The 72089-nt window shown below is 46.7% G+C and overlaps 1 protein-coding gene across 1 annotated transcript; it reads left to right on the top strand.

Annotated features, from left to right (window-relative positions):
- The first annotated feature begins 18920 nt into the window (after positions 1-18920).
- On the top strand, positions 18921-52468 carry LOC119187549 (uncharacterized). The gene is made up of 13 exons (XM_075876529.1): positions 18921-19177; positions 19844-20060; positions 21106-21255; positions 21794-21996; positions 22691-22769; positions 23140-23339; positions 24262-24430; positions 24948-25102; positions 25775-25953; positions 26851-26970; positions 27550-27675; positions 50147-50347; positions 52350-52468. The coding sequence occupies exons 1-13, from the start codon at positions 18921-18923 to the stop codon at positions 52466-52468; spliced, it is 2175 nt and encodes a 724-aa protein (XP_075732644.1).
- Positions 52469-72089: the final 19621 nt, after the last annotated feature.

The raw sequence follows: 72089 nt of genomic DNA, 5'->3' as shown, positions 1-72089 counted from the left end.
CTGTTTTGAATAAACAAACCGAGAGTGCTGCAACTCGCATTAGGATTGCCACTCTCCGTTGTACATTCTTGCGTGCTCGTATATTTCAGAGCATATTTCTCTCTGTGGCTCTTTCAAGGTGGCCGATCAGCCGGCGGACTCCCGATAAAAGAGCAGCTATGCTAAGCGTGCATGCCTTTGAATCATTGTGTGCGTGTACATCGTTTATAAACATCACACATACGTGTCATTCCGCGTGATAGTTTGCTATTTCGTGTGAAAGTTTATCTTCGCGAGTGGAGCTCTCGATGAGTAATCGTGTATGGTGGCACGCTAGTTCATTCATAGGCTAGCTCATTCTTTCAGTGATATAGGTCGTATGTGAGATACGTCCTCACATCACGCTTCTGAATTATGATTACTGCGTCTAACCCCACTTCACGAAAAAATCACATCTGTTTGAGCTTATCCACTGTGCGTCTTCTGACACATTAAGGCTTTAGATGCCTCACCAAACGCTAAAATTGGCCGTCGGCGACATCGCCGTCCCGCTTCGACAACGTCCACGCGTGTTGTTTCTTTCACTGAAAGGGGAGTCACTGTTAATACTCTAATACCCAGCGTCGAGTAAGGAATGATAGTCGTACGGTTCCATAGGGTGCTATTGCGCCAGCTAGCAGAAAGTTAAGCTATAGCAGCAGCACATGAACGTTTGAGCAACGTTATTTTAAGCGTAAAATTTATTCGGACACGCCCAAAACGATGGGCCAAGAAAAAAACGGGGTTTCTCCCAAACTATCAAGTGTTTACGTTTAAAAACATACATGTTAAGGGGTGCTGCTCACAAAGCTAACATCTGGTCACTGAGACACCGAATGACTCGATCAAGGTGTCGTCCAACGTATACGCGTTTCGCGTGTGTGTGATTTGTCATGGGCCAACGTTACACTCGTTAGGATAATTTGAAGGCGAGTTAGACGGCTCGCGCGAACGCTCTCAGTGCACTGTCTGCCGAAGAACCGATCTGGTCGTCAAAGGGCATTTGCTACGCAACAGCAAAGCAGGTGGCGCCACGTTCAAAAAGAGAGTGTGAAGGAGAGGAGACAGAGGAGAAACGAGAGCGCAGGGGGAGAGTGTCGCTACTTTACGAAGTTGTAAGGGCTTTACCGGAAGATGTCCACGAGGGCTGCTTTTAAGCAGTCCCATTTCCCAAGGTCTCTGGAGAAGGGAAAAGGCACCAATAAACACTGTCCAATCCCAAGACATGGTTGCTTTTGACAGGGCCACGCGCACTCGCACACATCAGCGTCCTTGACTTGGCACAAGGTTGTTTGTGGCTGGCCGTGGCAAGGAAGCTGGGGTAATCGGTCCAACGCTCACGACATCATAAATCAAAAGGGCTTACGCAAACAAGCTTGAAAGGGTCCGAACTGCTCGCTCAATTAGCGGAGCGATTTGCGGACGCCACCACTGTCTCTTCAGAGAAAGCTGCTGCAATTGTTGTTGTCTCCCGATGGCACGGTGCCTCGCTTGGACAATACATGGAGGACATAGTCGACCAGCCGTGCGGCGACTGGTTTGGGCATCAAAAAAAAGTAACTCCGCTCCTCCGTAGGCTCAGGCACCGTACCTAACAGCTTCTCCACCTAAAAAGAAGATCCCTAGGTACAGTGTCCAGCAGGTACTCTGTAGAATAATCTGTATCACAGCCTGTCTGCCCGTTTTCACTACTCTTGGTCTGAACACTGGATTCGATGAACACATCCCTGCAGGACCTTAAAGAGCTTTGCACGCAGAGATGAGGTGACTTCTTTCGTCATCTTTCCCACAAAAGGTAACATGAAGAACTGTGAAAACTGCGACGAAAACACAACCACAACCAGCAAGAGCACGGTAATTCTCTATTAAGAACCACCAGGCTTACCTCCACTCGTGATAGCCTTTTCCCATATCTTAGTGTTAATTCTGAGGCCTTCCCATCGCAACACTAAAAGCAGACACTTTTGAAAGGACATAATAGACTGTAAGAGAGAGACACGCAATGGTCCTTCCAAAAAACTCTTAACAAGATCCTACGCACCAGCCGGCCGATGAAAGCAAGAATTGCCTTGAGGCTCTCGGTGCATCACGGCAACGACTCGGTCATTGCTATTAAGGCTAACCTTGCGCCTGACCCTGTTGTACCCAAATATTGCGCTGCCAAAACTAAAACTGTTCCTTTGGGCAGAAAATATCAAACTGGCATGCTGCCCAAACAGGAACGCTGTTCACTACCGACATACATAACGACACGCACTATTGTCACGTGCATCCACTTAACGGATGTGTGAATAACTAGCTGTACGATTTTTGGTCTGAATTCATATTGTTACGGGGAGAAGGCGTCTGAAAAATGTCTTTACTTTTGGTAAACAGGCAGGCATACAATATGGAGCCCGGTCTGCACGAGCTCGCGCTAAACATCGTCCTCTTTTCTAGAATGTTCATTTGTGGCACCCCGTAGCATCACCCCCGGCGGCGAAGGCACCGGCTCGGTGCTTGGCTGGTCTGGGTAAAATCGTTTCAGCCGAGTCACGTGAACAACGTCAGAACACGATCGCGCGCTGGTGGCGTTAAGAGGTTCAATTTCATATGTCACGTCGGTGACTTGGCGCGCAACACGGTACGGACCTGAGTACGGTGAAGTCAGCTTTTCGCACAGGCCAACTCGCCGCGACGGCGTCCAGAGAAGGACTGTGTCACCTTGACTGAAGTAGACATCACGATGGCACGCGTTGTAGACCTGTCGTTGTCGTTCCTGCGAATCGCTCAGACGCCGGCGAGCAATCTCACGTGCCTCTAGAGCTCTAGAAATCACATCGCGGGCATATTCTGACGTGTGGCCAACGGCAGGAAGGAGCGTGTCGAAAGGCAACGTAGGTTCTCGTCCATACAGGAGGATAAATGGCGAGAAACCTGCAGTGTCATGCCGAGACGTATTATAGGCAAATGTTACAAATGGAAGGGCGAAGTCCCAGTGACGATGGTCGGAAGAAACGTACATGGCGAGCATGTCCGTGATTGTTCTATTTAGCCGCTCCGTGAGCCCGTTGGTTTGAGGATGATACGCCGTTGTGAATTTGTGCTTTGTAGCGCAAGAGTGCAATATGTCTTGGATAACTTGTGATAAAAAGTAGCGACCCCGATCGGTAAGCAGTTGCCGAGGAGCGCCGTGGTGTAATATGACGTCTTCTAGAAGAAAGTCAGCGACGTCGGTCGCACAACTGGTAGGAAGGGCCCGTGTGATGGCATACCGAGTGGTGTAATCCGTGGCGACTGCTATCCACTTGTTTCCGCTCGCCGATAAAAGAAACGGTCCTAGTAAGTCAACACCTACCCTATAAAATGGTTCGGATGGGATCTGAATGGGTTGAAGGCGTCCCGCTTTAAGGGTTGCTGGTTTTTTGCGGTGTTGACAGGATTTGCATGAGGCGACGTAACGGCAGACGGATCGGTAAATACCGGGCCAAAAGAAGCGACGTCGAACGCGGTCATAAGTTCTTGAAACTCCCAGGTGACCAGCTGTCGAAATATTATGCAACTGTGCAAGGACAGTCTGACGCATATGTTGTGGTATGACCAACAGCAGCTCAGGTCCGTAAGGATGCATGGTGTAGCGATATAAGACGCCATCTTGGAGCAGGAACATACGGAGAGACGGAGGAGTTGTGGGACCACTAAGCCGAAGGATTATATCTCTGAGGTGAGGATCACGGCGTTGCTGATCTCCGATGTTGCTAAACGCGGAAAGTGCCAAAACGCAAGTAGACTCATCGCTCTCAGAAAGGTCTGCTGGGTCTACTGGATGACGCGACAAGCAATCAGCATCGTCATGGTGGCGACCTGATTTGTAGACAACCGTGTAGGAATATTCCTGTAGCCGTAGAGCCCACCGGCCGAGACGTCCACTAGGATCTTTTAAGGACGACAACCAGCATAAGGCGTGGTGATCAGTGACAACCGTGAACGGGCGTCCATACAAATACGGCCGAAATTTAGCCACTGCCCAGACGAGTGCGAGGCATTCGCGTTCTTTGATGGAGTAATTTCGCTCTGCTGGCGATAAAAGACGGCTAGCGTATGCAATAACGCGCTCGCAGCCATGCTGTCGTTGTGCCAAAATGGCTCCGATGCCGTGGCCGCTGGCGTCGGTACGCACTTCCGTTGGAGCACATATATCAAAGTGGCCGAGAATCGGTGGCGTCGTAAGTCTACTCGTCAGTTCAACGAATGCTCTGGTTTGTTCAGGTCCCCACACAAAAGTCACATTTTTTTCATTAGTTCCGTGAGCGGTCGTGCGACGTCAGCGAAATTCCGCACAAATCTACGAAAGTAAGAACAAAGGCCCACAAAGCTTCGAACATCGTTCGCAGAGGTCGGCACAGGGAAATCTTTGACGGCACGGATTTTCTCAGGATCGGGACGAACACCAGAAGAATCGATAAGGTGTCCAAGGACAGTGAGCTGCCGGCGGCCGAAGTGACATTTCGACGAGTTTAGTTGTAGCCCTGCTTTGCGGAAAACCGAAAGAATTGTTGAGAGACGCTCGAGGTGAGTTTCGAAAGTTGGCGAAAAAACAATGACGTCATCAAGGTAGCATAAGCAGATTGACCACTTGAAACCGTGAAGAAGAGCGTCCATCATTCGTTCGAATGTAGCCGGGGCATTGCATAAACCGAACGGCATTACTTTGAACTGATAGAGCCCGTCGGGAGTTATAAATGCCGTTTTTTCACGGTCCAGATCATCAACTGATATCTGCCAGTACCCGGAACGAAGGTCGATGGAAGATAAATAATTTGCGCCACTAAGGCGGTCAAGAGCGTCGTCTATCCGCGGCAGAGGATACACGTCTTTTTTTGTAACCTTGTTAAGATTTCTGTAGTCGACACAGAAGCGCCAGCTGTTATCCTTCTTTCTCACAAGCACAACGGGTGAAGCCCAAGGACTTGAAGAAGGTTCAATGATGTCTCGGGCAAGCATCTCGTCGACTTCTTGCGGGATCACGTGGCGCTCGGTGGAGGAAACTCGATAGGGTCGCCGGTGTACTGGATTTGCATCACCGGTGTCGATCCGATGTTTTACGACGGTCGTTTGACCTAGGGGTCGGTCGCAGAGATAAAAGACGTCTTGATACGACGCAAGAAGGCCACGAAGCGCCGACACATGCTCGGCCGGGAGATCAGAGGCAATCATTCCAGTTATGCAGTCTAGTGTACTGCGCGACTGAATACTTGCAGATGACGGTGTATCCTCTGTTAAGGCCGATATGTCGTAGTCGCCGGCCGGGGCAAGGGTTGCAAGGGATATTCCTCGTGGCAGCACTTCAGAGCAAAGTCCAAAATTCACAATAGGGAGACATGCCACGTTGTTCTTCATTGTGATGATGGTGTGGGGGAACGCAACATTGAGCGAACAGAGTACTGTAGGATTAGGTGAAATGACATAATCGCCGTCAGCCACAGGTGGATCAGAAGAGACGTCCATATAGGTCACAGCTCGACAAGATAGGCGGACAAAGTCGGCGGAGCATAGCTTTGGCGGCGCAAGATCATGAGGGTCAACGGCGTGTGGTAGGACGAGCTGAACAACACCAGCAGAACAGTCAATTAGGGCGGAATGCTCTGACAGAAAATCGAGTCCCAATATGATGTCATGTGGGCAGTGGTCCAGTACGTAAAACAGAACAGTGGTATGACGTCCAGCAACAGTGACACGGGCGGCACACATCCCGGTTACTGCTGGTGTTGCACCATCAGCTACTCGGACAAGAGTGATCGGAGCAGGAGTGAGCACTTTCTTGAGTCGAGCACAAAGGCTGGAGTTCATGACTGATATGTGAGCGCCGGTGTCAATGAGTGCTGCCACAGAAGTACCGTCAACATTTACTTTAATCAAGTTGTGTCCGGGTATAGTGTGTAGAGGAATTTTGGGTCGGGTCGTCGAAGCAGGCTCACCTCTAGGAGCTGCGCCCGTCAGTTTTCCGAGGACTGGTGGTAGGAGGGCGAGGGGGAGCGACGTCGGTTAGTTGAGCGGGACATGCGTCCAGAGGGCGACGGAAAGCGGCTTGGTTGGGCGGGCCTGGATGGCGAAGCATCATCTTGTGCCGTGTAGATCGGCAACCGAGAGCCAGCAGGTGGGCGTCGGGTGTTGGCATAATGCGACCATGGCTGCCAACCCCAGGAAGTCCGGCAATGACATGAAATATGACCCACTCGTCCACAGTTGAAGCAGATCGGCCTGTCATCGGAAGTTCGCCATTCTGCCAGGTTCCGGTAACGTGGGCGGTTGTTCGGTCCACGGGACATATTAGGTGTACTGGGCAGTCGGTAGTCAGGTCGGTTAACGGGGCATAGCGTCTGGAGTCCGGCGTTGGCCAGTTCCTGGCGTACGACGCTCTTGATTAAAGAAATCGTGGCGCGAGAGTCGTCAGGGGCCTGGACTTGGTCAGACAGAGGAGATGCTGCCTCGATTTCGTGGTGCACGATGCGCACGATATTGTCGGAAGCAGCAGGGGCTGGTGCCAAACGGGCGTCCTCGCAGGTTGATGTTGCAGCCGTGTTGGGAAGACGCGAAAAGTGTGGAGTGATACGGCGACTTTTCGCGTCTTCTAAGCGTCGGCATTCATTAATAACGTCGTCTATGGTCGATGAGTTTCGATATACGAGGAGATTGAAAGCGTCATCGGTGATCCCTTTGAGGATGTGCGCGACCTTTTCAGATTCCAGCATCTTGTCATCAACCTTCCGGCAGAGGGCGAGCACATGCTGTATGTATGTGACGTACGACTCGGTGCCGGACTGGAGTCGGGACGCTAGTTCTTTCTGCGCAGCACGACGACGCCCGATGGGCTTGCCAAAGAGATCGATGAGTTTCTGCTTACAGATGTGTAACTCGTAATATCTTCCTCGTGGTTGGAAAACCAAACTTTAGCTGTACCGTCAAGGTAGAAAATAATATTGGCCAACATGAGCGTCGGATCCCAGTTGTAAAGAGCGCTCACCCTTTCGTACAGCTGGAGCCATTCCTCCACGTCAGTACTGTCACTGCCCGAAAATGTGCCTGGGTCACGCGGTTGAGTCAGGACGACGGTGCGGTTAGTAGCAGCTGGATGCGGTGCTGTTGGTTGCTTCGTAGTTGGATGAAGCACGGTTGGGGTAGTCTCCGAGGAATCCTTGTGTTCGTCTTGATCAGGCATGGCACAGGCAGCCAAGGAACGTCCGCTGCGTAGAATCGTCGTGGTGTTGACTGTGGGAAGACCCGCACTCTCCACCAAAATGTTACGGGGAGAAGGCGTCTGAAAAATGCCTTTACTTTTGGTAAACAGGCAGGCATACAATATGGAGCCCGGTCTGCACGAGCTCGCGCTAAACATCGTCCTCTTTTCTAGAATGTTCATTTGTGGCGCCCGTAGCAATATCAAACAAGTCAGCGACTCCCGCGATAATCTTGCTTAAATCGCTTCCCTACAGAACACATGCGAACAAAACAGTAAACAAAAAAAACAACTTTCGCGTGGCTCTTACAAAAAACTTTCACAAAGCAAAGCTTCGCGCATTCTTTTTCACCCAGGCTCCTGACTTCTACTCTAACGTTAATTATCACTAATCAAGTAGTGGTACACTGGCCTGATACTTTCATGCGCCTACGCATGACACCCAGTGGAAATGTCATAAAGCTTTTCAAAGTCAGATATCTTCACCATTTTTCGGGGAACTCATCTTCCTTAGCCTCGGAAGTCACTCTAATCCGCGTCACTATTTTTCCGATAGATACCTATATTATCCATATGGACTACCTAAACATAAAGCGCTAACGAAAATAAAATAGAAACTATCTATTTAAACATCAAGAAGCATATCGCAAAAGAGAACAACGTAAGACAACAAACAAAATTTATTTCAACAATACCAACTGGACGTTTTTTGAGAGGCTAACAGCTGTTCTCAAAAACATTCAGTCAAACTCGCCGTGATCGTGCCCGGAAGGCTTTTTTCGTCAAGCGAGGTCTGCAACACGCATAAAGGTTAAGCCTTTTGTTACCGAACCCCGCGACATTTTCGAAACAGACTTGTTTTCATCCCTTCATGTCAGTTCGCGAAAACCACGAACTTGTTGTGTTCCGCACCCCGTCCAATGCAACGCGAGAACTGCAGAAGCGTCCCTTGCCGTCTGACCGCATACGAGCACAATGCGCTTCTTTGTTCTTTGCCTCCCAACCACTCGGAGCATACGATAAGACACTTTTCTCGAAATTTTGCTTCGCCCTATGACCACAGTACTCAAACACGTTGTGATTTTCGCCTCGTCTTTAAGACGCTTTCTCCGTTTGGCACGCTTCTTGGCGCCGTCTACGGAGCCTTTCCCCCACATTTCATGCTCATCAGCACACACATTCTCGTTAGCTTTTTCGCGGGCACCTTGATGATTGCCTAAAAATTCATCATTTGAACACTGCGGTGTACGATGCGCCTTTCTTTTCCGGCGGTTCGGACGCATACGATACAGACCCGTCAGTGAAGACAACGGCACTTTTCTCGCGATTTCACTCCGCCGTTTGAAGCCCTTACTCAAACGCGTGGTCCTCATCGCTAGCTTTGCCTCACTGCTGCCCGTCGGACACTTTCTCCTTTGTGCACGCTTCTTTGTGCGGACTTTGGAGCCTCTCTTCGTACTCTGACGTTCATCATCATCAATGTGCTGCTCCGCTGCCTCACGCGCACACTCCTGATGATTGCCTATCAGTTCATCATTAGACGTGGCCACGTAGATTGCGCTTTTCTTTTCCGAACTCTCTGGCATTTCAGACGCATGTGATTCAAAGCAGTCAAAGAAGACAACGGCCCTTTTCTCGCGAATTTGCCACGCCGTTTGAACTCATTTGTTAGATGCGCCGCGCTGATCGCGATATTTGCCGCGCTTTGATTTTTCGGACGTTTTCTCCGTTCGGCACGCTGCTTGGTGTCAACTTTGGAACCTTTCATCCGCCTCTCACGCTCACCAACATGGCTCCACCACTACAGCGCACAGTATGTGCGCTACATTTACAGATGTCTGACCTGTAGCCTTCACTTCGGTCTTAAACGGCATCGCCGCTAGATCGCACCATTCGTGCGCTGCATCAACAGATGTGTGGCCTGTTTACTGCAATGCCAACACTTTACGATGCCCCAGTTCTATCTCTTCATTTATTGCCTGCATCTTCTTCCTGTGTTCTTCATGTCCGCGCTAAGCTTACAATTTCTCCCTGCGCAATCTTTACTCTCTTTCCTGCTTGCGCTTATCTTCCTTTTTTTAAGCTTTGTATGCTCTAAACATTCCTCGAGTTCATTCGTCTGCCCCAATTGCCTCGATCGCCAAAATCAACTCTCGCTTTCCTTTCGAGTCGGCAACTTTCGGGCCAACTGTAACAGTTCCAGCTTCTCCAGTGCCTACAAATTCATGGCTGCCCCCAGTGCTGCTAACTCTTCTCTATTTCAACAGCTCTGACGTACTTTTATTTACTTCCGTACGGCATCAAAATCACTGCTTCACAAAGCCTGGTGATATCCTAGTAAGAGAAGCCATGCACTCACCATATGTAGTCATGAATTCAGGCATGTTCCTTCCGGAGCTGTCAGCAGTGCCAGGAGGAACCATCCTTTGTTGGAAATGAAATCCGACAGCATACCACCTCTGCTGCCGGTCATTGCGGCTTGCGTCTGGCGGGTCTCGTGGTTTACGTAGCTGGATGCCACCACCGGACCAGTTCTGCCCATGTTGAGAATCAGAGTCAGAATCATTTTATTTTTCACGTCAAACAAAGGGGAGATTACATGATTAGTATATAAAGAAGAAGGTTTCATACTTAAGGACTGAATTAGGACTTGCTGTACATGACAACAAATTCAAAAAACAAGTGTAGTGGAAATTTATTAACTTCATAACAAGAATAATGATAATAATGACTTATTCGAATCAAGTAGGCGAATAACCTATAAACAGCGTTAACAAAAGCATCGAACAAGTAAAGCGCCATAGTGGATGAGAGTAATGACAGAGCGGGAGATATTTCAAAAGGAACCAGCAGTAACGCAAAATAGTAAAGCTCAAAGCAATAAACAAAACATGAAGACAAATGAAGGAAATCACAAAAAAGGCATACAAGAACAGGGATAGATGAGAAGATAGACAAAAACTACCGAATGAGAACACCTATAGCACTGGGGAACCGGAATCAGACAAATGAAGCAGAAAATGTTCAACTTAAGATCGGAACCTATGTCAATTTAGTAATGTTAGAGTAGGCGGTACTGAATTCCACAAAGCAAGTGCTGAGAAACGTAGCGGCTGCTTGCCGAAATTCGTGCGAACGATGAGTAAAATAAATTATTGTTTCCAGCGAGTTTATTATTGTTAGCGTTAATGATAGACGCGCTTGGTAATATGGACACCAGAATATCGTTCTGTATTGCCGTAAAAACAAAAATGGCGAGATTACATTTATTTCAATCCGACACACTCAGAATAATGTAGGAGTGCAATAACTGATTCGTGTTCACTGAACTTGATGAAAACGATAATATACGAATGGCCTGGTTCTGAATAAGCTGCAATGATGTCAGGTGACTGCTGTATGGGTTAATCCATGATTTATTGTTGTAGCTGAGGATATAATGCATACTGTGAGGAAGGCACATTCTTCGGGCGATAGTTACAGAGGTTTATTTTACATTATTATCAAGCGAGCGCTTGTCGCCACAAGACGAACATCTAGGCGAAAATGTCGTCCTACCTCGTGACGCTCTCGTCGAGGTTCTATATCGCAAAGCACCAGCATGAAAAGCACTCCATCAAAAAAGCACCTGAAGTGGCCGCGAGGGCTGATTTTAAAAAGTCCTATTTCCCAAGATCCCTGGAGAAGGGAAAGAGCACCAAATAACACTGTCCAATCCCAAGACATATAACACCTTTTGACGAGGCCACCTGCGCTCGCCCACTTTAGTGTCTTTAACTGGGTGGGCAGTCAGCACTCTTCTACTGTCGCACAAGACTGTCCCCTGGATGGCCGTAACAAGGAAGCTGGGGTGATCGGTCAACGCTCATGATAATGTACATCAAAAGCACCACTGCAAACAAGCTCAAAAGGGTCCGAACTGCTCGCTCAATTAGCGGGGCGATTTTGGCCGCCACCGCTGTCTCTTCCAAGGAAGCTGCTGCACTTGTTGTCGTCTCCCGACACCACAGTGCCTCACTTGGAGAATGCATGGCGGACATAGGACGCCAGCCGTTCGACGAATGATTTGGGGATTAAAAAAAACTCCGCCCCTCCGTAAGCTCAGGTGCCGTACCTATCAGCTTCTCAGCCGGGGAAGGAAGATCCAGAGGCCCTGTGACCAGCAGGTACTGTGTAGAGGGACCTGTATCGCAGCCTCTCGGCTCGTGTTCTACTAATCTTGGCCTGAACACTGGATTTTATGAGCACATCACTACAGGGCTTGAAAGAGCGTTGCACGCAGGGATGAGGTGACCTCCTCCCTCATCCTTTTCACACAAGGCAACATGAAGAACTGCGTATACTGCGCCAAAAACACAACCACAACCAGCAAGCACACGGTAATCTTCTACTAAGAACTACCAGGCTTAGCTCAACTCGTGATAGCCTTTTCCCATATCTTAGTGTTAATTCTGCGGTATTTCTATCGCAACACTAAAAGTAGACACTTTTGAAAGTACATAATAGACTGTAAAACAGACACACTCAATGGTCCTTCCAAAAACCTCTAAACAAGAATCCAATGCACCAGCCGGCCGTTGAAAGCAAGAATTGACTTGAGGCTCTCGGTACATCAGAGAGACGACTCAGGCATTGATAATAAGGCTTATTTTGCGTCCGACCCTATTGTTCTAAAACATTGAGCTGCCAAAATCTATACTGTTCTTGTGGACAGAAATTATCGAACTGCCATGCTGTCCTAATGGGAACGTGATCACTACCGACATCCATAACGACCGCACTAGTACCACGAGCATCACCTCAGCGGATTTGTAATTAACTAGCTGTACACTTTTCAGTCTGAATTCTTACCAAACAAGTCAGCTACTCTCGCGATAACCTTGCTTTAGTCGCTTCCATACAGAACACATACGAACAAAACAGTAAACAAAAAAAACTTTAGCGTGGCACTTACAAAAAAACTCGCACATAGCATAGCTTCGCGCATTTTCTCAACCAGGCTCCTGACTTCCACTGTAACGTTGTCACTAATCTACTAGTGGTATACTGGCCTCATACTTTCATGCCTCCACGCATGACACCCAGCGGAAATGCCATAAACATCTTCAAAGTCAGATGTCGTCACCATTTTTCGGGGAACTCATGTTCCTTAGCCTCGGAAGTCACTCTAATCCAAGTCACTATTTTTCCGATAGATACCTATATTATCCATATGAACTTCCAAAACATAGAGCGCTAACGAAAACAAAATAGAAACTATCTATTTACACATAAAGAAGCATACCGCAAAAGAGAACAACGTAAGACAACAAACAAGATTCCTTTCAACAGTACCAAGTTGACGTTTTTTGAGAGGCTAACAGCTGTTCTCAAGAACTTTCAGTCAAACTCGCCATGGTCGTGCCCGGAAGGCTTTTCTCGTCAACCGGGGTGTACAACACGCGTAAAGGTAAACTCTTTGTTACCGAACCCCGCGACGCCCCAAGAAACAGACTTCCTGTCATTACTTTGGGTCAGTTCGTGAAAACCACAGACCTTTGTGTTTCGCACCCCGTCCAATGCGCCGCAATAACTACCGAAGAGTCCCTTGCCCTCTAACCGCCTACAAGCATAATGCGCTTCTCTTTTCTTTGCTCTCCGGCCACTGGGACGCATACAATATGACACCATTCTCACTATTTTCCTCCGCCATTTGAACAAATTACTCAAAACCGTTGCGATTTTTACCTGGTTGTTAGGACGCTTTCTCCGTTGGGCACGTTTCTTGGCGTCGTCTACAGAGCCTTTTGCCCACTTTTCATGCTCATCAGCACACACATGCCCGTTAGTCCTTTCAAGCGCACTGTCTTGATGATTGCCTAGCAAATCATCGTTTGAACACTACCGAGTACGAGGCGCTTTTCTTTTGTGGCTGTTCGGACGACTACGATACAGACCCATAGGAGATGACAACGGCACTTTTCTCGCGATTTCATTCCGCCGTTTGAAGCCCTTACTCTAACGCGTTCTGCTTATTGCGAGCTTTGCCTCACTGTCGCCCTTCGGATGCTTTCTCCTTTGCGCACGCTTCTCTGTGCGGACTTGGAAGCTTTTCATCCTACTCTGACGTTCATCATCATCGATGTGCTCCTCCGCTGCCTCACGAGCCCAGTCCTGATGTTTTCCTATCAGTTCATCATTAAACCACAGCCGCATAGATTGCGCTTTTCATTTCTCTAGCAGCTCAGTCGCATGATATTCAACCCAGTCAGATAAGACAACGGCTCTTTTCTCGCGAATTTGAAACGCCATTGAAAGCCTTCGTCAAAAGCGCCGCGCTGATCGTGAGCTTTGCGTGCTTCGGTTTTTCGGACGCTTTTTCCGTTTGGCATGTTCCTTGGTGCCAACTTTGGAGCCTTTCGTCCGCCTCTGATGCTCATCAATATCGTCTATATAGGGCTGCAAGGTTCAATTCTCGTGGAACACTCTGTTATCTTAACTCTGTTTCCACCACCACGGAACCTTCACAACTTGATTCGACTGCGAGATCTTTTCCTCGGACCTGGTTGTAGTGTCTACTTTTCCCTCCCTAGTACTAGCCTTCGCTTCGGTCTTAAACGGCACCGGCACCGCCGCTCTATCGCACCGCTCGTGCGCGACATCTACAGATGTCTGACCTGTAGTTTACACTTCAGTCTTAAACGGCGCCGCCGCTACATTGCACCGTTCGTGCGCTACATCTACAGATGTATACCTGTTTACACTTTACGATGCCCCTATTTTATCTCTTCATCTAATGCCTACATCTTCTTTCTATGTTCTTCATGTCTACACTAAGCTTCCAATTCCTCCCTGAGCAATCTTTCCTCTCTTTCCTGCTTGCGTTTCTCTTCCTCTTTTTTACGCTCATTGTACCCTAAAATTTCTTCGATTTCATCATCGTCTGCCCCAGTTGCCTTGTCGCCTCAATCACGTCTCGCTTTCCTTCGAGTCGGCAATTTGGAGACCCAACTCTTGGGCCAACTCTAACAGTTCCGGCTTCTTTAGTGCCTACAAAATCATGGCTGCCCCAGTGCTGCTAACTCTTCTCTATTTCAACTACTTTGACGTTATGTTATTTACTTCTGTCAACGGTACCAAAATGACTGCTTCACAAAGCCTGATGATATTCTAGTGAAGAAAAGCCGTGCACTCACCATGCGTAGTCATGGATTCAGGCGTGTTCCTTCCGGAGCTGTCAGCAGTGCCACGAGGAACTATGTTACGGCTTTAGGTCATCAGGGTAGTTAGCTTCAGCGATGCCTTCCACTCTGACGAACTGAATCCCACCATGTGTAGGAAGTTCCATATCGGTTGGCTCCCATCCGCTTTCAGAGGATCCGTCTTATCCCACCGCTGCGGACCAGTTGTTAGGACTCGGGTCTGACAGCATACCACATCTGCTTCCAGTCGTTGCAGCTTGGGTCCGGCGGGTCTCGTGGTAGTAGCTGGTTGCAGCCACCGGACCAGTTCTGCCCATCTTCAGAATCAGAGTCAGAATCACTTTATTTTTCACGTCAAACAAAGGGGAGATTACATGGTTAGTATATACAGAAGAAGGTCCTATAGATAAGAACTGAATCGGGACCTCTTGTGCATGCAAAATAATTCAAAACACAAGTAAACTGGCGGTTCATGAACTTAATAACAAGAATATTATTATTATAGACTAATTCGAATGGAGTAGGCGAGTAACTCAAATACAGCGTTAACAAAAAGCATCGAACAAGTTATGTGCCATAGTCGATGAGAGTAAGGGCAGAGTGCGAGACATTTGAAAAAGAACAAACGGTAATGCAAAATCGTAAAGCTCGAACAAATAAACAAAATATAAAGACAAATAAGGCAAATCACAGAAAGGGGATACAAGAATTGGAAAGATGAGAAGATAGACAAAAACTACCGAATGAGAACACCTAAAACAGTGAAGAACCGGGATCAGACAAATCAAGCAGAAAATGTTTAAGTTCCGATCGGGACCTGTGAGTATTTAGTGATTTTAGAGTAGATGGTAGCGAATTCCACAAAGCAAGTGCTGAGAAATTTACCGACTGCTTGCCGTATTTCGCGCGAACGATGCGTAAAACTAAATTATTGATTCCAGCGAATATAGTATTGTTAAGAGTAATGAGAGATGTCCTTGGTATTATGTACACCGGAATATCGTTCTGTAGTGCCCTAAAAACAAAATGGCAAGATTATATTTATTACAATCGGACACACTTGGAATAAATGTTATAGTTAAGGTATGAATTCATGCAGCGAGGAAGCCACATTCATCGGGAGATATTTACAGAGGTTTATTTTACATTATTTACAAGCGAGCGTTTGTCGCCACATGACGAACATCCAGTCAAAGATGTCGTCTTACTTCGTGACGATCACGTCGGAAGTTCTACATCGTAAAGAACCAGCAGGAGAAGCACTGCATCGAAAATCCCCCGAAGGAAGCCGCGAATACTGATTTTAAAAAGTCCTGTTTCCAAAATTCCTGGAAAAAGAAAGGGCTCCAAATTACACTGTTCAATCCAAAGACATATAACACTGTTTGATGGGGCCACCCACCATCGCCCACGTCAGCGTCCTTGACTGGGGGAGGAATCACTACACTTATGGATGGATGGATGGATGGATGGATGGATGGATGGATGGATGGATGGATGGATGAATGAATGAATGAATGAATGAATGAATGAATGAATGAATGGATGGATGGATGGATGGATGGATGGATGGATGGATGGATGGATGGATGGATGGATGGATGGATGGATGGATGGATGGATGGATGGATGGATGGATGTGGCTGTACCTTTTATATCAGGCGGTGTCTAGCGCCACCAAGCCGTAAAACTTAATGAACCGAAAGCTAGATTTATTTTTTCCTTGAATAGTGAGGCTGAGGATTCGTACTTTGCAGTGAAGGGTTTAATTTTCACTCTTGCCTTGACTTTAGCCACCAATAAGATAACCTCCGTCTAGTTATTTCTACCCGCTCACAGTCTATTTTGCCCTCACTGTCCCTAAACCCCAGTGCTTTGAAAAACTCGCGCCATCATCCTGAACTATAGGGTGAAGCCCTTTACAGAACATTATTAAGTGTTCCGCAGTTTCTTCTTTCTCTCCACACGCACTGCATACCGTGTATACCCCTTCGTATTTGGCCCGATATGTCTTGTTCGCAATACTCCAGTCCTGGCCTCAAACAGTAGAGAACTACCTCGAGTATTGTCATAGATCCTTTCCTTGGCAATTTTCTGCTTAAAAGTTTTGATAGATCTCCAGTGTGGTCTTCTTATTCATGCCAATTCTCCACATATCGGTCTCAGCTTCCTTCACTTTCTTCTTAACCGATAATTCTCTTTGGTTTGGCCCCCTGCTGTTTTCCAAGTATTTACCAGTCAATTTTCTGGTTTGCTTCCGCCATTTTGTATCGACATTCTTCATGTACAAGTAGCTGAATACCTTCGTAGCCCAACGCTCCTCCCTCATTTCTCTCAATCACTTCTCAAATTTTTATCTTGCTGCTAGCTTCCCTGCCCTCAAATGATGTCCATCCTATATCACCTTGTACTCCCTGATTAGGTGTATTCCTGTGAGCTCCAAAGGCAAGTCTACCTATTCCACGTTGCTTAATTTCTTATCTTGCTTGAACTTCTGATCTCATGCACAAGACCGCATTGCCGAACGTCAGACCAGGAACCACGACCCCTTTCCATATTCCTCTCACAACATCATACCTATTGTATTTCCACAGTGCCCTGTTTTTCATTACCGCTCAATTCCTGTTACCTTTAGTCGACACGTATATTTCGTGTTGCCTTACGTACTCGGCCCCATTGCTTATCCATACGCCCAGATATTTGTATTTATCTGTTATCTCTAGCGTGACCTCCTGTATTCTAAGCTTACTACCTTCTTTGTCATTAAAAATCATGACGGCTGAATTTTCCTTACTGAATCTGAAATCTAACCTATCTCCCTCATTACCGCAGATGTACACCAATCTCAGCAAATCTTTCTTGTTGTCGGCCATTAGCACTATATCATCTGCGTACATCAATGCTGGTAGTACCTGTTCTACTGTGGCTCCAGGGTGTCCCCTGGCGGGCGTCCAAGGTCGCTGGGGTGATTGGTCTAACGCTTACATCATACATCAAAAGGGCTGCCGCAAACAAGCTTAAATGGACTGAACTGCTCGCTCAATTAGCGGGGTGATTTGCGGCTGCCGCCGCTGTCTCTTCCTTGGAAGCTGCTACACTTGTCGTTGTCTACCGACGGCACGGTGCCTAACGTGCACAGTACATGGAGGACATACCGCCATTCGTTCAGCGACTTGTTTGGAGATCACAGAACAAAACGAAACGCCCCTCCTCTGTAACCTCAGGCACCTTACCTAACACCAACTAGGTAATAAATTATAAGGAGCTTCGCCCCTGATTGATTGATTGATTTATTGATTGATATATGGCGTTTAACGTGTCAAAACCACCATATGATTATGAGAGACGCCGTAGTGGAGGGCTCCGGAAATTTTCACCACCTGGGGTTGTTTAACCTGCACCCAAATCTGAGCACACGGGCCTACAACATTTCCGCCTCCATCGGAAATACAGCTGCCACAGCCGGGATTTGATCCCGCGACCTGTGGGTCAGCAGCCGAGTACCTTAGCCACTAGACCACCGCGGCGGGGCTACATCAAACAATCTAAAACTTATTGAAAACGTACGCGTGGTAGCAGTGCCAAGCCTACTACAGGAAATAAGGAAGACTCTGAGAACCTCTCACCGTGGTGGGCCGCCGTACTGCGCCGCACAGACCTCAGCGTCCAACTCTGGGCCACCCAGCGGCCCCGCGATGTGGCGTGCAGAAGTCGGAATTCTCAGCTCGGGCATCTTTAAGAGCTAGTATCTTTAAAAAGAATTACAGACATCCATCATTAAAGATACATGCCATAGTCATGTGATGATAGTGAATATGCATGGTGATATTGATAAGGACGAAATATCTAGCGTGGCTCATACCCACTGATGGGGATGGTAAGGAACTTCAAACTGTTCTTTTGAAACTTTAAACAACCAAGCATTGCTTCCTTAGTTGTAGTCCACTACGAGACTTATTCCGCCGTTCTGGATAGGACGACGCGAGCCTTATTAGGAACAACTGGAACTCTTTTCGCAAAACCGGACCTAATTCAGAGAAACCTGGCAATCAGATCATAGGCCTGACTTGATAATCGGGCTTTATGGCATTTAAGTTTCGGCATCAACAACAAAAAAAAACGACGGTAAACGCAGAAACCCTCCAAACTAATTTTTCAGATTGGCTTTATTTCATTTTAGTTTCATTTAAGTATTCTGCCGCCTGGTTCTTGGCCCATCCCCCTCTGTGGGTGAACGCCATTCATCTTAGGTCATCAGCATCAGCATCAACTGTCAAAGCATACGTGCCACGCAGCACGCGCAAAAATACGGTAAACCGACTCCTCGGGCTATATAAACACGCCAAGCCCAGGCTGCTGCTCAGTCGGCTTTCGGTCACCCCATCGGTAGGCTCTTTCAGGCTCCTCCGGTCCCAGTACTCGAAGGGCTACGGTTGTCCGCGGGATCCTCGTGGTCGACCTAAACCAGCTTCCCGTCGGTCAGTCCTTTGTGGACATTGCCCGAGATGTTTGCGGCCGTAGCAAAAGTGAAGGACGCCGCCGTCAACGGCGCTGACGAGAAAGACTGCATGCTCACCGCGTCGTTTGAGGCAACGCAGCTCTTCATCGACGATGGCCGACAGCGGGAGTTCGCGCCGGGCGCCGCCGCCAGAGCCATGCCGGGACTGCGGGAGCAGCGGAAGACGCGGCAGCACTGTGACGTAGTTTTCCGCACGACAGACAACACCGAAGTTTGGGCGCATCGCTTCGTGATGTGCGCCAAGTAAGTGCCGTATTTGTGATAACTTTAATCTCCTAGGGTCACTGCCTTAGCAGAAAACTTGGGTCGGTTGGACATTTTGTATCGGAATTGTTCAGTTGCTACTGCTGGTCTATGCGACGCCTTACCAAGTCTTCTGTGGGACCGTTTCATCCGGTTCGAGGCAGGTGACCGTCGGTCTGCATCTGTATACATGCAAGCCAAGAATTCTAAGCGATTTTATAACCTAAAGTGTATGAAGTGATTTTGCGGCACTTCTCGCCTTTGTTATGACAAGCTCGAACTAGATTGCAGCACATGAGAGCCAATATGATGAAAGCTTGCTTTCTCAATATTCCACTGCTTCTCGCTGGTTGGTCATTTAGGCTGATAATGTCTGAAAATATCAGAGCAGATAGCTTCGGTAACGACACTAGGAGGTGTCAACAATGCTTTTATCAGGATATACAGCCGACATCAAAAGTTTCCCAGCAATTTGTGCCTATGCGGTCGAATGGCAAATTATAGAGGTCGTTCGCGCAAGTAAGGGCAGGCCGGAAATGTAAATTTGATTCTGCCTGCCAAATCCGCGTAAATATATAGTGTTTACTGGTGTTTTACACAATTGTTTGATACTGACTTTACATGTTACCCTGAATCACCTAATTTTTCACTTTTTTCTACTTGAAGATACTCAGGTTGCTATGCACTCTTCACCATCGCGAAAGAGAGCATGGCTCCAGAGGAGAGGAAAGGGGTGGGTTGCCCACCTGTTCGAGCGGTTATCAAGGACCTAGAAGGCGACTTCATCAAGCTTCTGGTAGACTTTGCCTACCACATACCAATGCACGAACGCATCGGCAAGCACAATATCGTCAAGGTACTCGAACTCGCCGAGGTACTGAAGGTCAGTGGCAGGCTGTGCGGCAACTAGAGAATGGTTTTCTGGAAGCATATTCGTTGGTCAAAACAATGATATCCCGTACCAGGCTCCCACACAAGGGCATTGTTCGCAATGAAGCTTTGGGAGTAAGGATACCGTATATAATTTTTCACCTTGGTCGGCGGTTATACTGATAGGAAGGTTACAGGCTCGCATCGAGGCCGGAGGGCTCTTGCTACTACTATCAAAATAGCCCATGTGTCTTGTTGGGAGCTTACTGAAGGAATAGCTTTCTCATTTCGTCGCACGTCATATATTATAGTTAACGCGCTGGTCCCCCGGTCTCGCACTTATGCGTACCCTAGATGGTGAATGATTGCATAGGCTTTTACATGACTTGCTAGTATGTTTGAGACTTTGACCGCCTCGGTGTATCAGTGGCGGAGGGCTCGGCTGCTCACCCAAAGGTCGCAGGTTCATTCTCGGACGTGCGGTCGCATTTCGATGGAGGCGAAATCGTAGGCGCCCCTGTGCTGTGCGATGTCAGTGCACATCAAAGAACAACATATGGTCCAAATTTCTGAAACCCTGCGCTACGGCGTTCTTCACAAACGTATTATGATTTTGCGCTGTAATACCTTATATAACACTTTAGATTGAGGGTGTACGATAGTCGTCCCGTCATTTAGGCAGTGGTTTAAGCAAACTTGGCTTCTGTTGAGTTCTTTAATTAAACATTCACTCACATCCTCTGCCTAAAGGAAATAGGTGAACAATACTGTGGTGGCAATGTCGTAATGGGAGTTGGTGGAATCCAAAATATGCACATCGATAGCAAGTGTTTCTGTTGTTACTTGGGGAAATAAGCAGTGAATTGTAGCGCACAGCTAAAGATGACTGATTTCTGCCTGTCTTGGGTTTCAATTAAATATGCAATAACCACATCAACACGTTTTCGAACTATGGCTCAAAGTGCGTGAGCCGTCGCTTGTGACTTCGCAGCTTTTAGAAGCAGACGAATAAGAAGAAAATAGCGGAAAGTTTGCATGCCATTTTTTTTACGACGCAGCTGGTGGAGATTCAACATCACTGCCTGAAGACACTTAAAGAGGACCTAGAACCAGAAAACTGCATTGAAACATACCACCTTGCAACCAGCCATGGATACGAATACCTTGCCAAAGAAGCCCTTCGCTACCTAGTTCGCAGCTTTGATGAGGTAAAAATTTATTTTCACTCGCTCTGGTCTATGAGGCCCTTCGCCAAACCAGAGTAGCATAGAAATTTAAGACCATGGGCACGCGCTTTTCTGTGTACATGGTCTAAAAACGTGCAAGACTTTGAGTGTATGGATTCTACTATAAAGCTGACCTTATTTGTATAACAGTTTCAAGAAATTAGAGGGCAGCTTAAGCAACTGTTAAGTGTTTTTTTTTTCAAAAAGCCCTTAAAACTCGAAACGTGCTTGCTCTTTCGAATAGCATATATCAACAGCTTAGAATACAGCCTAGAGCCCGAGTCACCCTAGAAATAGAATACGCCTGCGTGACGTGTGGGCGACGGGACGCGGCCTTCCACTTGGCGACCTAGTCAGCCTTCCGTTCGACCGCGATATTGTTCGGACAACAAAGTAGCGTGCACCATGCTTGTTTACACCGCATTCGCCAAGCTAGACTCACGTACTTTCTCATGTGGCAGCCGCTGTCTCTTCAGCGTCCACGCTGACACACCCACATTAATGTGCATTCCTGACCCAGGTGTGGAAGAACAACGCGCAGTTTGTAGCTCTCACCGTTCAGGAGATGAATTCCATCCTAGAAAACGACCGGCTGAACGCACCGAGCGAAGTGGAAGAGACCTTCCAGGCTATCCTCAAGTGGATCTCCGCTGACGTGGCCGCAAGGAAGGAGTACCTCGCCAGGTTCCTGCCTCTGGTTCGCTTCGTACAATGCAGCGCCACGTAAGTGGCATGTTCGGTGTCCTAAGTCATGCGTGTTTAAACACTTTTTCAGCACAATAAGAAAACACTGTTGATGGGTAGTAGAGCTTCTCGGGAACAATTAGTCCATGAAAAATTATTCTGGCTGCCATAGACACAAGTTCGCGCCCACTGACTAATTTGAGTGTCGTGAGGTATGTAGTTGCTGCAGCCTCGATTCGCGGGAGGCTGCCACGGGCCTGCGCACACCGAATGTTATCTGGAAGTTAGAAGAGATAGAAAAGGGCTGAAGTTCCTCTCATATTTAATCGAGCCATATTAGATGGTTACCAGAATTATCATTTTGGTCGTCAAACTAGGAATGTCATGACATACTGCGAGTAACTGTGTATCCACATTCATGCCTACGAGTCTATGCCGTTTTACCTTTATTTCGGTTGTCCCTAATAAAACAAAATCGTTAAGTGTTAACAGCCGAGTATGGCAGCGCTCAAGCGGATCAGTAAGATAAAGTAATGGTATGAGAAAATATTGTGACACTCCTTCGCAAGATCGCCCTTGTCAAATGTGAAGAAAGTGTCCAATAGCATGCCGGAAATTCCAGCTTGAACATGCGGGTACGACTTATGTGAGCCGAGTGAAAGTAGTTGCTCATGGCTCGTCTACTGTTCGCTTCGTTTCATGCCCCTCCAACATCGCTCATGTATATTTGCAGAGAATTCGAAAAGGTTGTATCCCACCCAGAAGTCCAGAATGACGAGAGGAGCATGAAAGTGCTCAGCGTCATCCATCAGGTTGGTCAGTTTGTTTTTTGTTTGGAGTGTATGATTTATAAGAACCTATTACAGAAGATCACTAGCCTTACGTAGCTTCTTAGAGGCAGTCGTAAAACTGATGCGACCTTGCACAACGACCTCTTGAACAAGATTTCAAGAAATTTACGAGAAGTTCCTGCTACTGTCCAAGACTGCAGATATATCGAATGTCGCACTTGACCAAATATTCAGATAGTGCTATGTAGATGCAGGTAAGATCGCGCAAGCAGCAACGTTTAGCGGCTCCACATCGTCCCACGCTAACAAGCTACGCTCTGCCCCTTAACTCTATAGTTTGCTCAAGTATGCACTTTCTGAAGTATACGGACGGTGCTTTTTGTCCACGCAGACGCTCACCCAGCACTCACTGGAGGTAGGCAAAGTGTCCATCATCGACCTGTCTTCAAAGCAGTGGCTCACACCTCGCGTGCCCAAAGACATCCTGTTCGTTTTCGGTGGACTGACGTCGACTGCCACGAACAAAATGTTCACGTTCAATGGCCGCGCCCAGAAGTGGCGCGTTATGGGAAGTCAGAACACAACTCCAAGGTGACTTGTGCCCTAGCTTCCTCGCATTCTGTATTTTTGCGATGGGCAGAGTCAGACCGTACCCCTACCTGCCGGGTTCAAACATAGTACTATAAAAATACTTAGGAAGTATATGAAGACATCTCCCTTTAAAAGACTTGTTCAAAATATTGCGATAGGAAATAATGGACACTCGGCTGATTGGCACTAATATGGGCAATTGAGTAATATATTGCAGTTTAATGATTATGGCAAATAAATTGATTGGAAATTACACAGGCACTCTTGGACACCATCGGCCATCATCTCCCTTCTAAGGCGCACATCTGAGATTTGAAGCAGAAACTTTCTCTTCTCAGCATTGACGTGTCCGATGGCTTGATCAATGGATGGGGAGGGGGGCTCACTGAAGCACATACAATAAGATGAAAGGGGAATCCCAAAATGTCCCGGGCTCCACTGAAGCAACAGAAAAATCGCTCACATCGACTTTAGGACTTCGACGTACCTTTTGCTTTGGTCAGCATTTTTTTTTTCATTTCAATTATGGCCACATGCTCCACATAAAAAAAGTGGATTCTTATTTAGAAGAGAACCGAAACAAATATTTGCATATTCATGTGAATACAAATTCACCTGATGCGCATTCATCTGCTTCACCTACTGCTGTGCGCACACGTGCGATGAGGCTGCCTTGGGTATACATATGTATAGATAACCGAAGTAATAAAGAAATTGGTAGCTGTCATGTACTTTTTGTGCAGAGCAGCCTGTATGAGACTTTGCGTACATATGGGGTATAAAAGTGCGTCGGGTAAGCTGGCCAAATGCGTGGAATAGTGAGCAACATGCATGTGGTTACATCTATATTTTAGTGCAGATAGACTATTATCCTTCAAAAGTACTTGAAGGCGTCCATAAAATTGGTCTTGAACCATTGCAGGGCGTACCACAGCGCGGCTGTGATCAACTCGTGTATTTACTTCGTGGGCGGCTTCAACGGACGTGAGTGCTATCATTCGGTGGTGTGTTTCAACGTGCCCCTCGCCAGGTGGAGCACCAAAGCAAACATGGCCTTCGCACGCTGCTACGTCAGTGTTGCCGTTTTGCAGGCAAGTGTTAGGAAGAAATCACAGGAACTTGCCAGCTGGTCTGATTGAAATACCTCTAGTTTTAGCTATTTATTCTTCTACACTGTACAGCGTAACTACGCTTAATCCAACGTGTATGTATGAAATCATCTCTTTCTACTGCGGGAAATTTTGATAGCTTATATATTCCGGCGGAAACGGCGGTGGTAACTGCTATTGCGCAACGTTATGTGGATTGTGCGGGAGTAGACACCAGACACCGCCATGCAGAAGCAAATGTTATAGCCACGGCGGTCGCATTTCGGTGGAGACAAAATTCTGTGAGCCCGCGCAAAGTTAGGCAATCTTACTGATGTAATAATGGCACAACGAGTCGTTTTTTACTCAATCCGGTTCTAAATACACCTGGATATAGCTGACCATTTCACCTAAACAACGAATATGGTCAACACCTTCGTTTCTTTCACCCACTTTTTGTCATGCGGACCATCGCAACAATCTAGTTGATAGAGGTGATTATCATCTGGTTGTCTTGCAGGGCAGCATCTACGCCATGGGTGGTTTTGACGGGCGTGCGCATACCAGGACCGTGGAGTGCTATGACATTATGGTGAACCAGTGGTCCCTGGTGGCGGACATGACTGAAGCCCGCAGCAACGCCAGCGCCGCAGTAGCTTATGGCCGCATCTACATGTGAGTTAGTTTTCGGACTTTGCGTGGCGGTATCGCAGTCACAACAGAACGCTGCCAGCAATCTCCCTAAGCTACATGGTATGTGCTATCGTGAAGCATGCTTCACAGCTACATGTTTAGGGCTATCGACGGTGCCACTGGCCATCTCTGGTTGCGCATGAGCCCTCCAGGTTGCACAGGATAGAGACAAACGTCTTCAGAACGAATGACGCTTGAAGTTTTGCATTTTTGCACGCAGTTCGTAATGTAGCAGCTAAAAAAGAGTACTAGTACTGCAGCAAAATCTAGCCGCAAGCGGCATAATGCAACACGCTTAATCTCTCATTGATAAAGAGGCAGACAAAGATACGGTAGTCTTTGTGCCATTGTTTTGAGGAAATTCATGATCGTGACTTCGGCTTGAACTTTCCAATGCCAATGTCAATATTACCTCAATTCTAACCACTAGCAACAGTGGGACGTCGCACTCGGCCAGTATTTAACTGTCACGTGTTCTCTCCGACCTGACCCTGTCATCGCAAGGGTGGCTGTCCAGCAGTAGGTGTCCTTTAACGTAGCCTAAATTCTCTTACTTGTGGAAGACTCATTGCTCCCTCAGCAAGTTTGGCATGTGAGATGAGGCGGGGATAGAACAGATCGTCACGCCTCTTATGCCCTATGATTCTATTGCAGCGCTGGCGGCTTCACAGGTGCCACGATTCTCGACAGCATTGAATCTTACGACCCATCTACCAACATCTGGACCCATATTACCACTATGTCATCTCCAAGAAGCGGCGCCAAGGTCGTGGCCCACAAGGGCATGTTGTACATCATCGGAGGCTACAATGGAGTCACGCGACTTTCCAGCTGTACGTCTCTCTTTGTTGTAATTGTGTAACCTTGATGGCGGCACACTACCGTCACTCTACTATCGGTGAACGAAGAGAAAATTATTAAGCGCCTGGTGCATTCAATCACCAGGTTAGGGGTTTTGCGTCTGGCGAGAAACTTATGCGCATGGTCGCCTTAATCAAATTTTTTTCGTCAGCCTTGGTGGCCGTGGTGATACAGTGGCAATAGTTCTCGTAGTGAGATGGCAGGCTAGGCGCACAAGACATTACCAAGACCGACCAGAAAGCTATACGCATGATGGCTTTAAGCAATGGGCGAGTCGGTTGAATTCATAAACCACTGGAGCAATTTCCTGTCTTTGCCCATCTTGCGAGTGGTTTTTCAAGCACAATGCAATCTGTACTGTGCATGCAGAAAGATATACGGTATGGTGGTACAGTTACAATGGGGCTTGAAATAAGACAGAAACACGAAATGAAAGACTCGAACGGTATTCACAAACATTTCTTTTCTTCTTTAGTTTAGTATGATGCACTAGTGCGCAAGCACAATGCAATGACATTCACGAGAATGGTCGCCTCATGCTACCACAGCGGGGGCATGGTAAAGTTCTCAATACATTAAAATGCCGACTGGTCAAGTTGTTTGAAATGCGCGTTGTTTGAACAGTGAATAAGACGGAAGCAAGACAAACCAGAAAACTATACGCACGGAGTACTCGAGGATTTTTTTTCGTCCGCCTTGGTGCAATGGTTATGCTCATTGGCGAGTTTGTTGTAGGAATGGACAGAGCTTGAACACGTGTGGTATCCTGCTAGCCGTGCTCCTTGTAACGTCGTTACAGCACTAATAGCGCTCGTAAATAGCACCAGTTCTTCAGTATCACGTTGTAATTTCTCATTCACTATTTACAGTGGAGCAGCTCGACGTAAGGAGAGGTCGTATATTTCAGCTACCCAGCATGCCCCACGCCAAAAACAGCTTCGCAGCCGTCGTCCTTGATGGCTGCATTTATGTCATCGGGGGCTACAACGGCAAGTCCGATCAACACATTTGTTAGTAGCAATCATGATATTCAAGTAGCACGCAAAAGAAGAAATGCAGTTAGCTGTGGTGTGGCAGAGCATATGGTACTCATATATTTATAAGCAAGCGGAGTCTGCGGGGTCTCGCATGTTGGTGGAAGGGAGTAATCGTCACCACACACGATTTGCATGACATCAAGCCATAGTGTGGTGCAGGCAACAAACACACTTGCCCTGCGCAGAGAATACTCGTAGCTGCAGCACATGTCTTCTGCTGTGAGTGCCAGCTAACTACTGTATTTGTTCGGCCTACGCATCACGTCAAGACATGCAGATTTCTTTGTGAATAGAACCTAGAACGGACTGATTCTGGAGCAGTCGCTGTATACCAACTGATCTTACCAGCATCAAAGCCCGTGAACACGAACGTAAAATTCACTCATGCGCCTTTTTGTAGAATCGTTTGTCCTAAGCCTTCTGGTGGCTCCAGTGCGCTGAAGCATATCTGACAGTCAAGAAAACGACTTTCTGGTTCGAGAGGATTCAACTGCTATAGATTATTACCTCACTTCCTTATCTTCCAAACAGGTATGAGAATGGTCCAGCTTGTTGAAAGGTACGACATAGCAAACCGCCAGTGGTTTGCAGCTCCCCAGATATCGACCAACTGCAGCGCCTCTGCCGCCTGCGTCGTTGAGGACGTCGCCGACCCGGGTAAGTGTCCCAACCTAAAGGCTTATAATAGTCGTCCCTACATTACTCTGTTTATGAATTCGGACGCTATCGCGCGAAGGTATGCGCACGACAGCGTTCGACAATACACGCACAACGATTCCCTCCTAATGATCAAGTAGACCAGAAAAAAATGATACAAGGTACTAGCCGCCATTACTAATTCCGGTCATAGTGCTCGATTAGACCCGGAGTTCGCGAGGTGAAAACATCACATGTCAATGTAGGCAAAATGTAAATGCGTACGTTGAAGAACTCCTGTACAGCCTCACTCCTAAGCGTATCGTTGTTTTGGGGGATTTAAAAGCTCTGTGTTTGTCTTTTCTGCCTCTCTGTAGTGAACAGGCGCCTGTAGTCTAAAGGACAAGTGAAGCACCGCTTCCTGGCCAAGATTGGTGGCCAGGAGAGGCTTCTTGTTCTCGAACGGCTTGACCAGGCTGATATTTATGCACTCCTCGGCCGAGATAGAACAGGAGGCTCTGAACGAGTGGTTGCGTGCCCTCAAAAAGAGCCAGGCAACCGCTTCTTTACAAGATCTCAATGAAGTAATCTGTTACAAGAACTGCCAGATCCAGATGCTGTTCCAGGTCAGAAATGGCCTGGACAAGCAGCTGCACACTCACTTCTCACCGGAGAAAGAAGAGCCGCTTGCGCAAGTCCACCAGGGGTGCGCTTAGAGTACTTCCTCCTTACTTCGCTGTTGCACAAGAGTGCAAAAACCGACGTCACAGCCTGGGCAGTGCATTTTTGGGGGGTCACGCGCACTAACAGCCCAAAGAGCACTAAGGCAGCGCCCAAAGAGCCTTCACTGAAAACCGGGGCAGGTTGCACCGGCTCTTTGCACGGTGGCCGCATTCGTCATATTCCACATGTGGAACACGGATGCACTTGTACGCCAGCTCATCCGACGTCCCCGCCTTCTTTTCATCGCTGTACACGTGCAACCGCTGTTCATATCATTTAATCGGGGTGACAGTTACTCAATCTGCGGCACCTGAAATCTAAGATTTATTATGATCCACATTTTGTTTCTTTCGCCTCCCTGCAGCGCCGTGGATTTAGTCGCAGCACTCACAACACCGTTGGCATGGGAGAACACCGTGAGTTCGGTCCACTAGCCACCTTCGGTGTTCTCAAGAACGCGACCAGCGGCTTATCAACGCACTGAAAGTCAACAATTCAGGCACCAGGCGCAGGACGTACAAAAAATAGGGGCAAATAAAAGGCTGCACGAAACCTTCGTAGAAGTTGTCCATTCTTGCGCTGGCAACCTGACGTGACCATGTCGGCGACGCATATGGTGCGACGTAGTGTCTATCTATCTACTCATCTATCTATCGTATACATCTATCTAGACGCTTATGTTTGGGTGTTCTCGTGGTGACCCCTTAACATGGCATGAACCAAAATTAGCATGGGAGGGCAAGATGGTTTGACGAATGTGACGCACTCGTGAAGATAAAAGTAATGTGACAATATCATCGCGTACGTCGTTAAACACTTTCCACCAGGATAATGTGCCGCTGGTCGGCGGGTATGTACAACGGGTAACTGATACTTGGTATGCCGCTAAGAACGATGAGAACACACATGGGCGATTTTAATGCGTGAGCGTAAGCAATGCCCGACATCAGGAGCGTGGCCCAACGATTGCATAGAATAAATGTCTGTGTTAAGAAAAACCCGACATAGGCAGCATTGAGCCCCCGGCGAATGCAAATAATTTTCAAGGTCCCAGTAGGATTCGAACCCAAGCGATCTGCGAGGCAGTCAAGCATTCCATACCACAGAGTTACTCCAGGTCTCATAACTACTTTTCAAATAGACGTCAATCTTCATGAAACATCAATGGTGTTTGAATTGCTGCCTACCCAATTTTATAAACATTATATATGTACTCCTTTGATAGAGCCGTCACGTCGAGCTAACGTCAATTGTGGTTAGGTGCCATGAGCTGAAGCTGACTATTGCAGCAATGTCCTGGCCAGCGTCTTCGCGAGCGTCAGCGCTTCGTATCACCTTCTGGTATTGCTAATACGCATGTTCCGGTTGACATCGTTGTGCAAATGCGAACAACTAGTTATATAAACATCTGCAACTCTTCAACATATGTCTGCATGCAACATTTGTACATATATTTAGTGACATTTCATGACGTGTTGCTCAATAAAAAATTGCTACATGGTCAGCTTTCCTCCGCATGCTTCGCGTAAAATCAATTCCCAGGTACGTGTGATCTGCCCAATTTTTTATTACGCTTAACTGATTGCACTGTGAGTGCCTAATGTATTTCCTCTGGTGGCCAGAGCCCTTTCCTCTGAATGACCCCTTTTTGTACTAATGACATGTCTATAGAAATTTCGTGGTGCAGTAGTATCCACAGTGTTCCATGTAGTTTTTACCAATAGGATATTGATTCGTGTAAAATCTGACGTTTATCCACGAGAACCTGAGGAAAGCGACGCCACACTACTAGAGAATCATCGCTTTCCAATAGCTTCGCATAGACCGCATTTTGCGTTTCTGACCAGACCAGGCCTGATTTTCTGACCTCTTAACCTTTGCATGCCAGGAAAGTTTGCTTCAATGAATAACTTATATGAAACGCCGCTATACTAAGGAAGTGATAAAGTATGACAGTAATGTTTTCAGAAAGAAATATTTATGAATATTTAGAAATATTATGAATATTTATGAGTAAACAATCAGGTGTTCCTTCTGAGAAACGTTGGCCTTCCACCAGTAGCGAGCTGGAATAAAGTGTAGATTCACGTTTCACCATCCAATAGTGAGATATAAAAGTACATCTTAGAATTTTGGCTTACACCTACCCTGTGGGAGTGAAAATGATTCAGGTAGTGAAGAAAAATCAACATATATCCACAGAAAGAGCACTCTTTCTGTCCTTGTCTCTTTTTCTGTAGTTACGTCGTAACTACTCGTAGTCTTGCGCTGTGCAAATATGTTGATTCCCAATCACCAACTAGGCCAAGCATCTGCCTTATCAAGCCAAGAAAAATTATTTCAAAGCTATAAAAAAGAAGATACCTTCTTCTTTTATGTCATAAAAACGATCTTTTTAATTTTAATAAAGCGAAAATGAAAAGGGCTTGGAGCCGTCCACGCATACATTTTTCTAAATATGAAGTTTCTTTCTTTTCTTATACTGGAGGGATCGACGCACTTGTTAAGTGAGAGATGCAGACGAGGAAGAGGGCGATGAAAGGGGTGCGAAGCTCTTTTCTTTTTTTTTTAACATTGCGCTAAATTAATTTCACAGTCAAAACACAGTAATCATATTCCCCTAATCTAGAAAATCTATAGGTATTTACTTGCATTAACCACCGGCTTCTTGGCCAATCCCCCTTAGTGGGTGAGAGCCACAAAAGAAAGGAACAAGCAAGCAAGCAAGATGGCATTTTCCTTTCTTTCGCACATTATAAACATTGAATATAACAACTCCGTAGACTCCAAATTAGTAGAATCGAATCTTTCCGCATAAACTTGTACTCCTTTATATGCCCAACGTTGATTGATTGATATGTGGGGTTTAACGTCCCAAAACCACCATATGATTATGAGAGACGCCGTAGCGGAGGGCTCCGGAAATTTCGACCACCTGGGGTTCTTTAATATGCACCCAAATCTGAGAACACGGGCCTACAACATTTCCGCCTCCATCGGAAATGCAGCCGCCGCAGCCGAGATTTTAACCCGTGACCTGCGGGTCAGCAGCCGAGTACCTTAGCCACTAGACCACCGCGGCGGGGCATGCCCAACGTTGCTTTTGAGCAACAAACTATTTGGTATCAAATGAGTTCTGTGATGTAACTTGTGGCCGCACTAATAATAAGCATGCTCGTAAATGTTCTACAACGCCTTTTGAAGCAATTTAGTTATAGCAGATGTCACAGTATCTTCCTGTTCTGCTGTATCCGAATAAATGGTATTCTGCGTGCGGAGCTTTTTTTTACCACTTGTTAGAAGCTGTACGAAAATTTTACAAAAACGCAATGTATTTATTTCTCAAATTTTATAAGTTCAATACGCCCGCTAGTGTTGCTCTCCTATGACATATTCGCAAGTTTCCTAGAGTGTCACGCCGTCCCGCGGCCACCGGCGGAATTTTTTCAAAGAGTATCGGTCGGTGGGGCGGTGGTGCTCCTGGGTGCATTTACTTTGTGTTCTTCAAGTCCCCATCACGGCCACAAAATGCCTAAATTTAAAGGCTTCAAAAGCAATCGCCTGTGCTGCGTGCCGCAGTAAACAAAGAGAGCATCGACGACAGTCAGCCTCAATTCCTTGCCTTGAGATGAAGCGAGGAAAAAGGAATGGATAGCGAAGTTGAGAATTGGCGAGTCGGTCACATCACTGATGAAGGTGTGCAGCGCGCACTTTATCAGCACCGACTACTTCTGCAGCAACGTAGGTAAAAAATCGAGGCTATCTGATTTATGCTTGCGTCAAGCCCCAGTTTTTGGTCACCGCTACATCTCACCTCTTGAGAAACGCATATGTTTACACTTGGGCTGCACCCAGTATGTCATCATTAGCTCGAACTGCACAGTAGTAGACAGCGCAGCGGGAATGAGCAGCTTAGGCCATACCATATGCTTTAGAAAGACGTAGCAACTTGTGAAATACGCACTCAGCGTCTCATGAAAGCCGCCGAGTGCAAAGACGTAACTGTTTGTGAAACCGAGAGGAAGACGTACAGTTTGTGAAAGACGCGCTTGGCGTCTTATGAAACACGCACACTGATACTCTCTGTGGGTGCCATATCGAATCACCTATTGCGCCTCCTATAGGCGACGAAACTTGCGAATAGCACCATAAGTATCGCGCACCAGGTTGTGTTTGTTGAAAAAAAAATTGTAGATGTTGTTCCGGAGCAACAGCAGGCATCAAGGGTTAAAGTGCGTAGCGTCTGCGCCCCGTTCAATGAGTCCATTTGTTTCTTCTCATGTAGCTTACATTAAATGTTTAGCTCATCGAGATGACTCGCGCTAGGAAGGCTTCAGAGGTTTTGACAATATTTTCAGCTACTTGGGCCACATCAGTGTACCAATCGGTGATCACGAGTCTATCCAAGATTCCACACAGTCAGTCAATGTGACATTAGAAGGCGCAATTGGGCCCATAGCGCTGACTGCGCGCGCTTAGCCGGTCTGCAGATTCGAGAGGAGGCTCGTCTAGCTGCGCAGAAGAGTGGAGAACCTTAACTGACCGAATACCAAAGAAGTTGCCTTGCAATCAGCGGTTCAGCGTTCTACAGAAGGCTAAACGTGCTGCGGAAAAACTGGTACAAAGGGCAAAACCACTGTTGTAGACGTTTACTTGGTGGGTTGTAGGGGGCAGACCGGTGGGGAGGGGGAGGGTGGTCTGGAGGTGTGTTCTTGGTTTGATTATATTGCCTTTTGTTTCGACCACTACGCTAATGCGCGGGATTTTGTTTGGCACCAGTGTAAGTGTTATATATTTTCTGTTCAAGCACTAAAGCTTTCACTTGAGTAAGTGCTTGTGGTGCCCACTTTCTTGTCCGTGTCTTATTTGCGCTACAATTATACCGTCATAGATCAGTACGAACACACTCACCTCTCCGTTTTTCGAGCGACAGCTGGACTAAGTTGCCTATACGCACATAGATTCTCCGCAACTATTCAACTAGCATCAGAACCTTGGCGGTTTGAAAGAGCGTTCCTCGCTCGTTGGTCACATGGGAGGTAGCAGTGAGTGCTTGAGTTCCCTAACAGCTACCGGTGGCATAGGTGTCCAGGAGGGCTTCCAATCCGACAGTGAGGGATTCACAAACGCAGAGTAATGCTAGCTCCTTTCCCGTCTTGTCGTGCAAGAAGGGTAACACTCACGCAGTGAAGCACTGTGTGGGAGGTTAGAGTGTGAAACGGGTGCATCTCACTCGCAGCTTAATGCTGACGCATCTCACGTATTGTATTGCAACAAAAATAACACTCACGATGGACAGGGCAGCAAAGTGCTGCGTGGAAGGTTTCAGTGTGAGATGGGTGCGTCTCGTGCCGAGCAGTTCTGAGCAAGACGATAATCATATATGAGATGCAGGTAATAGCCTTCTCGCATAACTAAATTTGCGTAACGTTCCTCAACAGATAAAATCGAGGCACAAAAAAAACATAATTTTAGGCCTAGCAAGCACATCAGGCAAATTACGTCCATTGTGACAGTAAGTTTTCTTCGTGAAAAAAATGCAATAATAAAAACCATGTTAACTGATTTTATTCACTGCGTAAGCTACCCCTCCGGCATGAATACACAATAAACGACTTTTAGACTATGAATCTACTGCAAGCCAGGCAGCCCAGTGTGCTCAAATCCCGCACGCCGCAGGTCTGCTGACCGCACCAGCGCGGGACGAAATTCGCAACTTGAGGATGTGTTGCTGTAGCCACACCTCACATTGACTGGAAACGTCACTCCTGCACTTACGTGAACCCTTCGGGGTGATACCTCAGATGAAATTAGAGCATCGAAAGTGCATGACCTACTAACAAGAGTAGATGTCAAGCGTTGTTTTTCCGCGCACAAAGAATACTAAAGGAAGGCATGGCTTCAAGCCCGAAAATCTTGGGCTGGTCCGACTTTGGCACACCTTTCCAGTGTCCAGGCAACTGAAGTATTACCCTCATGACATGGGTTATTGTCTTGCTCAGAACTCCTCGGCCGAATGCTTCCTGAATGAAGAGGGCTATAGCCTAACCATACAAGGACTCATACCACCGTCCCAGCGGGTACCGTAGTAGGGGGCTGCCCGGCTTTTCAGAGAATACTTTCACTAGAGAGGGCTAGCACGAGACGCACCCATCTCACACTTAAACCTTCCATGCAGCACTTCGAATACTTGTCAAGCGTGACTCTTACCTTTCTTGCACCCCAAGACGTGGGAGGTGCTATTAAGCTCTGAGCTTGACACACCTGTTTTACACTGGTACAACAGCGCACAAGCGGTGTGGCGGGGAGGACGACACAGCCCCAAGTCGAGGCAGTTCAAGTTGGAAAACGTCGGTTGCACAGTCGATGAGAGTGGCATGAGCGGACAAGAAATCCAATCCAAGAATCAGGTCATTGGGGCACTGCTCCAAAACTGCAAAGAGAACAGATGTGGGGTGATCGGCGACTGTGATGCGTGTTGTAAACATTCCTGTGATGCAAGACTTCTTCCGTCGGCGACGCAAATAATGCCAGGAGCAGCTGGTGTCAGAAATTTCTTCAGGCAGCGATGAAGTCGAGCACTCAATACAGAAATATGCTCCCCGCTGTCAATAAGTGTAGAAACAGTCAGGCTGTCAACGTCGACGTCGATCTAATTTCTTCGTGTCGGCAGTACAAGGGGAGGATTTAAGGTCGGTATCGAGGATGCAGCTTCACCTCTAAGAGCCGCACTACTTAGTTTCCCTTATGAGAATTGAGCGGGGAGGTCGGGCGTCGTCGTAGAGGAGAAGGGGACGACGGGTGATGTCCAGGCGGCGAACGAGACTGGTGACGTCGAAACGTCGGTGAGCGGCTGTGCTGCGTATCAGGGGCATCGGAGGCATCGGAATCGAAGGGTGAAAGGTGGCGGTAGTTGTCGAGGATTGGCGCAGGAGGCTGGAAAAGGCGGAAGCTGTCGACGCGGCGAGCAGTGTTATACTGTGTTCGGGACGAAAATAAATTGTTGTGGCAATACTGTGCTACTTGCCCTATGAAGCGGCAGTTAAAGGATATCGGCCGATCATCCGTAGTTCTCTATTCGGCCGGATTGCGAGAGCGTGGATAAGACCGTTGATGTGGCGGCGACCGGGGGCGAGGCGGCGACCTTGAACGGAAGCCGATTGGTCGAGACTGAGCAACGGTGCAGTTATCGAAGCCCAAATTGCTGAGTTCTTCCCGCACAATCGACTGCACCAAGCCAGCCTGAGATGCTTGCGAATCGATGTGGCCGTTGGTGGGAAGATCAGGTGTAATTGCTTCGATTTCAAGCCGAACGATTCATGTAATTTCAGACGCCGGTGAAGACTGCCGACGAGAGGTCAGTCCATCTTCACAGGAGGACGTCGCAGCAGTCTTCGGCAGTTGAGCGAATGATCTTGAAATACGCCTGCTTTTGGCCAGTTCAAAATGCCGGCATTCCTGAATAATCTCCTCGACGATTGCGCAGTTCCGCACATTAGCAGGTTGAACGCATCGTATGCTATCCCCTTGAGGACGTGGCCAACCTTATCAGACTCCGACATGTCGTTGTTGACTTTACGACATAGAGCCAGCACATTCTGCATATACGAGATATACGGCTCCGTAGACGTCTGAGCACGTATCGACAACTGCTTCTTTGCAGCCGCCTTTCGACCGATGGGCTTCCCAAATATGTCACGAAGCTTCTCCTTGAATGTGCCCCAACTGCCGATCTCCTCCTCGTTGTTCTCGTACCAGACTTTGGCCATGCCTTTCAGGTAAAACAGCACGTTGGCCAGCATGAGAGTCGGGTCATACCGGTTGAGCGCACTGGTACGTTCGTAGTCAGCTATCCAGTCGTCAACATCAACACCGTCCGTACCGCAGAACGTTCCTGGATGCTGCGGATGCGTCAGCTCGTACGTGGGCGGGGGTGGGGACGGTGGAGGCGTTGCCGAGGGTGATGTAGATGTGGCCGTGGGATGAGTCCTGTGTTTCATCACGGAAACTCCGATTTGACGACCACTGCGGCGCTCCGTTGTATGGCGGTTCGTCACCCAGCACGTCCACCAATTTATTACGGGGATTACCAACACACACAAGAGAGAAACGAGTGTATTTGCAATATTTACCGGTAGGTGTGACACCCCATGGCTGGTACCATCTCACGCTTCGAGTCCGCTTCCGCTTCGACGGCCGAGCCATGTCCACTGCCTCGTAACAATATGAAAGCCCACTTGGGCCCCTATACAACTGGTAGTGGTCAGAAAACTTGGTCACCCACTTTTACCTCCCATGTACATTAACAAACGAGGAACGCTATTCCGGCTCACCAATTTTCTAATGCTGGCTAAGCAGTTGCGATGAATATAGGTCCGTACAGGCAATCGAGTCGAACCATACTTCGCCTGAATGTGGAGAGCCAAGGCTTTCAGTCTACTTCTATCAATCGGTTTAAAGTCGCCTATAGCCGCGAGCCTAATCACGATTTGACTATGGTGCGTCAGCGACACCGGGTTTCTTGTAATATAATTGAATACGGGAAAAGTTCAGTTAGTGACCAACCGACCGACTGACCCTCCTGAGTCAGAATTTATGGACATCTTCTTTAGAGACAAGGAAGCAAGGTTGCAAGTGAGTCGATCACTTAGTAGCTACTTTTAGACGTTATCCTATAACGTTTGCGTACGCGATGCCGAAGGTGTTCGTTTCCTTATGATCTCCAGTTGTTAAGGCCATGAAGGTTGAACAAGATTGATTACTTCACACATTAATGGCCGTCTCTGTCATTCGCGGTCACGGCACCTCATCCACATTGGCATTGCGAGCTGCGTTCAACTAAATTGCGAACCACGCAGCTGAGCCCTGGGTTATCTTACTGAAAAAAATAGCAGCGCTGCTTTCACTTAATTCCGTGAGCGACGCCACGTTTCTTGTAATACAATTAAATAAGAAAAAAGTTCAGTTAATTGGTCGGTCGGCCGACCGACCAACCGAGTTATTCGGACAACAGCTACAATTCGATAACATGTCTAATAAAGCGATAGCAGATAATTTAATCTAAAAACAAATGCCCTTTGATACACCTTTTCTTGGTGTTTTCCATATGTAAATATTGTGTATGTGGGTTGGCTTCTTTTCAAGCCCTTCAATAGCCAATATTACGGGATATTATGTTAATATCTTGCTTCTTGTTTCTGTAAATAATTTCAATTTTATAAAATGAATAGTGTGTATCGTTCGTCTGTACGTTACTTTCATTAGAGATTGTCACGGGGGTGAGAGAATGAATGAAATAAATATATTTACAAAATATACAGGGAGAGTCAGAGGCAGCTGCAGCCAAGATGGAGGTGTGTTTGTTTGTTTGTTTCCCTGGGATGATGGCTCATACCCACTCAGGGGGATTGGCCAAGAAAGTGTAGTGCAGTTTTTCTGTGATCATGTTAAATATGTGTAATGAATTTGTAATATAATAAGACTAATGTAAGGAAAACAACGTAAAAAAGAGCAAACGAGAAAGAAAAAAATAGAAAAGTCGAGTTGAGCAATTTTGAGCTTTGAGGTGTTATGATTACCACTCAGCTGCGTTTACGTCACTTTGCCCTTGGGAGCAAAAATAATAATTTTTTGATTGAATATCACAAAGGTATACGCTTGGCTGCCTGAATATATTCGCAAACGGCATTGAAAGCATCCCTGTGGCAATGTCCCAAAACTGAGGCTCCAAAGCTTCGCGCCGTTTCCGCCGTCAATCTAACGCCTATTTTCAGAAATGGAATAACTAGTAACCTTTTTTGAAGTATAGCGTAGCGGTGACAATACAAAAAATAATTTTTTAGTGATTCCAATTCTCTGCAGAATGCGCAGAGGGGTGATGTTGTCTGACCAGCTCTGTGTAGATACAGGTTTAGTGGAGGGAGACGACATCGAAATTAAGTAATTAAAATTTCGAGCTTTCAGGAATGACTGCAGTGAGGTTGCGATGGAAACTTGAGGTGGTTATATTCTGTCCATCTAGTTACTTTTTCTATCGTATCAGTGGAGATTGCTGATTTTCGATATCCTATTGCCCTAATATATTCAACATCTGCCAGTATGGATAAAACTGGTCCATCAAGTGCGGCTCGTGCTAAGGAATCGGCCAATTCATTTAATCTTAATCCACAGTGTCCTGGAACACATAGTAACCTCAGGCGTCTCAACTGCGGGGGTAATAATGTTTTGAATGTGCTTAAAAATCGAGAGTTCTCTGAAGCTGTGAGAGCTGCACAAACTGAAAGAGAATCCGTCATTATGACTGCGTTGTTTTGATTTGATCGAAGATTTCGAAGAGCTAAAATATTCGCCCCGAGCTCCGCTTCAAAAACTGGAGTAAAATCAGGCAGTCTCACTGAAAAGGACCAGTCAAGCGAATCAGAGGCATTGCCTACACCTGCCTTTTGATTATTTACGGAAGCATCTGTGGCTATTATATTTTTAGTTTCTGCATGCTCCAAGTAATCTAATAATATTTTATTTAAAAAGTTGAGAGATTGTAACTTGGCGTTTTGGGGGAATATATCCTCATACTCAATTATAACATGACAATTCGAGTAATTACATTTCTAATGCTCACATTTATACTTTGTAGATTCTTTTGTACAAACATTATCTGAGGTGGGTGAAACCGTGGCAAATGACCAAGAAAGAAGGCGTCTGGGTTTGCGATAAAAGCATATTGAGATCTTCTTGCCGGTAAGCTATAAAATTTTAAAAATGCTTGTATGGTCAAAATTTGAGATCGACAAAGTAGTGTAGGCAGGCGCGCTTCCTGGTACAGTACGTTGATAGCCACAAACCTAGGGAGTCCCAGACACATTCGTAGTGCTTCTCGCTCCAAGACAACTAGAGTTTTCGTTTTAAAGCAAGGCCACACGACAATAATATGCAGCCGAATTCCATGATGGGGCGCATATACATCTTGTACAACGTTATCAAGGTGTGCCTCCACAATTCATATTTCCGGTTACTAAGCTTGTGCAGTAAGCCTGAAGCCCGCTGTGCTTTGGTAGTAGTTATATACTCTATATGTGGACTCCAGTTAAGTTTGTCACTATAAATTATTCACAAATATTTCATAGAGTCTACTTGCTGGATTGGTTCCTGTTTATATAGAATTGAAACTGAAATTGGTTCTGCAAGCGGAAACACCACGAGCGCACTTTTGTTGACATTTAACGATAACGAAATCGACTGCAACCATATTTCTAACATGTTAATATATCTTTGTAATTTAAGTTGTAGTGAGTAAATACCACCGTCAGCAGCAAAGAATGCGATGTCATCAGCATAAATGTAGACAGTAACTTCTTGATCTGTTGGAATTGTGCTCATTGACATTGAATTGTGCTCATTGGCATTAAATAACACTGGAGATAAGACTGCTCCTTGGGGAACTCCACGCGTTTGTTTAAATTTAGATGAGGAACATCCATCCTTGACGCAGTAGAATTCTCTTGATTTTAAAAATTCTGCCACCCGCTCAATAAAATATTGTGGGAAATTCAATCTCTTTAGCGTATTTAACAATATGAAGTCCTCCACACTGTCATACACCTTGGCTATGTAAAGCGTTACTAAAGCAGCGTATTGCCTTCTTTTTCGCGCGAGCTGTATTCGGCTCTCTAAATCAGCATGGGCACACCAAATAGAGAAACCACTACGAAAGCCGATTTGGTTCGGTTTTATACTGAATTGTCTGCCATCCAGATGCTTCCTCGGCTATGCAGGACCCTCTCTATTAGTTTGACCATGTTAGATGTTAAAGAGATTGGTCTGATATTATCGACTGTTAATCCTACACCCGGATTTTTCAGTGTAGGAATCACCTTTGCATTCCTCCAATCCTGCCGCACCCATGAGTTTTTTTAAGGAGTAGTTAATAACATTGGCGACGTCTCTAGGCAATAAATTGAACATAATTTTAATCGTGGGTACTGTGATTCCATCTGGGTCAGGAGACGCACAGGGTAAATGTTTAATCACGTTGGATACTTCAGTTCATGTCACTTCGTCAAAGTCAGACTTTGTCGTATACTTGTGCCAGTTGTTTGACACTACTGAAGTAAGTCTGCTTTCCAGACCTTTACCAATTGCCTCAAAGGTAGTGGTCATTTCTTGCGCCGATAGATTATCACTAGCTGCATTAACTGGTGATGGCAAGATTTTCCGAGCTCTCATTATCGGAACAGTGCTTTCATATGTTTAGGCTTCGACAGGTATTCATAATTTCTTCTGTCATATTCTTGTTTAGCTTGAGCTACCATTCCCTTAACGCCCGCTGCAATGAATTTAAAATCGGCCCAGTTTTGGGGGGATTGATTATGTAAGAGCCGTTTCCAAGCTGCCTAACGTCGTCGGTGCTCTCTGGTACATTCATCATTCCACCAACGGCTATATACCCTTTTTGTGGATTCAACAGTAAATTCCGCTCTTTTGTAGGATCTTTTAATGACTGCGTTTATCTTCAGTGCATTTGTATCATCGCTCTCTTTCGAGTGAAAAGCCAATGCTGACTTCAGTTCATTCTTAAATTTAGTGTAATTTACAAGTACCCTTACATTCGAACAAGATGGAATTATCGGGCAAGAAATTTCAAAACTTATCGGTAAGTGGTCACTTTTGGTGCCACAGTCCAGCGCTTTCCAAGAAGAAGTAGTAATGGCAGAACTGACAAAACTTAAATCTAAGGCCGACCTGGAGTGATTGCGAATAAATAGGGGGTTTCTGACGTTGAGGCACGTCAGGGCATTAGCCATTGTCTAGTCCCACAAGTGTTTCCAACTCAGATCAGTTCTAAAACCCCAACTCGTGTGGTGGGAATCAAAGTCTCCAACTAAAACTTTGTCTTTGCACCACGACTTTGTAGCTAGATCCAAACTTCGTGTGTCTTAAACTCCATCCGGAAAATGCATATTAACTAAAGTGAAAGGAGTGCAGTTGGGTAATGTAATGTATACTGCCAAAGTTTCACATTCTGGCGACATATGCTTGTATGAGCATTTGACTTTCATACAAATTCTATTAATAATAAAGAAAGCTAGACCCCCACCTCTCGATGGACGGTCTAGTCGAAAAGACCGGAAGTTATCTAACTGGAACAAATTATGCACAAATAGCCAAGTCTCTTGTAATGCTATAATATCAGGAGGGAATTTAGAAGTCAAGTGTACCAAATCCGTAGATGCAGAATAAATTGATCGGCAATTCCATTGGAGAATTTTAAGCGACCCTGTGGTTTCGAAAGAGCTGCTTCCGCTATAGTTTTCTCTAGAATGCTTTCTTTCAAGAAATCTCTCTAAAAGGCTCTCCTTTTCCTTCAGATACTTTTTGTTCTTTGTTTGTTTCAGTGAGCTATTTTTCCTTGACACGGGGATCTGGATCACTTCAGAGACCAAGGGTCCAAATCCATGTTATCTGAATCTATTGTACATGCAGCTTTGTCCTCACTTAGACTCTGTATATCTACTGCAGAGGGAGCTGCAGACGGAGAATACGATGGTGCGGTTTCAAATTCCTCCTTTTGGCTGTGGACGCCTATTGCAGAGGCTCCTGCAGACGGATAATACGATGGCGCAGTTTCAGATTCACCATCAGCTATTGGTCGTGAACTCTCAACATGTTGGGATACTAGGCCTGACTCTCCCGTTGTACTAAATATGCGAGTCATCTGGTTAGCCAAACTTTGAGATAGAGAATCGCAAAGGTTAGAAGCCAGTCGTTCCATTGCTTTTTCTAGAGCCTTTTCTACGATCTCCGCGATAATCAGGGAAATCGACCCATTTATTTTCGAGATATGTCGTGCTGACACATTGGCATACCTCTGAGTTCTAGCCTGTATTTCCTTTATGGCTTCTCGTCGAGAACAGCGCCTACGCCCTATCATTTCAAGAATTTGCATTTCTCGAGCCTTAGCTGAGCAATCAGGACTACCTGCACAGTGTTGCTCGCTGCAGAGACAACATTTCTCTTCTTTAGCTTTGCAGTCATTTGTTTTGTGGTTGCCACCACACACCCGGCATCTGAGTTCTGACCTGCACCCTTTAATAGTGTGACCGTATCGCCAGCACTTCTTACACTAGAGTGGTCACGGTGATAGCGGTTCCACTCTGTATATTAGTGGCCATGCCTTGATTTTGCTTGGGAGATTCGCTCCAGCGAAGGTTACAATTACTGACACAGTCGGCATCTTCTGCTTTTCTATCAGTCGTGCACACCTATAAACGAAGAAAGCACCAGTCATGGCAAACATCTCTAATACCTCAGACGGGGTCGAGCTAACATCGAAACCACGAACAATACCTTTCACACATGCCAGATGCCGGGGAATAAAGGCGCTCACCGGATTGGTTGCGAAACTCGAGTACTTCAATAGGTCTGAGACACAGAGCTGATCAGATGAAAAACATAGAATACCACCTCTGCCGAACTGGTGGACTTCTGTGATGCTGTGAAAGTTAGACGTCGCAGCTCTAAGCTCCACCTGGACCACTTTCGGATTCTTCACCCGAATGAAGCCGTCATTGCTACGGAAGAGGGCCACAGGAACTGCGGGAATGCCATTGCACAGAAACTGATCTACTGGTATCTCCTGTGGCGGAAGTGAAGCAGACCAGAGGAAAGCCCCTGGTCCAGGTGAAGAGAACGGCATCTGAGTGCTCTTTCTAGCGCTAAAAGCGCTTACTTAGCTGTAAAAGCACTATAGGAACACCTAATAAAGGCAAACAAACCACAGCCACTACACAAACTTAAGCCATAACCTTAGAGCAAGCACGACCAGCTACTTGTGTGTTCGAGAACCATTGCACAGAAGCAACAACAACCCGAGCACGGTCGCTTTCATCGTCTTCGTCGTCTATGATGCTCTTCCGTACCAGATGTCGTGTAACATATAATCCCCCGCCGCTCGAAGCGCCATCTCGGCGTCTAAAAGAGAGTAGGATCATATGCGGATATGTATGGTTTCAGATGGGTCACGATGACGACGTCATTATCGGTTTGGGAAGATGACGGCGACTGACTGTCCATAGGAGCAATCTCGTATGTGACCTCGCTAAGCCGGCGTAAAACCTTGTAAGGTCCCGAGTAGCGAGACAGTAGCTTCGAAGAGCGACCAACGTGGCGGCATGGTGTCCAGAGGTGGACCAATGAACCTGGAGAGTAAGAAACTACTCTGTGATGGCTATCGTAGCGGGCCGTCTGAAAGAGCGGCGAGCCAAGAAGACGTTCCCGTGCGATTTGGCGCGCCACTTGAGCCTGAGCAGTGGCATCCCGGGCGCACTCTGTAACTGTTTGCATAGTTGATGGGAGAAGAGTCTCGAAGGGTAACGCTGGATGGCAGCCGAACAATAAATAGGATGGGGAGAAGCCAGGAGTGTCGTGGCGTGACGAATTGTACGCGATTGTCACAAAAGGCAAAGTACTTTCCCAATCAAGGTGATCTTTGAAAACGTACATGGAGAGCATTGTTGTTAATGTTTGATTTAGGCGCTCGGTAAGACCATTTGTTTGTGGGTGATAGGCCGTAGTGAGCTCGTGACGCGTCGAACAGAAGCGAAGGATGTCACTTACTACTTTTGAAAGAAATGAGCGACCACGATCAGTAAGCAGCTGTCGAGGAGCGCCATGGTGAAGAATTACGTCATGAAGCAAGACGTCCGCGACGTCAGTGGCACAGCTTGTTGGTAGCGCTCGTGTGAGAGCGTATCTTGTGGCGTAATCAGTGGCTACGGCTATCCACTTGTTTCCAGTGAGAGAAGTAGCAAATGGTCCAACGAGATCAACACCGACGCGGTAGAAGGGAACAGTGGGTATGTCTATTGGTTCGAGCGGACCAGCTGGTGGCAAGGTGGAATGTTTTGAACGCTGTTAGGACTCACGTGCACCAACGTATCGCCGCACAGAACGGTAAAGGTCTGGCCAGAAGAATATACGCCGCACGCGATCGTACGTGCGTGTGACCCTGAGATGTCCCGCGGTTGGGACGTCGTAAAGCTGTTAAAGTACAGCGGAACGGAGTGTCGCAGGAAATACGAGTAGTAGCTCCAGTCCCTCAGCGCTGGTGTTGCATCGGTAAAGAATGCCATCGCGTAGAACGAACAACTGTAGCGACGGCTATACGTGGGGCAAACGTAGACTCTGCATGATAGACCGCAAGTGGACATCGCTCAGCTGTTCCTTGCGTATGTCGACGAAAGCCGACATGGCGAAGACACAAGGGTCAGAATCATGTGCTGAAAGGTCAGGTGGGTCCACGGGGCGACGGGATAGACAGTCGGCATCCTCGTGCATTAGGTCAGATTGGTATGTCACGTTCTTGAAGATTTAAGGCCCAACAGCCAAGTTGTCCAGTTGGATCTTTAAGGGACGACAGCCAGCACAAGGCATGGTGATATGTAATTACCGAAAAGGTGTGGCCAAACAATTATTGTCGAAATTTTCTGACTGCCCCGACTATTGTGAGGCACTCACGCTCTGTAATAGAAAACTTACTCTCCGAAGGAGAAAGAAGGCGACTGGCATAAGCAAAGATGCGATCCTGTCCTCGTTGCCGCTGGGTGAGAACAGCACCAATTCCATGTCCGCTGGCATCAGTACGAACTTCAGTATGGGGTGAAGGGTCGAAATGTGCCAAGATGGGTGGGGAAGTAAATAATGTTGTAAGGGTGCTGAAAGCAGTTGCTTGGTCAGTACCCCAATACAAAGGCATGTCCTTCTTCAGTAGCTCCGTAAGTGGTCGGGCAATGTCAGCAAAATTCTTCAAGAAACGTCGAAAGTAAGAACAAAGGCCGATAAAACTCCGTAAATCTTTTGCGGAACGTGGTATGGGAAAATCTTTGACAACTAGAATTTTTTCAGGCTCAGGTTGCACGCCTCAAGCAGTGACAAGGTGGCCCAGCACAGTGATTCCCCGACGGCCAAAGCGAAATTTGGAAGAGTTGAGCTGAAGTCCTGCTGTCCGTAAAACCTCCAGAACAGTCGTTAGGCGGCTAAAGGGGCTTTCGAATGTAGGTGAAAATACGATGACGTCATCGAGATAGCACAGGCACGTGGTTCATTTATATCTACGCAGGAGAGCCCATCATCCTTTCAAATGTAGCTGGCGCATTACACAATCCGAATGGCATAACCTTGAACTGGAAAAGTTCATCCAGTGTGATGAATGCGGTTATTTCATGGTCTGGATGATCGACAGAAATCTGCCAGTATCCTGATCACAAGTCGATAGATGAAAAGTAGGCAGACCCATGTAGGCAGTCGAGAGCATCGTCAATCCACGGCAGTGGATACACGTCCTTACGTGTTACTTTGTTTAAGTGACAGTAGTCTACGCAGAAGTGCCAGCTGCCATCCTTCTTCTTGACTAGCACGACCGGTGATGCCCATGGACTGCAGGTAGGTTTGAGGACGTCTTTTGTGAGCATTTCTTCAACTTCGTGCTGGGTAACTTGTCGATCAGCATTAGACACGCGATAAGGACGTCGTCGCATGGGGCTGGCGTCTCCAGTGTTAATTCTATGAGTTACCAAGGATGTCTGACCCAAAGGGTGGTCATCAAAATCAAAGATGTCGCGGTAGGATTACAGCAGGTGCCGGATATCAGCTGTCTATGCTGCAAGAAGGTCAGCGGCGATCATCTTGTCGATGGTAGCATGCGCTGTGCTCTTCGAGCAGGAGAATGGAGCAGAGGACGAAGAAGATTCGGTAACGAACGCCGAAATGGCAGCATGTATACAAGAAACTTTTGCCAAGGTCATACCATCTGGGATAACTTGAGCGCAGCAGTTTAAGTTTACGATCGGAAGAGATGCTGCATTCCCCGTGACTGTCAAAAGTGTGTGAGGCACGGCAACGTTTTTGGCCAGCAAAACGTCAGCAATAGGTGTAAACATGTAGGCACTGTAGGGAACAGGAGGGACAGATCTTAGGTTCACGTAGCTAACGGCTTGATGTGCTAGGCGAACGTGATCTACAGAACACAGACGTGGTTGAGCTGGTGTTGGGTGGTGATGGTAACACGGTAAATCAAGTTGAAGCATGCCGGTTCCACCATCAATAAGGGCAGAGTGGGCGGATAAAAAGTCCATGCCAAGGATAAGTTCATGGGAACATTTCTCGAGCACAGCAAATAGCACTATCGTGGAGCGATGGGCACCGCTTATACGCGCGGAGCGCATTCCAAGCACGGGAAACGTGCCACCATCGGCGTCTTGATCAGTGGTACTGTGGCTGGCGTTAAAACTTTCCTAAGGCGGCAACGAAGTTCTGAATTCATCACTGATATGTGAGCCCCTGTGTCCACTAGTGCAACAACGGGTGTGTCGTCTACTTCAACGCCAATAAGGTTGCGTCGAGTCGGCAGCATGGTCAGAGGATTTGGCAGGCAAATCGTCGATTTAGGATCACCTCCGAGAGCTGCATCATTTAGTTTTCCCGCGGCAGGTGGTCAGTCGGCGACGTTGGTCGGCAAAATTGGGGTGAGCGAGACGACGGGCGACGGGAGAGTGGTGAACAGGACTTGTGGGCATGCGGAGATGGAGAACGACGACGATATGGCGGCATAGAAGGAATGTCTTCACTTGTGGCCTGAGGTGATTCCCGGTAACATTGAAAGCGTCTATGATTTCTCTATGGGCGATGGGTATACCCATAAGATGCCTGATGCAAATACCACCGAGTGTTACAATGGCGGGCCACGTGTCCGATACGGCGGCATTTGAAACAAATCCGATGATCGTCAGAAGTTCTCCACTCGGCTGGATTGCGAGGGCACACCGGAAGGTTTTTTCTTTGGGGATACGAAACAGGGGGTCGACGACGGTCGATCGGCTGAGAGGGAGCTGTAGTGCACTCGAAGGCCAGTCCAACATTTGAAAGCTCTTGTCGCACAATGGCATGTACCAGTGGCACCATCTGAGGGCTTGAGTCACATGCATGGGAGCACGTGGATGCAAGAGACAGAGCTTCAAGTTCACGTCTGATGATCTTGGTGACGTGCTCTGCAGTTAACGGCGTCTATAGTGCAGGCCCGTCTTCGCACGACCAGGTTGCTGCTGTGTTTGGTAGTCGAGTGAATTTATGGACAATACGTCGACTTTTTGCGGCCTCAAAGCGCTGACACTCCTTGATGAGGGCATCTACCGTGTTGCAGTCCTTGCATATGAAAGGTTGAAGGCATCATCTGCAATGCCTTTCAATATGTGAGCTTGTTTTTCGGTTTCTTCCATACCATTGTCTGCTTTTCGGCAAAGGGCAAGTACGCCCTGTAAGTAAGTCACGTAGGACTCTGATGACGTTTGCTCACGAGATGCCAACTTCTTCTCGACCGCTGCCTTTCTACCCACAGACTTGCCGAAAAGGGCGCACATGTTTTCTTTGCATGCATCTCAGCTTCCAATTTTATCTTCGTGGTTCTCGAACCACAGTTTTGCTGTTCTTTTCAAGTATAACAGGATATTGGCTAACAAATGAGCTTCATCCCAGCGGTAATTCTTACTTGTACGTTCGTACAACGGCAACCATTCTTCAATGTCGACACCATTCGTGCCACAGAATGTGCCAGGATCTTTTAGCTGCGGAAGGACAACAGTTGTTGTAGTCGCCTCGCCGGGAGTGGGTCCCTGGTTTGCCATCGTGGAAAAATCCAATTTTCGGCCACTGCGGAGCGCCGTTATATGGTGTTGTACCCAGCACCTCCACCAAATATCACGGGTTGAGAGAATTAATGAAATAAACATATTTATAAAATATACAGGGAGAGTCAGAGTCAGCTGCAGCCAAGATAGAGGTACAACAGCAATAACAACTCGAGCATGGTCGCTTTCATCGTCTTCGTCGTCTATGATGCTCTTTCGTTGCCGATGTCGTGTAACAATATTGGTAAAGTATGTTAATATATTGTTAATATATTGCAGCTCTTATCACCAATGAAGGGGCCTGCGGCCTGTGAAGCTGTCTAGATGACAGCTTTTTTGGCCACCTTTTTGTATCATTGCATTGTATTGATGCGAAATAAACGTGACTTTCATTCTCACTTTATGCAAGTACTGGTCTGGCGGGCTACTTTCTATCTGTGGGGATAATAATCATTAGATTTCAAAGCGTCGCGTCACGTGACCACTGCGTTTGGTGGTAGTTCCCTGCTTGAACTGCCTACTGTTTGACCATCCTGACCAGAAACTGGGCCATGTGTTATCGTCGTCGCGCTCCCCCTGGGAAACACTACGCGAATTTCGCTAATACAGGCTCCTTTTCGCCACAGTTGTCCAACGCCCCCAACTTCCTCATTCTTCTTCTTGACCAGTACGCATGGAACACATCCATTGGGGGAATCGGCCGAGTACAAGGTGAATTGTTCTCACTATTTGAACAATCAGTATTACTTCTTGTTTTTTAGATGCGAAGCAGCTTACGGTGGAGTTAAATCTGGTGTGTGGCTTGACCACCCTTACTACAAATGCGCGTAAGCTGTCCCTAGCAGTCCCGTAATAATCATTTTAGTAGTAGTAGTAGTAGTAGTAATAATAATAATATTAATAATAATAATAATAATAATAAAATATTATTATAATAATAATAACAACAACAACAACAATAAGAAGAAGAAGAAGAAGAAGAAGAAGAAGAAGAAGAAGAAGAAGAAGAAGAAGAAGAAGAAGAAGAAGAAGAAGAAGAAGAAGAAGAAGAAGAAGAAGAAGAAGAAGAAGAAGAAGAAGAAGAAGAAGAAGAAGAAGAAGAAGTGATCGCGTCGGGGACCGAGATTTTGTAGACGCGCGATGAACCCATGTGCTCCCGCGTGGGGTCCTCGTACATGAGCTCGGGACGAGTAACAACAACAGAAACTACAGTGAATGAATCGTGTGCTCCAGTTGCAAGGACGCGTAAACATCCGGCAAGGTGCCAACGATTAACGAAACATTTAAGTCGAACCATGCGCTGTTTTTCATGCTGCTCATAATTAGATTTACTGGGCGTTGGTGTAATTTCTTCTTCTCCTTATTGGTGTATATATTATAGGCTTTTCACACATTCCCTCAAGGATTGCAACCTGTCCTTTTGCTCTCCAATCATTAATTAAAAAAACATAGCATTTTGGCATCGCACATGAACTGCTGTGTCGCCTGTTGGAACTTCTGACACCCGACCGTTGCCTCTTGGTCGAGCTCCAAAGTGCTCCTTTGCCGCCTAGCATAGGATGACTCCCCCCTCAACATTCATTACTAAAACTGGTGTTGCGAAAACAGAAGTAGTTCACAGAAGCCTCATTTGCTATATAATGGCATGCACTTCACTTGATAATCAGACTTGATGAACTCAAAATTACTGCACCTACAACAAAGACGACGATGGGAAAGGCAACAACGGTCAACTATACGCAACACGCATCATAATTACCTAGGTACTTTGTAATCTTTACATTAATTATATAACCTTTATTATTCTAAAACTGCACACTATTTTAAAGAACACTTAACTCTTGGCCAACCCTCAACAGTGTGTATGCGCCACGAGCAAAAGGTGAACAAGAAGTACGAGAGTGCGCCAAGCAGCACGCAAAAAAAGTTGTTGAACTGATTTCGAGGGCTATATTATACGCTAAGTCTGCGCAAGTGCTTAGTCGGCTCTTGGTCACACCAGCGCACTGCGGTTCCTGGTCGCTCCACTGTTACTGGCGCAGATGCCCGCCTGCTCCTCGTGATCGGCCTGTCCAAGCTTACCATCTAACCAGTGGTAAACGAACCCACCGACAAAGATGTGGGCAACAATGACATGCTCACCAAGTCGTCCGAGGCAACGAAGCTCTTCAAAAACGATGGCGAACAAGGACAGTTCGTGCCTGGTGCCACCCGCAAGTCCATGCCGGGACTGCGGGAACAGCGGAAGACGTGCGAGTATAGCGACGTTGTTTTCTACGCCACCGACGACGTCAGTATTTGGGCGAATCGCTTAGTAATGTCCGCGAAGTAAGCGCCGTCAGTAGTGACAGCTGATGTGGATACGGTGTCAGTTGGATATTAGGTCTCTAAATGTCCAAGCAGCAAGCACCAATTACTCGCTGCTCAGCACGATTTGGGTGACACTTCATGTATGATGGTCTTTCAGACCGATGCTTTGTTCTACAAACAAGTGATGGTGAATTATTTCTTTCATAACTTGATAGATAAGATATGTGGGGTTTAACGTACCAAAACCACCATGATTGTGTAAGACGCCATAGTGGAGGGGTCCGGAAATATAGACCTTCTAGGGTTATTTAACCTGCACCCAAATCTGAGCACACGGGCCTGAAATATTTCTGCCTCCATCGGAAATGCAGCCGCCGCAGCCAGGATTCAATCCCGTGACCTGCGGGTCAGCAGCCAAGTGCCTTTTCATAATTTGTCTTGGCCGGCTACTGGTTTGCTGAATACGTCAAAATACTTTAATGTGTGATGGCCGGTAATGCACTGATGAGTCTTGGTCGCTCTTTATGCTCAAAATAGAGTAATTTTCTACGTAATAAACGCGATTCATACCTTGCCAAAAAAAAAACTCCTGCGTACCAAGCAATCAAATGAATGCACATTTCTAGTTCAAGATATGGTGACACTGCTCCATTAATCTCCACTCACATTGCACGGACCTCTACTGAGACAATGCTTTCGGGGCGGAAACCATTGGACGTGCGCATTTCCACTGAGTTAGTATGTGCTCTCATATCGTACTCGCAACTTCGTAGTTGTAGTAGCCTCCCACCGACTCATTAAGAGAGTTCAGGGCCCACTTGACGCGCAGTTCACAAATATCATGTTATTTACACGCGTAAGGTAAATGCTGACGATTTTTGAACGAGTAAATGCTGGGAAACTCGCCTAACGCTGGCGTCACTGTGTTATGATTTTTTTTCGGCGCGGGAGGCTTCACAGAGACCATGTACTGCGACAGTGTTGAAAGTAGCGACTTTGATCCCGACACGCGAACCTGTATTACCAACCTTATATATTCGCGAAGCTGCGCGAGAATGCTCGCCAAGGAAGAAGCATCTACATTGTGGGCGGCTGCGATGGCAATGGAAAACATTCGACCGGTACGTCATTTGCAACATCGTGAATAGTCTTACTAATGTAGCAACGATACATACAGCGAAGCACTTCCCTAACTTGCGAGGCTGCGCTCTTAAGACGCGGTGAACGACTTCATGGTGGAAGACGTACACAGGAGGCCACACAAGAGTTTGTTTTTTTTTTCACGCTTCCTGGTCAATGCGCGTAGTGTACTTTGTGTGTTTTGCATTAGACTAGCATTGCCGGTTTTATTGTATATTCATGTAGCTATTTGTAACGAGAATTACTGCTGCTCTGCGAATCGTGGGCCGTGTTACTGATTGCGTGCGCTTGTGTGTCGTGACAATCTGTAAGCTTACTGCATTATTGCTTCCCTGTGTACCGCGGACCGTGTTACTGGTCGTGTGTAAACTTTGTGTTCAAACTCTGCACTGTACCACTCCTGCCCTGGCTGCCAAAGGGTGGCTGGCAGTATTGAATAAATAAAATAAAATATTCAGGGCTGCGCAAATGTACATAAGGGACAAGGCTCTGGGGCATTCTAGGAGGCTTCGAATGATGGCTCTGTACACATTCATTGCATGCTGTTCTTTAACTGCATATAGGCGTCAGTGGCGTCCGCCGGCACACGACAGTAGTCCGTGATTTCAGCCTACAATCGCATCCCGACATGCAATTGTAGGCGTACAGTTTGTAAAATCCGCCCACATCAGTCGGGCCCAATTCTTGTGAAGCTGAACTGATTTCTCTGCCATATACAGCGCACTACCAGTCGGCGGACGCATTCGAGCAGCACAACATCTTCCAGTCTCTGTGTTACAGCATACTTCCGCACCACCAAGCCAAGCTTTTCGTTCCACCTTCTATTTCTTCTTTCATGCTATGCAGCGGAAGAGCCCGACCTCCGAAGGCTCTATGCTACCGACTTACCTGCCATGCCCACTCCAAGGTGCAACTTCGTTGCAGCCATCCTCGCAGCTGCATACACACTATCGGTGGCTTCCTAGGCGAGAATGGTCAACGCCTGTGGTTGTAGTCATTGTCAGCTGTGGTGTAGTACATGTTGCATGTGGTACAGCTTGATAGCGCGAAAATTGTGCGTTAGTATTTTCTGTGTAGTAGAGATGTAACTGACATCCACTCATTTCTACCACAAAATCGCGAGGAATTCCAAACATATTTTCCGGAGTCTTTGACATTTTATTCAACAGCACTTTGACTTGGGTGAGTTCATACAAGCTAGAATAGCATCAGCGCCAATTTGACGAAGACAAAGGATACACACAGAACACAGACGAGCGTTGACTTCCAATTGAGTTTATTTGCAAATCAACAAGCCTTATTATGCGCCAAAACCTGCTTCTAAGTAAGTCAGTGCTCACCTGTGTTCTATGTGTCCTCATTGTCTTTGTCAAATTCGCGCTGAAGCCTATTACAGTCTAGCCTATTACAGTCGTACAATCTACCAATATAACTAAGCAAAATGACGGTGAGTTGTCAAGCATATGAGCGCAGAATACTCGATTTCTTGACAATAAAACTACTGACTTTTTTACTCTACTCGAACAATTTTTATTATGAAGAACTCAGTACTACAAGTTATCTTACATGTATTTTCGAAATATCTTGCACTGCGGCAGCTGCATTTCCGATGGAGGAGGAAAAACATTTCCTCTAATATACAACTGTAGGCCTGTGTGCTCACATTTGGGTGCACGTTAGAGATCCCCAGGTGGTCGAAATTTTCGGAGCCCTCCACTGCGGCATCTCTCAAAATCGTATGGTAGTTTTGGGACGTTAAACCCCACATATCAATCAAATACATTGAAATCATCAGCATGTACAAAGGCTGGCCAATTCTGATTATACCTGCTGAGGGCAGTCAACTGTTGTTCTGTAGGATTAAATATACTTTTAGAGATTCCTTTTCATGTGTCAGCTTTTTTAAATATAAGAGATATTATTACAGTAAAAGCTGGATAATTGGACTCGGTTAATAAAAAGCTACAGTTTATTCAAACTGACATCCTGGTTGAGGTACAGCCGTATAGTTCAATGGGAGAAATCTCGATCATTTGAACGTATTCGTATCTACAATGATTCAGTCGAACTGGAAGCCCCCTGTTTTCATCGCTTCTCGTAGAAGTTTGTCCAGAGGGATCACAATGTTTTGCAAAGCAAACCAAACTAAATTTACTAGATGGGGAAAACAATGAAACAGCAGCATTTTTCAGCAGATGACATATCGGACGCTGAACTGGAGCTCTTGGGCAAGCCACAAATGTTGCTCATAGAGTCGCATCAGGAACATGCAAGCGAATGCAAATTATTGATTACTTTTCATTTAGATTTCATTTACTCAGCCTTGTTAATAAACATGTTTTGATGCATAAATATAAACATTTCTTTCAACATTAGGGCTCACTACTCACGTGCATGTTGGTGCTTGTTTTTTACGTATCAAGGACGGGCGAATTTTGGTCCCTCTTAAAGATCCATGAACCTATATTAAAAATTCACCTGCTACAAATGTGAAGTAGCACTCAGTTTGCGATAATAAATCCAGACGTCGCTTTCTTAAATTCTGTCTATGCATTCGGGTGCAATTTTCGTTCATTCTAGTGCCTACCCATTCATTCGAACGATTTCAATCCTCTTCAAGTACAAAATATTGAGCTTTTACTTCATGTGCTCTTTGTCTGAGACTGAACTTCACATACGAAACAAATTGCTTACGCAAATGCAACAGTGGTGTAACCTCTTTTGTGGACAGTGTGTCAACATAACCCATTAATGTATCTGCAATGTTAATTGAACACAGCAAACAACAAATATTTCTGATCATTCATAATTTGCTCAACCTGTTACATAAAACACTGTCCAAAATGTTCTTGTGTACACGCTTTAATTATTTTACTCCAGAAAATGTTATACATTCTGGAGCAGGAGACTACGCTGGAACACCATATGTATTCCTGAATAATAAGCCGTGCCATGTCGTGTAGGTGACCTCTGCAAGACATGTCTCGCTTAATAAAAGGACCAGTGCTAGCACAGTTTCTTTTTTTGGAACCTTGACAGTGTCACACCCAACAAGCATGTCGTATGACTAACTTTTTGTTTCAGCATCAGCGTAGCTGCACATGCCATAACCTTGCAACAGTCTTCACCATCACAGCACGTGTGAAAAAGAAGTGATGCTATATAAGCACTACAACAGGCTCATTTACAGCCTAGTTATACGTGATACTTTTTGCAAAGTTTCACACATAGAGTGAAGTACAGTATGTGCACCCCATCACATGTACTATGCAAGAAATTTTCAGCCAGCGCATTTCCTCTAGACTAAAAATTCATAAATGAAGAAACAATAGTTTGTGCACCCAATTTCGTACAAGTTGAGCAATTCGTACACTATCACTGCTTTTCAGTGTAACGTTTCCTTTGCTCCTCCTGGTATATTGGTGGCACATGGCGTTGTCACTATGGCAACAGTTGAGCTTCTTAAGACTTGATGTGGGTAGGTTGGAAACCAAAGGTATCTCTTTTGTCTAGTTTTTGAGAAGGAAAATAAAGAAGCACTCATGAGGAAGGTAAGACGGAAATGGTTAAACGAAAATAGGTTCAATGAATAAAATGTTTTCAGCCATACCTTGCGAGGATTTTGGACAATGAGTGCCTTCTCTCATGACATATTCTCCGCTGATTTCAGGTAGGTTCAGCGATGAAGCGTCGAAGTGTACTCTGGTATGAGCTCTTCCTTGAAGGCTGCAGTTGGCTTGTAAGAAGCAACAACTGCCGCGGTTACTCTGGTAGAAGCATGAATGAATTTGTGACGCATGACTAAAAATAATTTTCATGGGAACATTGCACATAATAATGTTAGCGTGGACATAACTTTGCTACGTTTGCGAATTTGTCTTGCCGGTGGCATTTTCATAATTTATTTGTCTTAGTGACGTTCTTCATAGAAGAAAGTTAGCTTGATAGCCCAGCTGGATGGACTATATGGTTCAGGCAATTGTAATATGCTTGATTGTAAACTAACAAAATATGTACAAATTCGTGTATTTACTACAAGTTCACTTGGCTTTACAATGCATAGAATTTATGAACACATCATGTGGCACTCATTTCAAGTGGAAACAGGTAAAACCTATGTTGTAATGATGCCATCTGCTTTACAAAGTTAAGCAGTAAAGACATTTTAAGCGAATGTATGAGTGAAGTAAACAATCTCAAACATCCGCAATGTGTGCATCTCATGAACTGGGCCAGTCGAAAAGCTTTATGAAATGGCAAAACCTGTAGCGCATGCAAAAAAAGGACCATGTTAAGATGCAAAGCAGTGCATTCTCACTCATTGGTGTGCACGCCCACCTTATGGATTGTTATCCCGTTTTCGTAAAGCAGCCTCCAAGCAATTTGCCTGCGTTAAACTTTAACGATGGAGGCGGCGCAGCCCAACGTCGGTGAAGCGCCGCAGCTGACATGGTTCATAAACTTTCGACACGTTTGCTTCGTAGAAGCGGCACGTAAAGTCTGACACACAAACTCGCATTGATATATAAAAGCCGATTTAAAATAGAGCTTCATATTGCTGATCAATAAAAAGTAGCGCGGTGGAATTTGGACAAATTAAGCGACTTAAACGCAATCAATACTAAAGGGCTGCGGCTTCTTGAGCGTCTGGATAAAGTACTTGAACTCAGTCACCACTCTTGTATTAGTAGTAGAAGTAATATAGAAATATTTCCCACTTCTTTTATTAAGAAAGACGGGGTAACTATGCTTCTAGCAACCTTTTCATGCCTCCTGAAATAAAACTTTTAACCGCGTTCAGCACCTCTAAGAGGCAAAGTGCAAACTAACTTATCTGACCGCTAAAGGAGGATTGAAAAGCTCCACCATACGCGCACCTAGATGGAACTCGCTGCAGCCAATTTTTTCGCCTTCTATGGCGATCGCTAGAGCTTCAGAGTTTTCGGGTCGCTGCGTTGGCAAGTAAGCTCGCGACAGACTACCTCTGCTCGCACCTCTGCAGGTTTTGTCGTCATCGCTTCGTCGGCATGCCAGCACATGACAGTGATTTTCCAGCGTTAGCCCAGCTATATGACACGACTATCGCATACAACAGCCCTGACCCCTAAAGCACTCCGCACATTAAAAAAAGTGTAACGCACAGTACATATGATGCTAAATGACAGTTTAACACAAACTTACCGCAACACTTGAACAGAAGCATTTTGGAAGAGACAAGAGCATCTTTTGAGAAATTGATATTAAGAAGTGCTCAGATTTGGGTGCACGTTAAAGAGCCCCAGGTGGTCAAACTTTCCGGAGCCCTCCACTACGGCGTCTCTCATAATCATTAGGTGGCTTTGGGACGTTAAACCCCACATATCAATCAATATTGAGAACTCTGTTTCTGAGTTCACATGTAGCGACAAGTATAAAATGTGTGCATACAGAAACGCAATCATTTTGCAGCTGAAATAGCGTCTTGAAAGAAGATGGAAAAAGAGTTCTCTGAAGTAGATGACTTACTGGTAAGTCCGTGGTTATAGACGAGTGCAGTCTAGTGTAAGATGCCTAAAGCATCTGAAATTCGAGTAAAGAAACCTCCACGCTACTTTAAAAAGAAGCTACTCCAGATGAAAAAATAGACACTTTTAAAAGGCAGCTACTGCCGTGGACGTATATGAACTTATCGTTATTCAATTACTCTCTGAAATGTGAGGCAGCCCATTAATTAAAGGCGAGAAGTTGAATGCTTGGACATAGGTTGTTACTAGTCGATGTGATGTAACTATCGAAGTGTGTGAATAGTGGTCAAGTTTCTGGGTCGATCACAAGTAGTCATAAGGGAGAGAAAAATAGATGACCACCAATTTCTTCTGAACGAAATATGGAATCATGGAACAAATATTTCATTTTCAGCAACAAGGTTCCAAAGTTCTTGCAAAGCCTTACTCGGGAAAAGAAAGTGCCTACTGGCATTATTTACCAGGCTTATTGACGGGCTCAGTTAAATGCATTCTTTTCTCAAATCATCTCTCTTCAACTGAAGTGCTTCAATACAAAACAACTGCCTTCATTTATATGATGAGCCACTGAAATTCATATTGATTCTGAAACACCGAATAGAGTGCCTCTGTCTTCCGACTCAAAACCGCCATTTCAGAGCGATATGTCAGTTCTCCGACACGGATGTCCCGAGAAGTTGACATATAAAACCGTCAAACTTCATCAACACGGAACACAAAAAAGCCCAAAGATTGTCTTTCAGTAGTTACCTGCCCATTGTTTTATCAGCATCAATGATTGCACCGATTGCGGCTAGGGCATCACATCAAGAAGCAAATATCGTTCCCATTTTGATTTGGAGGACAGACGCTGCCAGGCGAATTCGACAACTGCCTCGCTGCCTCACTCTGAAAGAGTGGAATGCGCCAAACAAGGCATATCAGACTGCATCAACTGAATGCTTTACCGCAACTCTGACCTCAATCCTGCCTTCATCGACGACAAGCTTCCCCTCTCTAGTCTTTGGTTGGGAGTTGCCTTATCGAAGGCACATAATGCTATAATCGGAATGACTGGCTAAACGTTTGCGGCACCGAAAAAAAATCGACCACTTGTTGCGCCATTATCCTCGACTTGCCTCGGAGAGGCAAGTACTTTCGAGCACTGCGACGACTGATCCATCGGGCACTTTGCTAGCAGGTACCTCTAGAACACTGTTACACACTGATGAAAACATCTGGGACCCGTAGTGCTGTCCAGCTCGCTGCCTGTATTTTATTGAATTCTTTCTCTCTTTCCTTCTCTCTCTTTCATCTGTCTATTCCCGTTCCTTAATCCCGCGGTGTAGTATACCCAACCGAAAGTCTTTTTTTTGCTAGAAGCGTGGAATCCGCTGAACTATTGCGAGGAATTTTGTGCGAACAAGCCCCAAGCGAACAAGTCCAAAGCACCTGCGTGGCTCAGTGGTAGAATACTAGGCTCGCACGCAGGGGAGCCCGGTGCTAGCCCCACTCTGTCCTTGGTACAATGTTTTTTTTGTTCTTATTTCGTGCGAAGTGGTTACGGACACCGGTAGCGACGGCGGCTGTGGCGGTGGACAACTATGCGGCGCTGCGCCTGAACCGAGTTGTGATCTCATAACAGCTTTCGCTATAAAAGGAAAGAGCACATCACCAGATGTACGAAAAACAGTGAGTTCTTACAAGGAGAATGCGATACTGTGGAACCACACAATGTTTAGGGGGGCTCGACATATCCTCTGAATGGTCATATGACAAATGTCTTGGCCTGCATCAGGGCAGCCCATTCGTATGCTCACTTATTGACACGCTTAATGAGCGGAATTCATTACGATTTCTCAAAACGTTTTTAGCGGGAGATGTTCGCCCCATCCTTTCACTCGCAACGTGGTGGCTTTGCCGAAAAGGCCGCTCTCTTGCAGCAAAATCTATCGAAGCATTCATCGCTTCTCTATTATTCACTCTATTTTTTAGTATGCAATAAGCGTTGTTATATCTTGTAAATTCTAAAGAAACAAACTATCAGATATTTTATGAACTTTTGATTTCTGTAAAAATAAAATAACAATGAGACTTCAAAACATAGTGTGAACTTTTGCCATTTGTACAATATTACGTTTACTTTAGTTTTGCGCTACAGGTATAAAATTCTGATGGCATTACCACACGATCTTCTTAATATGCAGTTCATATACTGCAATTGTAGTATTTGTTAATCACTCTATACACCAAATAAAGGAATTTCCCCTGAATTTAGTGGCAGACCTGGAAACACTTCTTTTGCGTTTCACTTAAATTTTTTTGCACTGGAACATTCTGAGCACACGATCGCTTTCCAGCGCTAACACTTCAAATGAACCTAGCTCGTCTCACCAGTGTTGATTACGGGCTCCTCAGTAAAAAAATCTGTCATGTATTATGACTTCCATTCAGTCATAATAAATACCTAGAAAATGGGATTCCTGCACTGCACCATACAAAATAAATTGAACTCGGAACCGTCAGTTTGCTTGTGGGTGCTTGTCCCTGAAGTGAAAGCCTCGCGAGCTTGCTTCCAGCGAAGTGCGATAAGTGCTCCTAGGCATGCCTTCAATTCAGAGCATTGGCTTTGCCTTACGTGGCATTCTATAACGCGTCTTCACCTTGAAGGAAGAGAGAGAAAGACACCTCAAAAAAAGAATCAATAAAGCGACTGCGGAGACGCTGCAGAAAGCTCCCGCTAAATAAATCACGGGGCCAGCACGAAGAGCGACCAATCTCATCAGGCTTGATCCCAGTTGCCAACATTCATTTCGCGGATCCTTCAGCACAGGTCTGAGCTGTTCCTTCCGGCTGCAAGCCACGGCAGTGCGAGACAACATGCTCGTCGGGGCTAAAAGAATAGTGCCCGTACGTTCGCCACGCGAAGGTTCGATGGAAGATGCCCGGTGGCTCCATAAAATGCACTCATACGAGTGCATTTTATGGAGCCGCTAATTTCACCTCCAGTTCCAGTGCACACAGACGTGGGCCGCGCCAATGAAAGCAAATGGTGCATTTTTCAGGCTTATAACTGTGTTTCCTTGAGCAGAGCTCTCTCAGCTGCGTAGCGGCTGTTGCTACAGAAGGGAGTGGAAGGTGTGTTGCTTTGTGTCCATCTTGCCTTGTCGTGGCTGCTGCTGCTTGTAAAGAATGAAGACCAGCGTCTTTCGATATGTTCAACAACTCGTTCACACAGCTTTTCACGGTGTTCTCTTTTTGCTGGGATCAAAGCATAGCTATATTTATTTTCGGACATGGTGATAATGTTCCGGCTAGAACGGAACGTAGAAGCGTGCGATGCAACTTCGCCGCACGTTAAAGGACCTAAAGAGCGAGGACAGTTCTCTCTCACAGCGCGTCAAAACGCTAAACATGATGATTAGATTAACAAAAAACATTGTCTGGCACTTACCACTGATGCATGGCAAAAATACTTAAATGAACAACTTTAATTGCAGTACAGGGCATTTAGGCTGAGGCCAAGTTTTTGCTGAGATTTACAGAAGGCTCATTTTTTTACACTGTTTCTCTTTGCTTCCGGCAGGCTTGAGAGACCATCGGGAAAAGCTGTCGCCTTTTATTTCCTGTTCATTATGTAGAAATAACTACAAAAGCATTAACATTAAGCCCACTGTATTTCCTTCTGCCTCGCGAATCTTTTTTTTTTTTTGTCGTGGCTCGTTTCCTATCACGTTGACCCGACTCGCCCTAAAGTATTGGCCTTTTACTCAGCAAAGACCATCTCTTGTTTGTCGCACCTCGGTGAGTTATAAGATTGGCGGCGAAAAAAAGATAGGCACGGATTGCACCACTTGTCATCATGCTTTCTTTTACTTAATTTTTTTGTGTCCTTTATGATTAAACTTCTGCCCGTTGTCAAGCACACGTTATAGTCTTCCTACCTGCAGGGTCTGCGAAGAACGCGCTCGACGAGAAGGAAATTCCATGATGAACCGATAGCCTAACCACACACAGGCCGTTAAAAAAAAGGACCTTCCTTCTTTTCTCTGCCTGTGTGTGGGTGCACTGCCAGTCCATCATGGAGTATAACATTCTAGCTCAAGTTTCAAATTTGTTACAAAAAAGAGACAAGAACATTTCGTTAACAAGGAGAGAGAGAAATGTGGGAAGGGGAGGTTACGGATATAGCTCAGCCTGAAGCAGATTTTGCGGAGTTAATTGAGAGGACACCCAAGGAATGAAGGAATGTGAGGGCTAATTCCAGTTTGCTATCGCACAGATGGGTAGAAAAAAACGGTGTAAGAGAGAGCGTAACAACGTTAATGTAGATGATCCACAATTCACAGTACAGCGTAGCTATAGTTGAGCACTTGAAGGGGCCCTGCAACACTCTTACAAGTAGCCATGTATTCAATAGAGGAGCTTATTGCCTCACAAATTCACCACAGCTAAAATGTTTGGAGTTCGTCCAGTACGAGCGGAGTTACAAATATTTGTCGCACACTGCCATTGCATTTTCTCTTTCATCCCGACGAGAGTGCTGGAAGCTAAGCAGAGACGAATGGCACGAGAAAAAAAAGCATCACGAGCGATTTGTGAACTTGAGCAGATTTCCTTCTCTTTTTCTTTGCATGCGTGGTTTTCGGTGCGATTGCGCACGTACGCCTGGACAAGTCGCAGCCTTCCGCGGTGGCTCTTCTACTGAACGAGCGCGCCAAGCTGAAATCAGGCATTGGCTGATACTTGGCCTGTGACGAGGTGATTTTTTAGCCTTTAGCATCATTTGTCGAGAGAAGAGAAAGCAATTTTTAACTGACTGATAATTTATTGTTAATTCCAGGCCACGCGCGACACTCTAATATTTGCCTCGCGAGTTTTCAGGGGCCTCGACAACCGATCAGCAGTGTTTTCTGACTGTGACATGACGTTGTGGCCGTCAAATAACCTTGGTTTCGAAGAGGCCTAAGAAGGACGTCCACACTCTTTCAAGATCAGGAAGAGACTGCGAGACCCTTTTTTCTTTATTCGATGTTCCTCGAGCGCCCGCGAGCTCTGTGCCGATCTACTTCGTTTTTCTCGCGCGAAGGCGCGAGATACACACCGAGCGTCGTCTGCTATTGCTCGTCACATGCCTGTGTTTGGAAAATAGTTGTCCCGACTTCATACACAAAACACTAAAACAGAAGAGAAGCAGGCATAACTAAACTAGCTTAAACCATCCTATCTGTACCTATTTACAAAAGCCAACAAAACATTGTCTATCTAATTTCAGGCCCACAAAACTATATACAAGCACCAACCACTATTTACACTGCACGACACCCATGTACACCTTAGTCCGAAGCATTGGGTTGCTTCATGTGAGCAATGGGCCCCAGATTTGGTCTTAATTTTTCAACGTGCACAATGTCACTTCCCATGTTGTCCGGGAGTTCAATCTTGTAGTTCACTGGAAACAGTTTGTTCACTATCTTGTGAGGACTGCTGTAGGATTTAGTTGTTTTCACACCAGACGTTGGAGCCTTGAGGAGCACCAGTTGTTCTCTTTCAAACACAACGTCCTTGTGGTGCTTGTCATAGTGCCGCTTCTGTTTTTCTTGAGCCAGTCAGATGTCCGTAGCTGCGAGCTCCCTGGCTTTTTGCACTCATTCACGCACTACCATGGAATAGTTCTTCTTTGGGCTCTTCAAGCTCTCAGCGGTTCTATACAACATCTAATCGTAGCCCCGGATCCCTACTGTAGACCAGAAAGAAGGGCGTTTGGCGAACCGTGTCTATGTAGCGGGTGTAATAAAAGAATACAATATTAGGGAGAACATCGGCCCATTTTTCTCCCCGGCGGTAGTCATGGCAATCATCTGCTTGATTGTCTTATTGGCTCTTTCACACAAGCCGTTTGCTGCGGGGTGATATGTGGTAGTGGCAGCATGTCTAATGCCCCTATGTTTGAAGTATGCTTCAGTAGAGCACGCCATCATTCGAGTACCACGATCTGTGATAATTGTGGCTGAGCATCCTTGCTTCAAGATTATTCGTCGTTCAACAAACTTCTCGATGGTTGCGGCCTCTATGTCCCGGAGTGGTTTTGCCTCCACGAAATTTGTGGGGTAATCAATCGCTACAATGATGCACTTGTAACCTTTTGAAGTTTTGAATGTCTCTTTATGCCCATCACAACTGTGTGAAATGGGCTGTAGACTTCTATTGGCTGTAATAGACCGTAAGTCGCCAATGTCGACATCTTCATCCCCTGACAAATTTCACAGTGAAGCACGTACCATATGACATCTGCATAGAGCTTCGGCCAATAATACTTAGACTTTAGGGCATCGAATGTTCGCCTGATTCCCATGTCGTCACCGTAACTTCCTTCGTGCATTTCACGGAGCGCCTCAGCTTGTCGTGTAGGAAGGCAGAAGAGATATCGACTGCTGACTGGGCATTGGTCTCTTCTGTACAACACGTCGTTATGCGTGATAAACTTCGTTTGCACCTGTTTCTATTGATTCTATATGCCCAGCGCACTCCTAAGCATACCCATAACTTTATCGCAAAACGCATCGTGACGCTGCTCCTCACCCATGTTGTCACAGAATCGCAGTGATGGATATGATACTGCAAGAATTGGTTCTGTATCATCAACAATGGGGAGATTCCTGGAAATTGAATCTGATGCGCTGTGCAGAATTCCTTATTTATAGATGACATCAAAGTCAAAGTTCTGCAAAATCAGTGACCAACGAAGAAGGTATTCGTTTCGTTTCTTGTAGCGCAAGACCCAGCACAGTGCAAGGTGGTCACTGACAACTTGAAATTTTCAGACTCTCAGGTATTTTGTGCCCATTTTACTGCAAGAGCTTCCAGTTCTCTCAAAAAATATTTAAACTATGTGCCTTTGAGAGATCGACTCAAGTATGCATTGGACAATAGCATCGCTCTTCATCTTCTTGCAGAACTCGACCTTTCAAGCCAAGCTGAGATGCATCTGTGTGTACTTGGACACCGATATCTCGTTTTTCAGAGAATATCTTAAGGACAGGCGGCTGGCACGACGCACACTTTAATGTCTCAAATGCCACTTGCTGATCTTCTTTCCAAGAAAAAGTAGCGTTTTTTATGAGTGATTGAAGAGGGGCTGTGATAACGCTGTAATTCAGGATAAACTTCCTGAACTACGATGTGAGTCCGACGAATGATTGCAGTTTCTGTACATTTAAAGGAGGCCGGAAAATCTGAACCGCTGCCAGTTTCGATGGGTCAGGACATACACTATCTTGTGTGACAACGTGCCCAAGGTAATTGATAGCAATACAAAAAAGAAACACTTCAGTGGCTTGAACATCAAGGCTCCTATTTCGAACCTTGTAAATCTGTTCTGAAGGTGCGAAACGTGTTCTTCAGTTGTCTGGCTGAAGACAACGCAGTAATCCATATACACAAGGGCATTTTCGTATTTAATACCGTCAATGATCGTATCCGCGGCTCACTGATATATAAATGGGGCACCTTCAAGGCCAAATGGCATCCGAAAAAATTCGAAAAGACCCCACGGTGTAATGAAGGCACTCTTCTGTCATCTGGATGCATGGCAATCTGATAAAATCCAGACACCATGTTCATACAAGAAAAGTACTTGCTTCCGGTGAGTGCCTGCAGCGCATCTTCAATTCTTGGGAAAGGGTGCACAATGTCCTCAGTGCTGGCATCGAGACGTCGATAATCAACGAACATGCGCGTCTTCCCGCCTTTCTTTGCTACAAGGACAATGGGTGATGCCCAAGGGTTCCGAGAAGGTCACACTATACTGGCATCAATTAGGTCCTTGATCATAGTTTTGACGAGATCATGCTGTGTTGGTGACAGTCTGCGAGGACGTTGTGATATTGGCTTGGCGTTTCGAGTTGGAATGCACCGTCGTTTAACTGTGCAGGAGCCTACATCTGTACTTAGCATTGCAAAGCAAACCGAATGTTGCTCCAACAAATCCTTCACGACCTGCAGCTCATTTAGAAGATAACGTTATTCGAATGTTCAAGCTGACGTCTGCTATTGCGATTGAACGGTGCTGCGTACCGACGACCGTGTGAGCTGGTGGCGCATGAAGGTCTTCAGGAGAAGGCAGGCATCAAATTTAGAGGATCTGTTGGCAGTCTTCTCAAGAAAGTTCAATATCCTTATTTGTGCTTGTTTTTTTCAATGATGGCAATTGCCATCTGATATGGAAGCACGACGGCTTGAGAAGAACAGTTCATATTGAAAACCTTCGTTGTATTTTCTGATGCAGTTGTTACCATGAGCTCCACTATGACTGAATAGCGGTCGTACAAAAACTTCGTCCCTGTGATGGCCATTAAATGATTTTCATTTTCTAACATACGATGCCAGGCCACAGGAACAAACTATCGCGATAAAGCTGGCAGTGGTTGCTCCCTAACCAGGCAGACTTTGCGTAGCCTTTGGGGGATCAATACAGCGAAGCTCTCCAAGCTCCAGTCGATTATGGCACTTTAAGCCCGCAAGAAGGCATCGCCAAGGAGTATTCTTTCGTGCGGTAACTGGGGAACAACAATAAAGTCATGCTGCAGTGTTTGGTCGTCCACTGTCACCACAGCACTGACGACCTAAAATTTGTAGCTGATGGCCGCTTGCTCGTACCAAACGTAGGGACGAAGGTCTTATGCTCAGTTCGAGTTTGTCAACTATTGGGGCCGTAATCAAGCTTTTGACAGCTCCGATAAGATGCCTCTTATCGTTTGTCCGTTGATGGCGACAGGAACAGAAAAACTACCGGCTTCAGAGGCACATCTCACCTGCTCAATTATCGGCGACTGCTCGCGGGCATTGGCGTCACCATCTGTTTGTTTCCCTGCTGTTGTGAGCTGGAATATTGGAAATCTTCCTGAAACTTCAAATATTCTGCAGTTAGTGGTGGACGACACTGCGTGACAAAATTGCCACTTCTGGAGCAGTTCAAGCACTGTTTGCAAGCTTTCGAAGCGTTTCCTTGCGAGCTTTCAAAAATACGCGTCGCGGAATGAGTCGATTGCCGCGACGGTGATGGCTTCGCTTTCGTATCCCCTTTTTTTAGCACCTTTCTTTGAGCTACTTCATTATCCGAGGAACCGCTAGACTTTATGCTGTCCACGCGTTGATGATGGAGCATAGGGTTCCGAGGCGAACGCATTGTAATAACACGGCATTCGGCGGACGGCGTTGTGAATGGCGTTCTGCGTTCTTCCACAGCCCAAATGTGAATGCTTTTTCTCAGAATTCCTAATCTAGTCAAAGCACAGAAAGGAGCTTATCATATCGTCCAGCTGCTTAAATGTCTTATCAAAAAAGTGCTTCTTTGCCTTGGGTGACAGAGCAGCCATGATAACTTGGCACTTTTCTTGTTGTAGTACAGGAAAATTGCGCTGCTCTGTCTGGTCGAGCTTTCGGTATGTGAAGTCTGTACAAGAATCGGGTGCACGTTGTGTTGCGCTGAAACATTCGCTGCTTAGATGTTACATCACAGTTAATGTTATAGCGTCGGCGGAACGCTGCCTTCACGTCAGCCCAAAAATTAATATTAGCCACCTTCGTGGGGTGACGCATCCATGTAAAGTGTTTAGCTGGGAGCCTTGCAATAATGGACGGCATGGCGACCTCATTAGGGTCGCCGAAGGTTCTAAACCAATGGTCTGCTTGGTGAAACCAGGCGTTTAGATCTTTCCTGAGATGCAGTCAGGAGCTCGATGCGAAACTCGAAAGTCCGTCGCGAGCGTCTTCACAGTTAGACATGCACACGGGAGTATCGCTTCTGGCTTGCCTTGGTTGTTTTCTCGAGCCACGTTTGATATTTACCAATGCGCTGCTCTCCTCTGCACTCAGGCTGGATTCGACGTCAGAATTAATCTTCATGTGGTTTTAACTCCAGACGCTCGATGCGTTCTGCTATAGTGGAGCAGGTAAGTTACACAAGAGGTCGTGACTTGCCTTCGTCGGCAAGTTAAAAGGTGGTTTTGGTGCGTCGTCGTCTTCGGTGGCGTCATGGTCCTTGAGAATCATCAGTTTCAGTTCTCCCAATTCGCTCCGGAGCTGACCTACTTCAGTTTTTAGAGTATCGGCTTCAGACACAGCTGACCTGTAGGCTTCCACTCGGGCGGCGTCATCCAGCTGCTCGAACATGTCGACGGAACACGGGGCCGTCGCCATCTTGGGATCACAGAGCCAAGGCTGTCTAAACGTCAGTGGTTGAGCCAAAGGAGCGCGCAGATAGCGACGCTTCCACACAGAAGACGTAAGTGTCGTCTTAGTTCACTTCGAGCCATTGGGCGCCAATCGTGACGTGCCGTTGTGGCCGTGGAATATACTAGGTTCTGAGGCGGCCTGGAAAGGACGTCCAAACTCTTTCTAAATCAGGAAGGGACTGCCAGGCCATTTTTTATTCGACGTTCCTCGAGCACCCACGAGCTCGGTGTCGATCTACTTCGTTTTTCTCGCGCGAATGCGCGATACACGCACCGAGCGTAGTCTGCTATCGCTCGTCACACTGGCCACGTTCAAAAAGTGTTGCATGGCCTTCTTAAATCAGTTGCCTTCAAGTAAAGCAGATATGCTGGTACGACTTGCTGCGCTGATGAGCAGAAAAGCGCGTCTTCCACACAGGCGTCTTCTTCATCTTCGCAAAGCGCCACGCTTGCTCCTGTCGATGATGCACCGTAACATCACTCCCCTGCGGCGGAAGCGCCGTCACGGCGCATAGTACGGCGGCGACGAACGAGGAGGGTGATACGGTTTGAGTCTGGCAACGTGTACAACGTCTGTCTGGAGTGAGGGGGTCGAAGAGGCATTGTTTAGGGGCGCGATCTCGTAGTTCACATCACTAAGTTGTCGTAACACTTTCTAGGGGCCATGGTAGTGTGATAGTAGCTTCTCTGATAAGCCGACTTGGCGGTTTGGTGTCCAGAGAAGTACCAGAGACCCCGGCGAGAAGTGCACGCTTTGGTGGCGACTGTCATAGCGGTCTTTTTGGTGCACTTGCGACAAGGGCAGCGGATCTCGGGCAAGCTGACGGGCTGCATAGGCTCCAGAAACGACATCGCTGGCGTACTCAGTAGACAAGGGGGCAGCCGAAGGAAGGAGCGTGTCAAATGGCAGTGCTGGATGTCGGCCAAATATCAAATAAAACGGCGAATAACTAGCTGTGTCGTGCCGTGGAGAATTGTACGCGAACGTGACAAAGGGGAGTGCTTTGTCCCAGTCACGGTGATCTGGCGAAACGTACAATGACAGCATCTGTGTCAGCGTTCGGTTCAGACGCTCGATCAATCCATTTGTCTGTGGATGATAAGCGGTAATAAGCTTGTGCTCAGAGGAGCAGGCGCGGAAAATGTCATCCACAACACGTGAAAGAAAGTACCTTCCTCGTTCAGTAAGCAGCTGCCACGGAGCGCCGTGATGAAGAATGACTTCATACAAGAGAAAGTCAGCGACGTCAGTAGAACAGCTTGTCGGCAGTGCTTTAGTGATGGCAAAGCGTGTGGCGCAGTCTGTGGCGACTGCAACCCATTTATTTCCGGAGGTGGACATAGGAAACGGGCCCAACAGGTCAAGGCCAACACGGAAGAATAATTCCGTCGGTATGTCAATGGGCTGTAGGAGGCCAGGCGGTAGCACAGAGGGGCGCTTGCGGCGTTGGCAGCGGTCGCAAACAGTGACGTAGCGAACCACAGAACGATACAGTCCGGGCCAGAAAAAGCGACGTCGCACACGATCGTAGGTACGAGAGACGCCTAGGTGACCGGCTGTAGGTACGTCATGTAGTTGTTCGAGAACGCTGGTACGCAGGTGATGGGAAAGCACGAGTAGTAATTCCGGGCAATCGGCGTTGAAGCTGCGATGGTACTGAATGTTGTCGTGCAGTTTGAACAGGCGAACGGAAAGGTCTGTTGGAGCAGAGGTCAGACGCTAGATGATGGATAGTAACGACGGGTCACGTCGTTGTTCAGTGGAGATATCAGCCAAAGCGTGGATGGAGAGAACGCAGGGGTCTGAATCAAGGTCTGTCAAGTCGGGCGTTTCAGCCGGATAACGTGACAAACAGTCTGCGTCTGTGTGCAGGCGTCCCGACTTGTAGTGGACCACGAACGAGTATTCTTGCAGACGGAGCGCCCAGCGACCGAGACGTCCAGATGGGTCCTTTAGCGATGACAGCCAGCGAAGAGCGTGATGGTTCGTAACAACGGAAAAAGTTCGGCCATACAGGTAAGGCCTGAATTTCGCCACGGCCCACACTAATGCTAGGCATTCACGCTCAGTGATGGAGAACTTCCGTTCGGCAGGTGAAAGAAGACGACTGGCGTAAGCAATCACGCAGTCCTTCCCGTGCTGTCGTTGGCAGAGGACCGCTCTAATTCCATGGCCACGGGCATCGGTCCGAAGCTCTGTAGGTGATGCAGGGTCGAAATGGGCCAGTATTGGTGGCGTAGTCAGCAGATGGATAAGAGCCGAAAAGGCGTACGCTTGCTCTATGCCCCATGCGAAGAGAACGTCCTTCTTTAAGAGATCAGTAAGCGGTCGAGCGATGTCGGCGAAGTTGCGGACAAATCGACTAAAATAGGAACATAGCCCTACAAAACTGGCGACGTCCTGGAGGCGAACGCGACTGACGACCATGCGGTGACGGAGATCGGCTGTTGAATTTTCTGTAGTTGTTGGGTGGAGAAGGCTGCGCGGAAGATGCGAAGCAGGTGCTGTCCTGTCGGTAGTGAGGTTGAGATGAAGTCCGAGGTTGCGAGGACCAGCGGTAATTGCAGTAACGGACGACATGACCGATACGGTGGAAATGAAAACAGATTCGTCGATTGTCGACGGTTCTCCACGCAGCAGGGTCGCGAGATCAGGCCGCCAACTGCTGCTCGTGATAGGACGAGGGTGGACGCCATGGAGCTCGCTGCGGGCTGGGCAAAGCACACACCGAGAGAATACCTATGCTGGCGAGTTCTTGGCGGACGATGGCTCGAACCATGTTAGCAGTAAGTGGGGTCTTGTCACTTGCAGCGGTGTGAGCCGGAGCAGAGGCAATGACTTCAAGTTCGCGTCGTACAATTCGGGTCACCTGATCATATGAATCTAGAGGTTATTCACGCGCCTTCTTTCTTTTCACCCTCCTCCGACCTCTCTGAGGTAGGCGTCGCGTCGTTATTGGCCAGATGCCATCAAGTGAGACCACTCGCAGAGTTCGTTTGTTTACAGTCGCTCACGACTACCATCTTTGCTCTCGAGGCGTGGACTCCTTGGGTACAGTGTACAAGAACCTTGGGGCACAGCGCATCTGTTTTGACGAATATGAACTTGTCCTTTCGTGCGCACTATGCTGCGAAATATTTTTCACCCAAAAGAGACGTCGCTCTCTGTCGCCATGGGTGGTTGTTGCACCTTCTGATGCCAGTACAAGTCTAGTGATGGCCGGAACCTCTTTATATTACGGTTACACGACATCGGCAAGGAGAGAGCATCAGGTAGACGACGAAAATGTTGAATTTGATCCCGCTCGTGTTGTTGCTGCTCTTGTTCCTCCATATTGGCTGCCTCTGACTCTCCCTGTATATTTTGTAAATATATTTATTTCGTTCATTCTCTCACCCCCGTGACATTTGGTGGAAGTGCTGGGTGGCCGCAGTGGCCGCAGTGCTCTGCAGTGGCCGACGTTTCGATTTTTCCACGATGGCCAACCAGGGACCCGCTCCCGGCGAGGCGACTACAACAACAACTGTTGTCCTTCCGCAGCTAAAAGATCGTGGCACGGTATGTGCCACTGATGATGTCGAAATTGAATAATGGTTGCCGTTGTACGAACGTACAAGTGAGAATTACCGCTGGGATAACTCTTATGTTGCTCAACATACTGTTCTATTCTACTTGAAAGAAACAGCAAAAGTGCGGTAACCGCCAAGATGAAATTGGAAGCTGGGATGCATGCAAGAAAAAGATGTGCACCCTTTTCGGCAAGCCTGTGGGTGGAAAGGCAGCGGCCAAGAAGGAGTGGGCATCTCGCACGCAAACGTCAGCAGAGTCCTACGTGACTCACATACAGAACATGCTCACCTTTTGGCGAAAAGCAGACAATGGCATGGAAGAAACCAAGACAGTAGCACGAATATAGAAAGGCATTGCAGATGATGCGTTCAACCTTCTCATATGCGAGGACTGCAACACGGTGGATGCCATTATCAAGGAGTGCCAGAATTTTGAGGCCGCAAAAAGTCGAGGTATCGCCCACCATTTTACTCCAATACCAAACACAGCAGCAACTTGGTCGTGCGAAGACGGGCCAGCATTGAACGCCGTTAACTGCAAAGAATGTGACCAAGATCATCAGAGGTGAACTTGAAGCTCTGTCTCCTGCGTCCATGTGCTGCCATGCCTGTAACTCTAGCCCCGAGATAGTGCCACTGGTACATGTCATTGTGCGACAAGAGCTTTCCCATGCTGGACTGGCCTCCGAGTGCACTACAGCTCCCTCTCAGCCTATTGATCGTCGTCAACCCCCTGTTTCGTATGCCCAAAGCCAAAACCTTCCGATGTGCTCTCGTGATCCAGCCGAGTAGAGGACTTCTGACGATCGTCCGATTTGTTTCAACTGCCACCGTATTGTACATGTGGCCCACGATTGTAACACTCGGTGTTATTGGCATCAGGCAACCTATGGGTACAACCATCGCCCAGAGAGGTATCATGGACGCTATCAACGTTACCGGGAATCACCTCAGGCCACCAGTGAAGACATTCCTTCTATGCCGCCATATTGTCGTCGTTCTCCATCTCCGCATGCCCACCAGTCCTGTTCACCACTCTCCCGTCGCCCGTCGTCTCGCTCGCCCCAATTTCGCCGACCAACGTCGCCGACTGACCACCTGCCGCGGGAAAACTAAATGATGCAGCTCTCAGAGGTGATCCTAAATCGACGATTTGCCTGCCAAATCCTCTGACCATGCTGCCGACTCGACGCAACCTTATTGGCGTTGGAGTAGACGACACACCCGTTGTTGGACTAGTGGACACAGGGGCTCACATATCAGTGATGAATTCAGAACTTCGTTGCCGCCTTAGGAAA

The sequence above is a fragment of the Rhipicephalus microplus genome, chromosome X (genome assembly GCF_043290135.1).
Source record: "Rhipicephalus microplus isolate Deutch F79 chromosome X, USDA_Rmic, whole genome shotgun sequence".
Lineage (NCBI taxonomy): Eukaryota > Metazoa > Arthropoda > Arachnida > Ixodida > Ixodidae > Rhipicephalus > Rhipicephalus microplus.
This window is presented reverse-complemented; position numbering and strand designations above follow the sequence as displayed.

What these genes read in the sequence shown, in the direction of transcription:
- LOC119187549 (XM_075876529.1), top strand. Translation starts at nt 18,921, where the DNA reads ATGTTTGCGGCCGTAGCAAAAGTGAAGGACGCCGCCGTCAACGGCGCT. An exon ending in AGTCACGCGACTTTCCAGCT is followed by an intron (nt 25,954 to 26,850) that starts GTACGTCTCTCT and finishes CACTATTTACAG; the next exon opens with TGGAGCAGCTCGACGTAAGG. An exon ending in TGTCATCGGGGGCTACAACG is followed by an intron (nt 26,971 to 27,549) that starts GCAAGTCCGATC and finishes TCTTCCAAACAG; the next exon opens with GTATGAGAATGGTCCAGCTT.